Source organism: Asterias amurensis, chromosome 8, assembly GCF_032118995.1.
Source record: "Asterias amurensis chromosome 8, ASM3211899v1".
Classification (NCBI taxonomy): domain Eukaryota; kingdom Metazoa; phylum Echinodermata; class Asteroidea; order Forcipulatida; family Asteriidae; genus Asterias; species Asterias amurensis.
In genome coordinates, this window is record NC_092655.1 from 61779 (window position 1) to 127922 (window position 66144).

The 66144-nt window shown below is 38.5% G+C and overlaps 1 pseudogene; it reads left to right on the forward strand.

The window, feature by feature from the left end:
* Positions 1 to 5058: 5058 nt before the first annotated feature.
* Positions 5059 to 50482, forward strand: LOC139940818 (thyrotropin-releasing hormone receptor-like; annotated as a pseudogene).
* Positions 50483 to 66144: the final 15662 nt, after the last annotated feature.

Below are 66144 nucleotides of genomic sequence, written 5' to 3' on the forward strand. Positions count from 1 at the left end.
TGCAGTGTCAATTTTGGTCGAAAAAACCCTCATAATATTTGTTTTTTAATTTGCAATGTCTGTGTCCCAGATCACTGTGCTATCTGCGGACTTTTATTGTAAACGTCGTTACGGTTAGATGGATAAATGTGTTTTCTACTATCAACCTGTTTTTCTTGTTAATATGACAGTCATGATCTGCTACATCAGGATCGTTGACATTCAAATCTTATTTATGTGCGCACCTTTTTCCTTTTTCATCCCCGCAAACCATTCTTCACTTCCTCAGTGATATATGAACAAACTGCACAAATTAATATTATTTTACTCTTGCATCTTCGTGTCCGTGATTGTGACGCGTGTTTAGCCCGGACCGGTCGATGATCTGTTTACCACCCACAATTTTTACAATGTGTTTCGGTGGAGTTCAATTTACAATGGTGTAGGCCGATAGGCAATTGTGGACATTAAATTGATAATCGTCAACAGTATGCATGGTTCAGTTACCCCCGGCCCATGGGTGTCTAATGTTGCTAGATAATGATTTCATTTTCTAATGGGAATAGCCTCGCTGGCTATTATTCCATACCCGTCGGTCTCACTTCTTTAGGGGCTGCAATTTCAAGCTAATTTCCCATCGGGTAGCTAATCAACAATCTGAATCAAAAAAACACGTCGAACGTCACTCTACCTGATCTTGTTTTGAAGAGAGAGAACATTTTTATTCATATTTTATCCAAATTGAATTGATTAATTTAGCGTTTGAGAAAGATACAATTCCATCGATGAATGGTAAAAGACTTCCGGCCTGAAACCTTTTATTTGGCATCTGACTGAAAGCACACACACTTGTGCAACAAGGGTGTCATTTCTTTCATTGCTTTCGTACATTTTCGAAACCATTTTGAGTCCAATATTTTAAAGGGTTCTTTGTTTATGCATAAAAAATGTTCGAATAATTTGATAACTGTCATTATAGACCAGTATTCTCACTTGGTATATTATACCAAGTGAGAATACTGGTCTATAATGACAGTTATCAAACGAGTCCAGTGCCTTTAAGGTTGTGCCTCCCTCCCGACTGCTCAAGGAAAACGCTCGCGTCCGTTGATGAAGAGAGAAGATGTAAACTGGTGAACAAATTTGTTGTTACTCAGTGAAGGACGGGGGTAGTGTGTAGTCAGTAAATGTTTTCCTACAATCCATTCAGTCCATTAGAACGCATGCATTGAAGTACGTGGCTTTCTGATGAGGATACAGTTCCAAATGGCCCTAGATCCTCCTGCCGGATGGGAAAGACGGTCATACGAATCGCGAGTAAACATCACTCGCTCACAAAGTGTCGGTGAATAATATTATATAAAAAGGACGAACTCTGAGTGTAGCAAAGAAGAACCTCAATATTTCCCATCGTATATGATGTTCAAAATGACTGATAAGCTGCACTACTAATCCAAATCATGCTGAGCCTAAAGTCGCTCCAATCGGAACCTTTCAACAGCGTCTGACAAGTCTGACTTCAAAACTAACCAACATCACAACCCAGGTTTGTCTCGGAACAACATCTTTTGACTCGTCGAATTATAAGAAGAATATTAATAATCAAAATGAACAGTTTAAAATAACGGAAAAAGAGTTTAACAAGGAATATCGAATACAAAGTTACAGATAAATAAAAAAAAAAAAAAAAAAAAACTACAATTACATGCAAATAATAAAAAACTCAAGTCATTTACCAAAAAGATGTGTCTTCAAATTAGACTTAAAATGTTCCAGAGAGGAGCTGCCTCATACTACTATAGAGTGAATTGCAGAGTTCATGAGATGCAACCTTAAAGGCCCATTGCCGATGGTTTGCCTCGAACCCATTCTGTTTCTATTAGCCACATCTTAATGCTCGTCGAATTGATGGATTTCAAGAGGTTGACGCCCAAAAACCGTACTAGAATTATGTGCAATAACAATATTATTAATGAAGGTACGTATTTATTCTGTGAAAATGAAAAAAGGTAAAGATGACGAAAAAGAGAAGACTGGTCGATAATATGACCATGTTCCTATTGTATATGTTGAAAGAGATTCGCAATCAGCGCGATGATTTGCATCTAAATTTACAGGGAACAAAATAAGTCCGTACTGGAAAAAGTACATCTGTCTGAACCAATCTGCAATATTGTTCCTTTGTGAACACACGTGCGTATACGGAAACCTTATACTCGAAACGCCGCCCGGTTCGTTTTAGCCGAATTCCTTTTCCGAAATTAAATACCCCATCATTCATAAAATATCGAACTGACAGAAAATATGACACACGCTGGACAATGTAAGACCAACGGGCACGTTTAAAAAACATACGTTAAAGGGATTTACAACATAATTATTTATATGTTAAACGTAATATTATTCACGCACAATTTACAAAGTCATAAACGAAACCATATTCTGACACAATTTCAATGTATCAAAAGACGGACTAAGACTACCACTATGTTGGTTTCCCTTTCAAGCACTACGCTAAAAGTGTAACATATTCAGCTATAAGGATATGAACAATTTTCAAATTTAATTTAAAAATAGTCAAAGCAAACGTTTGCTTTCCACAAGAAAACACCCACTGCAGCAACGTGACCTCGTAATTTTAGACTGGTACTTCAGTACTATAAGTGTATTATTGGTAATTCCAGAACAGACCAAAAAGCATAATCTGTGTTTATATGAAATTGCCCTGTACGGCTTGCAGCACTTCCGTTGGTGTTGAGTTTCTTTACTGTTTTCAAACACCAATTTGGGTCCCGGTCAAGAGAAATCTTGACCTAACAAGCCTACTTGACTTTGAAATTAAAAAAACAAAGTTCATCAAAAATATTGGATAGACTCTTAGGTTTGTGAAGTCATGCATCGTAAGGCTGAGTTGCATAATTGGATTTAGACACTTATTACTAATGAGCCACCCTAGTTTTAAATTAACCAAATATCCTAAGATATTGGTTTGGTATAAACATTATAACTAAGGGAGGTGTGCAGTAACATCATGTGAATATCTCTTTATTATAAGAACCAATACTATTAAATTTATACAAGAGATATACACATAATATTAGTGCAAACCTCTCTAGTTATACTTCCACCCATAAACAGTTATATATCGACCCTATGTGTATGAACATAAGTAGTCAGCTATCAAGTTGAAACTTACAATTTGTGTTTGACAATAACTGATTGGTCTATAGCATCGAGCATGTCATCCACACGATGCGATGCGTTGCCAGGGTCACAAATAACTGTACACACCTGGCAAGGAATAAATGTGCGTGTTGTACCAACGAGGATAACAGATACTGTAATGTAATCACACACGTTATGCTTAAGCCATGAGAGTGTTGGCTTGGCAATGATGGTGTTCCCATTGGTTTCATCATTACCGAGTAACGCGATTCGGCTTGCACAGATAGTTTTCCCCAGGTGTTTTGGTGTTTTTACTACTTTTGTTTAAAGGTAGAAGAAACTATTGGTCACTAAAGAAAAAAAATATTATAAAAACTATGGTAACGAGCAATGGAGAACTGTTGATAATATAAAACATTGTGAAAAACGGCTAAAATATTAAAGGACTTCAGGTCTGAAGTCTTTTTAGGCATCTGTGAAGGCACACAATAATTATTGTGTGCCTTCAGAACGCTAACTTGTGCACAAGTTTGTGCAACAAGGGAGTGTGTTTTTGTGCAATTAATCTCTTGCAACTTCGATGACCAATTGAGCCGAACTTTTTCACAGATTCGTTATTTTATGCATGTTTGGTAGCACCAAGTTGGAATACTGGTCTTTGACAATTACAAAAGGTGTCCAGTGCCTTTAAGCTTTCCACAACTGGCACAAAAGCTGGCTCGATTTGCATCTTAGTGATTTGCAGTGGGTTTTCCCTTACTTCTAAACAGACAATATACAACCCAATGAACATAGTCTTTAAACGTATTAAGTTGCAGTTTAAATAAAGTTGATTTATAACACATTCAAAATAACTGTTTCGGTATCATTGGCGACAGGTAAACCAAAACGGTCAAACTGAACACAAAAAGTCTTAACTTGGTTCTCAGAGGTTTACCAGAGATGATCAGGAAAATGTAATTGGATTTATCGATCGAGTCATGTTCAAATCAGTTCAATGACGCATGCCTAAATAAAACAGAATTTTGAGTTAAAATGACACCGGAAGATTAACGCGTTTGGGATGCGCGGATCTACACTCGATCCCAAATACAGAGTGCCGACCCGTACCGAAATCGTCATATTTAATGTTGAATGCTTTCACGGTGTCGTGATTAAAGTTTAACGACTATGTGTCTACACATTAATATTTGCTGACAGTGTGTTCTATGCTGCTGTGCCAGGTATTATGTGGAATAAGTTACCTTATAACATTCGCCATACTCCATCACTAGCAGCCTTCAGGAAAGCATTTATCTAACTCCTCAATTTGTTTCCCTAATTTTTGCTCTACTATTCTGCTTTCTAAGCGCTGTATTTGTAAGAGTACTATATTAATGCTAGTTTGTTGTTAAATTGTATTGTATTGTTTTGTATTGTAGGCCTAGTAACAAAGCGAGTCTTTTCGTAATCGACCTAAAATTCAAAACATCGAACATTTTATCATGCAAAGAAGAGGAAAACGGTACAATTGGCATTGCATAAATATGCACATAGAATTGATAAATAAAATCAAATGTTTTAAGAGACAACAATACAATAAATAAAAACTAATATTGTGGCCATGTGACGATTGTGCGCATGGGCACAAACCGTGTTGATGACATTGACGTTGGAGGCCTGCTTGCACAATCTAGCCAGTGACAGTACTGCGCTGCCCAGGGAGAGCGATATGATGGGAGACCCAGTATAAAAATACACACACGGTAAAGTATCAGCACAAAACGTTCACTCGACAGATGAAAAGATGCTGCGCGTTGTTCCATGCTGAACGTTATATTCACTATGCCCACACTACTATCACACAATCAAGAAGTCTGTTGATGCGTCAGTATGGGGTAAAGTCCCATGGAATTGTGTATCTCAATTAATTAATCAAAGTGGTAATTTGGTAACTGAAAGGGCAACAAAGGTTGTTTTATTAATTCTGATCATTGCATAGAGTCTGATGAACTGGATGAGAAGTTTATAACATTTTTAACCATGGAGACAACTACTCTCACGTCCGTATTGTATCCCAATTACACGGCGTCGGTATTCCCTAACTCTGACTACATTATGGACGGCAGTGATGCAGACGTGAATGGAACCTCGATCCAACCCGTCCTCACCCCTGGCGTCTTGGCAGTGACCACTATCGCCTACGGGATCATCTTCTTTTTTGGCGTGACCGGTAACGCCTTGGTGGCTATCGTCATTTGGCAGAATGCGGACATGAGAAGTTCCACCAATTACTTTTTGGTGAATTTAAGCATTGCGGATTTGATGGTCATACTTGTATGTTTGCCCCCATCAATGCTGGAACTTTATTTCCCCGATTGGATGCTGGGCAAATTTATGTGTAAGTATAATTAATGTATTTGATCGCCTCATTAAAGGAACACGTTGCCTTGGATCGGTCGAGTTGGTCTTTGACAAGCGTTTTTAACCGTTTATTATAAAATGCATATGGGTAGAAAGATGTTGTAAAAGTAGAATACAATGATCCACACAAACATGCCGCGAAATTGCACGGTTTTCCTTTTACCCTGTCGACTAACACGGTCGGCCATTTATGGGAGTCAAAATTTTGACTCCCATAAATGGCCGACCGTGATAGTTCGCGACGTAAAAGGAAAACCGTGCAATTTCGAGTGATACTTGTATGGATCATTATATTCTACTTTTAAAACATCTTTCTAACCATATGCATTTCATAACAAACGGTTTCAAACGCTTTTAATAGACCAACTCGTCCGATCCAAGGCAACGTGTTCCTTTAAAATCGAAACAGTCATACTATTTGAAAGGAATAAAACACGGTAGTTTCATATTGTAATATTTTAAAGAAACTTAAAGGCACCGGACACCTTTGTTAGTTGTTAAATAAAGACCAGTCTTCTCACCTGGTGTGTCTCAACATATGCATAAAAAAGATAACAAACTTGTGAACATTGGTTGTCCAAGTTGAGAGAGAATAATGAAGAAAAAAAACATTCTTGTCACAGTAAGTTGTGTGCTTTCAGATGCTTGAGTTCGATAGAGACGTCAGCTGAGGTCTCGAACTCAATTCAAATATTTTAGTGAGAAATTACTTCTTTCTCTAAAACTACGTCACTTCAGAGGGAGCTGTTTCCCACAATGTTCTATATCATCAACCTCTCCCCATTACTCGTTGCCAAGTAAGTTGTTGTGCTTACAATTATTTTGAGTAATTACCAAGAGTGTCCAGTAATTTTAAGAAAGGTGACAATTTGTTCATATGCGCTCTTTCGTGATCATTAAAGACAGTGGACACTATTGGTAATTGTCAAATACTAGTCTTCACAGTTGGTGTATCTCAACATATGCATAAAATAACAAACCTGTGAAAATTCGAGCTCAATCGGTCGTCGAAGTTGTGAGATATTAATTCAAGAAAAAACACCCTTGTCACACGAAGTTGTGTGCTTTCTGATGCTTGATTCCGAGACCTGAACTTCTAAACTTGAGGTCTCGAAAAATTACCTCTCTTCGAAAACTAGGTCACTTCAGAGGGAGCTGTTTCTCACAATGTTTTAAACATCAACCTCTCCCTATTACTCATTACCATGTAAGGTTTTATGCTAATAATTATTTTGAGTAATTACCAATAGTGTCCACTGCCTTTAAGGCTTGCTTCTAGTTTATGTGGGTATATATTTGACAGGCGCCATTTTTAAGATACCAATGCTTAAAAAAAAACAATAAAAAAAAACCCAGGGGGTGTAGAAGAGCCTCCCTCGAAAAAATTGTGATTTTATTTTTTATGACAGGCCCTAATTCCCTTTCTGCTCTACCAGTTACATAACAAAATCACAGTGGCATTTATAGAAGGTTTGATTATAGTGTGGTCGCCCAAAACATGGTGAAAAAATAAATTATTAATTTGGTGTTTTGAAGTGCAAAACATCATCACTACAAGATACGATTAGGGACCTGATGAAATTATAACTTGTTCGGCGCAGTTTGTTTTTATCTCACACTGCATTCCCTTCCGCACTGTAGATGAAATTCCGGGTCAAAATTGATCTAGATTCCGGATTTCGGATTTCGGGTCACAGGAGACCTGACCCACGTGTGGATTAGGCTGACCTTGAACCTGTTTAATAATGGGGTTTTAAGTAGGATTCTCTGTCAGTTTGACCCAATGTTAGGTATGTCCGAATCAAACTAAACCAGAAATGAATAATATGAGATCCGGATAATCCGGGTCAATTCTGACCTGGATGATTCTGGTTCTCCCATTTGGGCACGGAATCCGTTTCAAGTGCAAATCTGAGATCTTGGACAAACACGTTTATAATAGCAGTAGCTGTTATAGAAGCAATTTACTGGGTCGATTGGAAGCCTCTGATTAAAAACCATGGTAAGTCAGTCATGCACATTCCGTACACAAGTTTGATCAAAATAGAAACCAGGTCGACAAAGCTCATCAAAGATATGTTTTGTCTCTGAAGTATGCACATGCCTACCGGACCCTGACTTTGATTTGTTATTCATTAGTAAAAACTCGCACCTACAAAGTATGAAATATTGAGATGGAACTGGAATTTATTCAACTTGTTTCTTGTTTTTCACAACAAACAGTAATACATAAATCAAGCCTGCTAATCTAAACAATGTGCGTCATCATTACGGTGTATTTAAATCTGTATGACTACGGACTTCAATGTGGGTCTAATTTATGGTGTAATACATACCAGGCGGATATTTTGTTTTGAGTTTCGGTGGTTGTTCTGAGACCACGTAGTTTAACTGATCATCGAGTGTATTAAGTTGCCGCTCAAGTATTATTTATGAAGTGTGCGTTGATATTTTAAGGAGGTATTTAACTGCTTGACGAGAGGGGTAGAATGGAATTAAATTGCTGTTCAGTCTTCATCACGCCCCAGATTTGCACTAATCATCTTGCTGTCTTCATAGCTATTGTATTCGGATTCATGGAGAGCAAAGTATAAAGAGAACATGATTTATAAAAAAATTAAAAAAATCATTCTCAGGTTCGACATTTTGATCACTTTGAATAATAGAACAATAAATGTGTGTCGAGTGAACTCTATAACTCAGCTTGCGATGTCGACTGTCGACTTAAACTGTTTGTTTTCTTTTCTCTCCTACTTTCAAATTCGTTTAAATGAAATCGGTATCATTTACTTCTCATGATTTTCAAACGCGACCCGGGGGGGGGGACACGACTGCCGGCCCCATTCCGGCAAAACAGTGATATGGCACAACAAGAAAAGAAAAAAATGGACAGAGGAAGCAAACTTGACCAGTTAACAGCAATATTTAAACATTGACACTATCAATTATGTTATGATAAGTTATTCTTAAAAAGGTAAGTTTTCAGATAATATTCAAACAGTTCAAATGTAATGGCAGATTTGATTGCTGCTGGCAGCCTTTTCCCCCAAACGAAGGACATGATTGTAGTCCAGAATCTTATTACTTGGGTTGATGTGAACCAACAGCTCGCATCAAATGAGTCACGTAGTCTCACCACTCGTAAGAACATATCACTAATTCATGTGGGAACTGGTCGTCCCCACGCTAAAACCCATTGTCACGGGGACCGTTTTCAATCATAAAGTTATATTCATTTAGGTCTTGGCAATGTAGTGGAAGAGTCTCTCGGAGATATTTTGAACACCCGTCTTTTGTGTGTGTGTGGGGGGGGGATACAATCAAGAAAGTCATAAAGAACTTTATTTGTGTACAGCCTGAAAAGAGTTTGCTTCAATCGCCCTGATGTAAATTACAAGTTTTGCGTTTCAACTGCTCGGAGGCTTTAGGATAAGGTTTTGATTTCCAAGAGATGTGAAGACTAAAATTGAATCAATATCTGAACTTGATTTGACTGCCCCGAATTCATTGGTTCCCGGCTACATAACCTCCTGGAAATGATAAATTCTCACAATGCCTGACACGAAATTAAAAGCACGGACAGGATGTGCGTCATTCAAAATAGCACGATACAATGTTCGTTTCCTTCCCCAGCATAACGCTCTTTGGTACCGGTTAACTACTAACATTACCGTGCCCGATACAGGACCTCTGAAACCATGGGCAATGTCAACATTCATGACAATCGCTCACGAGCTGATTGTGACAAATTATTTCAAGCTTCGGGGACACGACAAACAAAAGCAAATCATTAGAAACTATAAGACGCATGAATCGAGGGTAGGGGATTCTAGGCCGGAGGAAAAGCCAAATGTCTCCCCAAGATATATCGGTGGCCTTTTCTGTTTCCTCAGCGTCAAGACGAATAATAAGATCGCCAACTTTGATCTAGCGTTATCGGGATTCGCTAACCGTACCTGTCGGCACTATCGACCCCAGCTTAGCCCTTAAACCATGGGACTTGTGTACGGTGTCCCCATCAAACATTATTCACGTTCTCATAAACACAATTCCCAAGTATGTAAGTTTGTTGAAAGTGTAGCATTATGACAATGGTTTATTACAAAATACGTGCGTTCTAATCGTGTTATTTATAGCTGTGCAACATTAGTTTTCAAAACCTTAAGAAATGCTGAGTAAAACACCCGACCTGTTTGATGTATTACTGTCGTCTGAGCTGTTCTTTTCTCTGTTTGTCTAGCCTGGTTTCTACGGGACAGAAAGAAACTTAGATATTGCCATCGATCTTATAAATCTTGTGTTACTGTGAACTTTGCCCACAAGAGACACTGTTACATCTAGCGGAAACCTTTATATGTGAGCATTGCTAAATTTCATTTTAAAGAGTCCGTACACAACATATTGTGGGTTGTCTTTCTCAAAGTGTCTAAGAAACGATGTTTGTTGTTCTTGCGGGTTGCTGCTGTACATTGTTTTAAAGTAACAATTGAAGACAATGCGTTATATCCCCTAACTTCTCAAGTGGATTTGTTTAATCAGTAAAGGTCGCACAGAGCTGAAAACAATTCTGACAATTTGCCGGCACATCTAAATAAAAGTTGAACCAATAATGTGCCGTGGCCTTCAAGCCCTTTATTGGTGGTCTCCCTCATTTCGTTAGTATCTTTGTTCGGGGTGCACGTCAGAAGCTTTACAATCGACTGCCGTACATGCAGGTACTACACCACTGCTTACGAAACAACCTGGGACTCGGCAGCCAGGGGATCACCATGGCCAGTAATGACACAACAACCTGGGACTCGGCAGCCAGGGGATCACCATGGCCAGTAATGACACAATATTAATATTTGTGTATAGAGCACTTGACCATAGTCCAGGATTAATCACATTAACCTTGACCGGTAATAAGCTGCACTGGTTAATCCAAGGTAGTGATGGTTAATTGCTTATTAATAATAACACCTAGTTCATCGTTGGACCATGGTTAGACTGTGATGAAATCACTTTAAGATGAAAGCAATCTTAGCTTTCACTTCCTGTTATATAGTTAACAGATGTGCTTAATTCGGCCACGCATTCCAAACTGTGTAGGAATTTAATTCCCTTAAATGCAACCTTAATCCAAAACCTGTTAGAAAGATAGACAATTGTCTCATTTTGTTCTACTGACCTAATGAGCTTAGCAAAACTGCTTAGCAATGACAACTTGCGCTAAGCAGATTACACGCCAAAGTTTTCATTTTCATTTTCTGATTGTCTGTTCTACCAAAAATGATTGCGTAACTTTCAATTTCCTCGAAATTATATGGAATAAATTGAATTTCCCTAATTAAAACCTTTACCCCAAACCTTTGCACACTACTGGAGAAAACCTTGAAATTAACATACAAAAAGAGATAGTCATTATAAGTTATCAAACATCTGTTCGTCAGTCGAAGATTTCATATTGAAGATATCAAACTACTCGTACTGCGTGGAAATAAACAAAGCTTCAGTGGAAAGTGTACGCTTCTGATATGTCAATACAGTATTTAGTAGATAACTCAGTCTTATTTTAGCAATGCAAATAAAGACTTTTAGTGTTTTGAAATAACCTGTTGTACTGCGGTCTCATTTCGCCCAATTTGATTTCTAGTGTCCAAAATAATGTAATAACCGCATAGGTTTGTTGCCATCATGAAAACCGAAAATCATCTGTTGAGATCAAAATCTGCGTGTTTTGAACGCCACAACGTTCAAGTGGTTGGAAATAAATTGCATCTTTATACACAAACCATAAACAAGATCACAACTCTTGTAAAATATTGCACAAAATGTGGAGAGTTTACCACAGTACCAATTTGTTGATCAGCGATTTGATATCATTGAAAAACGCCGTTGAGTATTCCGTTTCCTCTTTGGTAAAAGATAAAGCGTCGGCTTCGACTATTAATAGGTCACATACGCGAAGCTGGGAAATAATACGTGTTCGTTTGTAAGATACTATTATTTCGGTTGTCGAGCCAGGCAAGAGAAATATGATCAGTTTCTCACCCAATAATTCTCGGGAAATCTAGCTGCATTCCGAAAAGAAATGTGACCCATGAAGATCAGTAAACCGGATCACCGGAACAGCTAAAACAATTATAAACACTACACAAATGTCAATCATTCTTGATAAGTTATACCCCAAACCCTTTAAATTACAAATAATGAACTGGCTTCTTTCATCCGTCAACCTTTTTGAGTTTCTAGTTATGGTTTGTCTTCTTGTTCCGTCCTAGTTCGTTAAGTAGCGATTACCTTGTTTGTTTGTCAAGTTTCGTCACTTTATTTCGTTCTGTTGTAATTTAAGTTCTCTTCCGAAGTCTATGTTACCTTTAAGATATTTCTGTTCAAGACTTTGTCTATTTGTTATGCCTCCATAACTGCTTCTTTTGTTTGCGTCTCCATTAATTATTATTCTAGCAGTTGTTTAATAGACCATCTTTTTAATTACATGTATCACATGTATATACATTTTGCGATTAATTGAATTGAATTATTCAACTCCACAAAAATCGCAGACGGAAGGTTGTCTCTAGCTCTCTGAATGTTTTGAACCAAGGACTTTTCCACCACACATAGACTATTTCCAAGCCGTAGCTCAAACCAATGATCAATATTCTGGAATCGACACCTGGTTTGTTTCCAGCCCCTAGATTTCACACCTCTGCTTCTCTCCTATTTGCTCATTTTTTTGTTCTTCGTTATTTAATACAAAATCACATCTCTCATTCTGGGCCAAGGTTTTGCCCTGTTGAACCGACGCGTCAGAACGCCTTGCATGTGATTTCATTCCGCTTAAAACTACAGCTACATTACAGCTATAACTAAAGCAATGCAATCGTTGGCTGTTTAATTAAATGTTGTATCGTCAATTTTATAACACACACAATTTATGTTGGCCAGAGGGCTCTTTCAAGTTCAAACCATCTTTCATACTTTATATTCATAAGATTTCACGATTTATTGTGTGTCATATTTGTGGCCAATGGCTAAAATGAATTTAAATTTCAGTTGTAAATTCTTTTATCTAGATTTTTATGGATGAAGTGAAGTTTTACTGTTAATGTTTTATAGTTTGGTCTCAGTTAGGGTTAAAAACGTTGTTTGCGCAGCGAAAACTCAACAGCATTGATTTTTGATTTATAAATAAGCATCGAAATGACTATTTAACCAAAACAACGGGGATCACATCAGAACATCCTTGATTATCTCTCAAAACATAATTTTCGATATTGATAAATATGTTATCATCTATATAGGCAAACGTATCGACTACAATTAAGGGCTTTGTTTACAGAGTAACTGGTTCTAGCCGTTTCGTAACAGAGTGGTTCCCCCATCATCAGTGGATCCGATCACTTTCAGAAGCAGCATCAATATCAATAGAGTGATAACGTTTGAAGGGCATCGTCCGTTGGGAATACTTAGGGTTTGTACAAGCTGTTGCCTCTGTGTTTGTCAAACATCAATAAAACATCCCTTCAATAAAAGCAAATAACCTCAAAGAGATGATTTGTTGATTGGGGTGTCTTCGGTAGTTGTTGAGGCGAATTTGAGTGAAGTGTCTTGGCCTTTTGAAGTGTCTTACCCAATTACTGTCTTTGTAATTACGATATTTGCCCTCCTCTTTAAATTGAAATATTTAAGTACATCTTTCGTTTTATTCCCTTGACGCCGCTGCTGGACACTATTGTGGGGTTTTTCTCAAAAATATTTTTTACAGAATAAAAAACATACTCGGTAACGAGCAACGAAGAGCTGTTGATAACTAGCCTGTGGATGTTTTATTTCAATACGTGTGCAGTGCGTTTCTGAGATATTGCCGAAAATTGGGAACGATTTGTCCATGTAGGAAGAGCAATCTACGAAAGGGATACAATGTGAGAAGTGTTACTGCAGCTACAGTTTGGGGGTAAATAGTGATGTCTTTTTTATAGCTTCGAATGGAAACGTTTCTCAAACTGCAATATACTATATCCAAAGCTTCTATAATTTGTTAGCAAAAAGTTGTTATTGTCATTAATTTGCAGAGTCGCCAAACGTACACAGACCATTCGGTGCCCGACTCAGACGAAGTACTGTTTTTACCGGTAATTGTTTTACTTCCATGCTGATATTTTTGCTGGTCCCAGCACACAGAAAGCTTGTAACACTAAACGTGTACGTGTAATTCGATAATGATTCATTCGGTCATGTTTTGAAATGGTCGAAATGTCGCCACAGTAGGGTTTAAGCTAATCTATTTCCAAACTTGGCACAGTTTTATCCGATCCGAGTGCAACTTTTAGGAAGCTTGGCCAGTTCAGAAACTGGCTGCCACCTAGCGTTCATAGGTCTCCAGTTGATGGCTTCTTCAGTGGGTTCGGCCGGATCACTGAAAATACGTATTATTCAGTATTGAAGGTTGCAGCCAACAAACGACGCCGTAGCCAAAGTCGCTTGATTCCGAGCAGTATTCTGTCTTGCTATCTCTACCCGATCCTATAACAGTATATGTTATTGTTTTACTCTTCGTTATTCAGTATTGAAGGTTGCAGCCAACAAACGAAGCCGTAGCCAAAGTCGCTTGATTCCGAGCAGTATTCTGTCTTTCTATCTCTACCCGATCCATAACAGAATATGTTATTGTTTTACTCTTCGGTATTCAGTATTGAAGGTGCAGCCAACAAACGAAGCCGTAGCCAAAGTCGCTTGATTCCGAGCAGTACTCCGTCTTGCTATCTCTACCCGATCCTATAACAGAATATGTTATTGTTTACTCTTCGATATCCAACTGATCAAAATCCATGTTTACACTCTGATGTTCGCTAGACCGACATTGCAAAGGTTCTAGTATTGTTTAGTTCAGAAATGAAGAACAGTTTAAACCGTTCCCACTTGTTTTGTGAAACCTAGGTTTTACTCTGGCAATTTCTACTTCACTTTGAGACACCTACCCTCTTTCCTGGGTCAGAAAACATTTCTTTGAAACACAATAAGAGTTTCCAAGTCTTGTAGACGTTTTGTAGACATGTTTTGCTACCACGGCGTGAGGCTTTTTCTTGCTTAAGTTTGCGTTTTGATCTCATTTATCCGCTTATTTTATGTTGCAACTCGTGTGTGATTTTTGTTCCGTCGTTTCATTGTTCCAAGACCAAGAATAACTCATCTAGACCACATATTCGGATGCTTTTAAGATGTAGAAAAGGGTGTATGTTTTGAATAGCTTTGTTTCTGCAAAAAGACAAATCGATCATTTGTCGAAGGTTTTCAGATAACAAGGCGGGTTAATTGCCCATGTGACCCTCCCTTCCTTTAACTTTGGCGCCAAAGTCTAACGGTATCCGATTACAGCACACCACACAACCTCGTACTCTGGGGGATGATATTTAATACATCACTTCCCCAGCATATTTGTCTTCGGGCTTTTGATAGAATGTAATGATAATAACGGCTTGTTTTCAATCAAATTGACACAACGGTGTTCTTGATTTTGGATGGGGATGTGTGGAATTAGCCTTAATGTTAAGGTTTTTGTCGTTGTTTTCTGATGTGTCGTTTACCGGGGAACATGTGGTAGATGAGGGGAAAAAATAGTGGATGATGTTTTGCGAATTCTGAGACGCGATTGGTTTAAATTATGTTGCCTTTGGTAACATTTGTTTGCGTTTGGGCTTGGGGACGGTGACAAATGGGGAAGGTATATAAAGTGGGTTTAGAAGTATCAGTGTATCTTTAACAAAATAGTTGTTGTTGTTGTTGTTGTTGTTTACTTTAAAGCAATAGTTCACTTCGCAGAATGATTTGTTTTTCATTTCGTTAATTAATTTTGTTTGCAACTGTATACTGAGAGAAACAAACTCCGAAGACCGGAGGTCATGTTTCTCTGTCTTGTGTGGTTCTCGGGTTTGTAATGCCGGTGTCATCTCAATGCTTGGGGGTATAAGGGCAGCATGACTAACGAACATGCCCTCAAAAAGACACTGGATAGGTTGTGTTGCCTTCAGGAAAAACAGTTACAACACGAAGGAAGAGAAAAAAGATGGTTTGAAAGTTAAAAGTAAACTTGGTTGTGAAACTGTACAAAGGCAAAGTATATGGTTTTTGAGCCGTTTGATTGTTTAATCCTTTATAAATGTCATTGATAAAACACAACCTGTGAACACTCCAGTTTAAAAGTTCCGACGCGGTTTGATCCACAAGGGGAAAATAATCCGTAAATAAAATACGTTTCTCAATTTCAAGTTCTGATATAATTGTTTAAATAACCATGATCAAGAAATGTTTCTACAGTGCTAACCTACATCGGTGTATGGGTAAATAACCATAACCAAGAAATGTTTCTATACATCGGTGTATGGGTAAATAACCATAACCAAGAAATGTTTCTATACATCGGTGTTTGGGTAAACAACCATAACCAAGAAATGTTTCTATACATCGGTGTATGGGTAAATAACCATAACCAAGAAATGTTTCTATACATTGGTGTATGGGTAAATAACCATAACCAAGAAATGTTTCTATACATTGGTGTATGGGTAAATAACCATAACCAAGAAATGTTTCTATACATCAGTGTATGGGTAAATAACCATAACCAAGAAATGTTTCTATACATCGGTGTTTGGGTAAACAACCATAACCAAGAAATGTTTCTATACATCAGTGTATGGGTAAATAACCATAACCAAGAAATGTGTCTATACATTGGTGTATGGGTAAATAACCATAACCAAGAAATGTGTCTATACATTGGTGTATGGGTAAATAACCATAACCAAGAAATGTTTCTATACATCGGTGTATGGGTAAATAACCATAACCAAGAAATGTTTCTATACATCGGTGTTTGGGTAAACAACCATAACCAAGAAATGTTTCTATACATCAGTGTGTGGGTAAATAACCATAACCAAGAAATGTTTCTATACATTGGTGTATGGGTAAATAACCATAACCAAGAAATGTTTCTATACATCGGTGTTTGGGTAAACAACCATAACCAAGAAATGTTTCTATACATTGGTGTATGGGTAAATAACCATAACCAAGAAATGTTTCTAAAAAGAAAAATTGTTTATATACTACCGACAGCTGTTGGTGGCATTCTAGCCAATAAATTGTAATTATCATTATTTTTAAGAGTGATCACAAATGAATAGGCTTACTTCAATTAAGCTAAACCAAAATAAATGTTGCTTAACAGGAAATAGTTTTACAAGCCAAAGAAAACCATGTTTAATACAATGTATGGTCTAGCTCCCTGCTTATGTGGTTCAGCTGAAATGTGTAAAACAATCTGATGGTGGGACCGGGTTACACACAGAACAAACTGCGGCATTGCCGCCCAGTGTAACTCCAGGGACCTGCCATATGGTACCAGTGCTTAGTTTGAACCCTTGTTAGCATTCTCTTTGCTTTTTATTTGACGCCATTTAAATTGCTGTGTAATCGCCCGCATATTGTTGCACAAAAAAGTAAAGACAAAAGGCTTATAGTTTATTTGTTTTTTTTAATTGGAGATTAGCATAACATACAAATTATGACTACAGTAAAAGTGAGTTGGTTATTATTCGTCTGGAAAAATGATAGAACGGGTTGCCATTTCGCTGTTGATCAAAATGGATTTTTCAGATGGCTACTAATTAGACCTATACCACTGCATGGTATAGGTTTACATGGCCTTAAAGATTATAATTAAATATTTGTACACAGACTTCCGCATTGAAACAACTCTCGGTTTATGGTGACATCATTTTTGTTTTACTTTGTTCAGGTTTCATAACTAACCAGATTTTTTTTTTCTAGTGACATTCATACTTCTTAGAGTATGTCGTCTGCTCAAAGCTATAAGATCATCAAGAATTTTCATATTGTAATGATTAAAAGGTGAAACATAAAATGAAAAATGCATAATACATAAATTTGAAAAAGGAATAACAAACTTTTGAAAAAAGAGTGTGTTACTCAAATACGAATGTTTCTTTTGCAAAACAATAGCTTTGCAGACCAATAAAACACAGGAGCTCAAAAATTTATGTGGAATAGCAATTTTATAAAAATCCATACAAATTGCAACAGGGCCCTAATGACCTTTAAATTCTGAGCAGACGTTTTATAGTATAATAATTATTCTCTTTTACGTTTTCACGAGTAAATCTATTCCCCACCTGTTCAAATTCCATCAACAACAAGTGAACAAACTGAAGAAAACAAATATATGCCTTGTCAGTTAACTTGTTCATGTTTAAAATAATTGATTGCTGTATTTGAAATAAACACAATTTATTTTGTGGGGGCGTAAAATGCTATTTCCTCGCAACTGGCAGTATTTTTAGAAGACACATGCCCCTACTTGGTATGAGTGTTATAATCAGCGTGCACTCGGTATATGAAATTAATTATTAATTATTCAATCGCAGATTCTTGACTGTCTCTAAAATATTATGACCATTTTAAACTTATTTAAAAATTATTGCTCACATGTAAGATGACGTCATTTAACTATAAACTGTAGTTCACAAAATGTGGATCAATACATTTATAAAGATGAACAGTGCAAGTGCGTGCATTCTGGCAAATAACGGAACACATAGCAGCAATGGCTGCAACCGAAAAACAAAATGATCAACATGTATTTGTACTTAGCATCATGTAAGTTTGCAACCGAAAACAAAATGATCAACATGTATTTGTACTTAGCATCATGTAAGTTTGCAACCGAAAACAAAATGATCAACATGTATTTGTACTTAGCATCATGTAAGTTTGCAACCGAAAACAAAATGATCAACATGTATTTGTACTTAGCATCATGTAAGTTTGCAACCGAAAAACAAAATGATCAACATGTATTTGTACTTAGCATCATGTAAGTTTGCAACCGAAAACAAAATGATCAACATGTATTTGTACTTAGCATCATGTAAGTTTGCAACCGAAAACAAAATGATCAACATGTATTTGTACTTAGCATCATGTAAGTTTTTAAACTAAGTTAATGCAAGTGTATTCATGCCCCCCCCCCCCTCAAAAATCGTAAGCACTCTCGTGTGGATTCAGTTTTGTTTCAAAAGCTTTTAAGACCGATCTCACCAAATCTATACGGACTGAATGCTCCTTTCCACACTTAAATGTCAGAGCTTATAGCAAATGTGTTTTTAGAGACTAAAGACGATTCGCAGAATACCTAGGGTTTCGATTTCCAAGCCCCAATGGGCCGTCACCAGGAAGTGAACCCCCGCCTGGATGTTTAAAGGCCACTTTGAGTGCTTTGTTACTACGTGTTAGAACCATAAGGGTATTGTAACTCTAATGTCCAGAGGTCAGATAACAGTAGTCGGTAAACAAGCGCGACGGATCACTTTCCCCCCTCACCCTGCAGTACAATTGAGTTGTTTTCATTTTTCGACGAACCTTTCTCTACATGTAGCACAATCCAAACCGGAAGGCGCGTTCCACTGTTTGGGTTTTCCTTCTACTTTCTCTTACAAAAAAATACTGCAAACCGAAAAGTAGTTAGTTTGACAATGGTTAACTTAAACGTCTCACAGAAACAACCTATAAAATATTTGTATTTGCGGTGTTCGATTATTCGATACCTTTGTGTGTTTTAACTTCCAGGTTCATATCGATCTGAATGAAAAAAGATGTCATTGCATACAGACCATTATTGATACTTGTAATTTGGGCGCAGTGTACAATCTATAAAGTATTATTTAAGTTCGCATTTGAACGTTAATTACCCCCAAAACCTTTGTTTGCTGTATTCAATAATATGCTTAGAATAAGGTCATTCTTTGTGTTCCTTCATCATTCTTTCTTTTTTTTTTTTTTTTTTTTTTCTTTTTCTTCTTCTTTCCGCTTCTGTTCAAAACTATAATAGATGCAGCAATTTTCCATAATTCAAAAGCAAAAACAAAAAACTTCGAAACAACTAGATTCAGCTAATCAGCCCACGTAGTTCAACGAGCGATACCTGTGAAAACATAACCAGCAATCTTGTAAAGTATTTGTGTTACACCTAACATCCAACTAGTAAAATGCTATCACTTGAACTTCAAATTGTCCGTAATGGACCTCTAATTAGAAAGCAAATACCGCCAACACTTATACACACGGGACAACGAGCATTGTCAAATACCCATGAATGCCTGTCTTCGAAGTGGTTCTACACGTAAATTGCGCGTACACGGGTCAACATACTGGAGAAAAAAAATATATATTTTTTTTTCACATGCTCCGTAACTCGCAAAGGAAGTAAACGTTAACAACAGTAAGGTGTGTCCTAATATAATCATTGGGGTGGAAGGAAATCAAGCCTGTTTACGTTAATACAAATGCGATTCCTACTTTGTGGGCAAATATGATAATTGTTCAATTATTTCTTTCCACAAGACACCCCTCCAGCTGTGAAACGGTAAGACCCATAAGGTAAAAACTCCTTATAAGGATATTGGACTGCGCGTCACGCGTATCGCGTGATGCAGCACAGGCGCTCCAGCCGTTGCTCTCGACCAATAGGAATGAATTATAAGCACAGCATTAATAAGCTACTGGTTTTCGGCGATATATCTACCTTAGAAATAAATGTTAGCACAGCAATAGACTGTGCAAGTCTCGCACGTAGCGAAAACGAGAACTTAATTCGAAAAAAAGTATATTTTTGTACAAAACCAAATTGTATTGAAATTGTTATTTGTTAAAAAATTCTTAAAGATTATTTTTTTTAACGTACTTTTTGTATAATTATTTTTTTAATTCGTGTACATAATAATTGTTTTTTTTTAAATTAACGTAAAAATTATACATTCATCGGGACGAGGATCGCTGTTCGACATCGACGTGGATGGTTTTTCTAATACACCCCGTTTGTGAATCACGTCCAATTGGTGCGATCATCACATAGGTTCAGCGATAATGGGAACGTCAATTGGGTAATATTCTTAATTGTTTAGAGTAAACCGGAAACTGGAGGTCAAGTTTTTTTCTTTAGTTTTCTTCGTTAATTTGTTGAATTGATTTTACTTTTCTGTTTTTAATTACTTATTTTTACATTCCCAAGAACATATTCACTTTTTAGAGTCATAACATATGTTAAACTAAAATTATTGGCAGAACAAAATCTCCCCAACGTAAAACTCCATTAGGTTGGGACCACAATGGTCCCGGAAGTTCAATTTCTCGCGAGACTTGCACAGTCTATAGCACGGTTCCAAAACCTCAGGTATACACTCATTAAATTTGTTTTGCTTGGTAAACCATTAATGTATGACGTTACAATGTATGGCCGTGTCCGAAACGATGACTTCGGCTACAGCTACGGCTAGATCGCGCGCGTCTGCCTATTCTTCAACACTGGTAGACGCGCTGTAGCCGAAGTCGTCGTTTCGGACACGGCCTTAGTCTACATCTAATTCAAGTGGTATTCTAACGTACAATAATAGTCAGGTCACATGCAGCCTGTATCACCATCAGTTTTTAGTTGACTATTGTTATGAATCCTGTCATAGGTTTGGCCCACTGACATACATCAAGATTGAGATCGAGGTTAATCTACGTCCATCTGGGCCGAACAGATGTTAACACACTGTATACGATTAGATTATACTCACGGTCACACAAAGGGCATTGTTTCAAACAAGGTAAAACATAAAAGAGTATCGAGAAAATAAAGGTATCTATCTCTCATTTGTTTACTTAAAGTGAAGGTATACATGTGGTTATCACTCCTAGGAATCAATAGCAATAAAAACTTACTTGGTTAGCAGTACAGTAGTTTGGATAGTATAAAGCGTGTTGAGAATTATTGTACTTCGGCTTAATGTGGTTATGGACAAACTAACATTATATCAGCTGTTATCCCTTAATTTGAACTAAAAAAAGCGTTTCTGTCAGAAACGTTTATCGGATTTATTGTGTTTTTAAATAACGGACTATTCTTTCTGCATCAGTGTACTAAACCGCTGTGGCTTTTCTGCTAGTTATACATCTACATTTAACAATCGAATGGTTCCAAAAAACAAAGGTAAACTTTCCCTTAAGTCTAAAATCATAAATGACTCATTCGAAAGACAATAATTTGTCTGAAAATATGCCGCGTGTACATTGTTAGAAAACACATCTTAAAGATGCTTATTTGTCTGAGAATATGCCGCGTGTACATTGTTAGAAAACACATCTTAAAGATGCTTAAGAGCAGGTGTGATATTGTTTGTAATATGTAATTGATTGGGTTGAGTTGAAAGGAAGTTCTAGAACTAATTGAAATAAATATATCCGTAAGCATACATGACTACAAAGAGATCTATTTTGTATCCCCATCTCAAAGCGTCAGTCGTACACATCCCTTTTAAACATGCAATGGCTGTATTAGCAATTAACACTGTTTGAGTAGCTGGCTTTCCGTGTATCTTTCTTCAGCAAAGATTTGTTGAGTAAAATATTTATTTTATAAAAGTGTACTTTGGCCTAAAGTCAGACAACTCCCCCCCCCCCCCAATCATAATGTCTAGCAATGATGCTTACCATACATAGTAGAGAGTGGCATATTATTCAATTCACATTATGGGGGCTTGGTGTTGGAATCACAATTAGGCCTACCTTTAGAGAGTTATCTTGGGTGCAAAGTCGAATAGTATGTTTCTCAACTCTAAAATACACGACATATTTTCACTTTGACCTGCACAATGTTAAAGATCAATTCATTCCTATTGGTCGAGAGCAACGGCTGAAACACCTGGGCCACATCACGCGATACGCGCGACGCGCACAACATTCCCTTATAAGGAGTTGTTTACAAGAGGGCCTTACCATTTCATAGCTGGAGGGGTGTTTTGTGGTACAACTCATTGAACAGTTGTAATTTTTGCATTTTTTTTTTACTTTTGGACCAAAAGTTTTTATGTTTTTTGACCGAAAAGGTATTTATGCATGGGAATAAAAATGTTTTCTACTATCATCATAATAGACCGTGTAAGTTTTATGTAAATCTGTGATCTTTAGACGTTTTTTGTTCTTCTGTAAGTTTCCTTAAAGGAACGTTACAGTTGGTAAGAAACAAAAGTCGTGAAGATCACAGATTAACATAAAACTTACACGGTCTATGATTGTGATAGTTGAAAACATCCCATGAAATATTATTGTCTTAAATGTCATATTTGTCGAGAAATAAATAATTTTATTTCCTGTTTGGAGTTTATCGCTCAGTGAGCGTTTTAATCATTTTTCTTTTTGCACCGATGTCATGCAAAAATGTGAATCAGTTTTCACTATTTTCTCGGGACCCAGATGGCCGATCGATATCAAACTTCTACAGGTCAAACTTAACTACTTCTGTCAGTTTATATATCTGGTGGATTACATAGAGTGCTTGCACTACCAACAACTGTTTTGTCCACAAAACCAATTCTGTAATGTTCCTTTAAGTATTGGCCTAGATAGGTCAAGGAACTTGTCTAGCAGTACTTTCGCAATATTGCAATTTGGAGTAATATTCAAAGTGAACTTTGAGTATCTATACCCGGCACAAGGCAATTACGTTCACTGAAACTGGTTTTGTTGTTGCGTGTAATAGAGCGTCTTCGTGAATAACCAATAAGAAACAACCGTGACCTTTGATTTGCTTCTGTATCCTGGAAGTTCTAAACGAGAGGAAAGCATGTACCCGGAAAACCAGTTGGTAAAAACTGGCGTGATCGATTTGCAAAAAATGTCTTCATATACCTGGGCTGCATCTATGTTCCAGTAATTGGATATATTGCTGGTCAGATTGGCAAATCCACTCAATATATCCAGTTATAGAGAATTATTAAAATAGCAAAGAAGAGAGAGCTTTCAATAAAGATAGTGTACCACATCAAATGCTGTGTTTTTAATGGTTTTGATTGAAGACACTGGACATTGATTGTCAAAGACCATCTTAAAATTATGCATAAAACAACAAACCTGTGAAAGGTCGAGCTCGATATTGGTGTTCGAAGTTGCGAGATAATAATGAAGGGAAAAAACGCCATTGTTGCACAAGTTGTGTGCTTTCAGATGCTTGATTTCTAGTTCAAAATCTTATTCGAGATATCGACATACAATTCAAATAATTTAGTGATAAATTGTTTTTTTTTTCTCGAAAACTACGTTACTTCAGAGCGAGCCGCTCATCACAGTGTGTTAATTAATCAACAGCTCTCCATTACTCATTACCAAGTAAGGTTTTATGCTAATAATTATTTTGAGTAGTTACCAATAATATCGACTGCCTTTAATGTTAATATACCTTATTTTATTTTCTATTTGTAGTGTCGCTACATCATACGGTATGAAACAAGGGGTCATAATTGACCCGGATCTGGGCCAGGTCGACCAAGGTTGACCCAGTTTGACCCTGAAACTGTTAAGACGATGTGACTTTAGCTCAAATTGTGCGTCAGTTCAACCTATTATCGAATAGCTGCTTAAGCATAAAATGTTGTTGAAACATCTTCTGCTGAGCAGCACTGATAAGGATACAAGTCACAAACTGTACATGTGACATGGTAGTTGACTTATATCACAATACTATTTTGCTTAGCTACTCTATGAAGGCAGACCATCGTCTTCAACTAATTGACATAAAATAGAAAGATTTCATTTTTTTCCTGAAACCTTTAAAGGAACACGTTGCCTTGGATCGGTCGAGTTGGTCTTTGAAAAGCGTTTGTAACCGTTTTTTATAAAATGCATATGGATAGAAAGATGTTGTAAAAGTAGAATACAATGATCCACACAAACATGCCTCGAAATTGCGTGGTTTTCCTTTTACCTCGTCGACTAACACGTCGGCCATTTATGGGGGTCAACATTTTGACTCCCATAAATGGCCGACCATGTTAGTTCGCACAGTAGAAGGAAAACCACGCAATTTCGAGGCAAAGTTGTGTGGATCATTGTATTCTACTTTTATAACATCTTTCCAACCATATGCATTTTATAAAAAACGGTTACAAACGCTTTTGTTTTGACCAACTCGTCCGATCCAAGGTAACGTGTTCCTTTAACCTGCTATTGTTGTTACGTGATGACTTTATTGAAAACTAACAGATGAAATAAACGTATTCTTTCAAGTCGATGAGCTTAAAACGAGATAATTCTGAAACATTTATTTCTTTTTAAAATTTGTTGGATGAACCTTCTCAATCGAAGATAACTAAGCGGTCTGTCGCTGACTCTTTGTACCTACACAACCTCTAGAGATCCACACCCCAACAGAACCCAATTTCATGGCTCTGCTTACTGCTGAATTATGTGCTTACAATCACAATTCCCGGGTTACGTGCAAGCGCCCAATTTTCTGCGATAGCCTCCTAAGCGTAGAGTGCCTAAGTAACATGCGCAGAAGCCAAACTTCCTTGCTAACCCGTAAAATACGCTTACGTAAGCACAGTATTCCCTACTTCCGTAAGCGCCGATTATTTGCTTACGGTAAGCAGAGCCATTGAATTTGGCCCAGGTCTGGGTTGTAGTCACCACTCCACAGGAGACGTACCCTCAAATGGTGATCATCCAAATAAACAGATAGATAGATAGATATAGATTTTTTATTTAAAAAAACTGTAATCGCAGCTCAAATACCACAATTTTACATTAATTTAAAAATTGAAGTTAAATAGGAGGCAAAACTAGGTGGAAAAGTTTAGCCACTCCCCTAAATTTGAAAATATTGTAAATTGAAATTAAACTAATATAACTCAAATATGGTGTGACACAAAACAAAAATCAACAGTCAGAAATTGAAAATGTTCCAATCAAGAAAAACAAGCGAAAGACCAATATAAATCTGAACAACAATTAGATACCATTGATTGTATTTGTATTTACAACATTAACATTGAGCAACATGGCTAGATGTGGTAAAAAATATAGAAAGATATTATTATTGGTTTAAAGTTGGGTTTTGTTCCATAAATTGGCCATATATGTATAATCTACTTTGATACCGTTTGGTTTTGCAAATTGGTAGTGAGGTTTCATCTGAGTTTCTCAAGTTCCTGTGGTGAATATTTTTCCGAAGTGGTGAAACCCAGTTGCAGAATTGCTCAGAGGAAAGCAAGGATTTGAAGAAGCTCAGGCACAGCTGCTTCCTTCGTTCCTCCAAGGGTTTCAAGGTTGAGGATTGCAAGCACCTCTTCATAGGTAGTGTAATCTTTGCCCATGATAATTTTACAGGCCCTCTTTTGGATATTTTCTACAGCTGTATTTTGAGCTGCAGAAATTCCTGAATGCCAAACAGGCGCAGCATATTCAGCTAGAGGTCTCACAAAGCCAGTAAAAAATAGTTTCTAGGTCTGTACGTGGTAGGTTGAAACGTCTCAGTGTTTTGAGCATGAAGAGTCTCCCATTAGCCTTCTTTCGTATCTCTGCAACTTGGGTTCCCCACTTAAGGTCAGCATTGATTTTGAGCCCTAAGATTTTGGTTACATTGACAGTGTTTAATGTAACCTCCAACAATGCTCACCCAAACAGGTCCAGTTGTAGTCACCACTCCCTGTATCCTCCAACAATGCTCAGTCCAAACAGGTCCAGTTGTAGTCACCACTCCCTGTACCCTCCAACAATGCTCACCCAAACAGGTCCAGCTGTAGTCACCACTCCCTGTATCCTCCAACAATGCTCATCCAAACAGGTCCAGTTGTAGTCACCACTCCCTGTATCCTCCAACAATGCTCACCCAAACAGGTCAAGTTGTAGGCACCACTCCCTGTATCCTCCAACAATGCTCACCCAAACAGGTCCAGTTGTAGTCACCACTCCCTGTACCCTCCAACAATGTTCACCCAAACAGGTCCAGTTGTAGTCACCACTCCCTGTATCCTCCAACAATGCTCATCCAAACAGGTCCAGCTGTAGTCACCACTCCCTGTATCCTCCAACAATGCTCATCCAAACAGGTCCAGTTGTAGTCACCACTCCCTGTATCCTCCAACAATGCTCACCCAAACAGGTCAAGTTGTAGTCACCACTCCCTGTATCCTCCAACAATGCTCACCCAAACAGGTCCAGTTGTAGGCACCACTCCCTGTATCCTCCAACAATGCTCACCCAAACAGGTCCAGTTGTAGTCACCATTCCCTGTACCCTCCAACAATGCTCACCCAAACAGGTCCAGCTGTAGTCACCACTCCCTGTATCCTCCAATAATGCTCATCCAAACAGGTCCAGTTGTAGTCACCACTCCCTGTATCCTCCATCAATGCTCATCCAAACAGGTCCAGTTGTAGTCACCACTCCCTGTATCCTCCAACAATGCTCACCCAAACAGGTCCAGTTGTAGGCACCACTCCCTGTATCCTCCAACAATGCTCACCCAAACAGGTCCAGTTGTAGGCACCACTCCCTGTATCCTCCAACAATGCTCACCCAAACAGGTCCAGTTGTAGTCACCACTCCCTGTATCCTCCAACAATGCTCACCCAAACAGGTCCAGTTGTAGGCACCACTCCCTGTATCCTCCAACAATGCTCACCCAAACAGGTCCAGTTGTAGGCACCACTCCCTGTTTCCTCCAACAATGCTCACCCAAACAGGTTCAGTTCTAGGCACCACTCCCTACCCTCCAACAATGCTCACCCAAACAAGTCCAGTTGTAGGCACCACTCCCTGTACCCTCCAACAATGCTCATCCAAACAGGTCCAGTTGTAGGCACCACTCCCTGTATCCTCCAACAATGCTCACCCAAACAGGTCCAGTTGTAGTCACCACTCCCTGTATCTTCCAACAATGCTCAGTCCAAACAGGTCCAGTTGTAGTCACCACTCCCTGTATCCTCCAACAATGCTCATCCAAACAGGTCCAGTTGTAGTCACCACTCCCTGTATCCTCCAACAATGCTCATCCAAACAGGTCCAGTTGTAGTCACCACTCCCTGTATCCTCCAACAATGCTCATCCAAACAGGTCCAGTTGTAGTCACCACTCCTTGTATCTTCCAACAATGCTCATCCAAACAGGTCCAGTTGTAGTCACCACTCCCTGTATCTTCCAACAATGCTCAGTCCAAACAGGTCCAGTTGTAGTCACCACTCCCTGTATCTTCCAACAATGCTCAGTCCAAACAGGTCCAGTTGTAGTCACCACTCCCTGTATCCTCCAACAATGCTCATCCAAACAGGTCCAGTTGTAGTCACCACTCCCTGTATCCTCCAACAATGCTCATCCAAACAGGTCCAGTTGTAGTCACCACTCCCTGTATCCTCCAACAATGCTCATCCAAACAGGTCCAGTTGTAGTCACCACTCCCTGTATCCTCCAACAATGCTCACCCAAACAGGTCCAGTTGTAGTCACCACTCCCTACCCTCCAACAATGTTCATCCAAATAGGTCCAGTTGTCCAGTTTCTTCTTTCTTCTTTCTTCTTTCTCCTTACCATGTTTTCATCGCATCGTTCGCAAATAAATAATTTCGAGATTATTTTGTTTTTGCATTTTGCATTTTGTAACGGGTCTCGCCTCTTTTTTTATAAAGAACTTTTATGTCAAAGATCAAAGGTTACAGCTTTTTTATTTACTTTATGTCAGAATTGAAGTAATGCTAATAATTTGTTATAAGATGGTAAATATTAATTTAGCTCTGGTAAATACATTTTCTATTTACTACTCCTAACTCAAACAACAATCAATCATTAATTTGGACTGGACTATTTTGACTTCATAGTTACTTCTTAAGCATAGGATTTATGGAAGGTTACTTTATTGCCTCAAAGACAAATAAATCTTTTTAGAAGAATCGACAACTATTATGGATAAAGATTGTATTTAGCAATGTGCTATTTGAAATATAAAATAATTACATTAAAATAATAGCTAAATATGACAATTGATGACTTGAAATATCAACCCAACAGAAATTTCCAGTTAGACCAGTCTCCTAATTAAAAAGCATCATCGGCTTCGACCAATATGCCAATCAAGAAATGCCGATAAATCTGAGGAAGTCAGCTTGAAACCTCTACTAGCAAGGACAACATCAACAAGATCGCTGAGTGGGGCGGGGTCGTTACAAAAGGGGGAGGGACTCTGCAAGAGAACGGGTTAGATCTCCTCTTACCATTTGCAGACTTCACACTCCTGTCTTTGACACCTTAAGGTTAACTTGCGTTTTCCGACCTCCACTATAGCGCTCTTTAATAGCGTAACTTTGTTTTTTGTTACTTTTTAGAAAGTTCAACAATTTCAGCAGTTTTTAACTAATGAATGATAACATTTAGTTCAATTTCAAAAAAATTTTGAAAGTACATCCTATAGAGATCTTTAAACAGTATTGTCCAAGGCCCACACTTCGTGTACCACAACTTCTATATCAAATAACAAACCTGTGAAAACTTAGGCTCAATCGGTCATCGGAGTCGGGAGAAAATAACGGGAAAACCCACCCTTGTTTCCGCGCGTTTCGCCGTGTCATGACATGTGTTTAAAATAAATCCGTAATTCTCGTTAACGAGAATTGTTATTGTTTTGCTGTTTTCTCAAAAAGTAAAGCATTTAATGGAATAATATTTCAAGAGAAGTCTTTCACCACTACCTTCTGTAAACCCTGTAAGTTATTTGTAAATCTGTGAACTTTTTGTTTTTTTCCTGAACCGAAAGGGTCCAATGGCTTTAATGTTGTAACTTTGTGTTTGTTACTAAATAGAAATTCCAATAATTTAAGCAGTATACGTAATGATTGATGTTAACACTTAATACAATTAAAAATCATGTGAAAATATATGAATTGTTAAGTATTGTTTGAAGCTTTGCATGGTGTGGAGAAATAAGAAGAAATTATAAATAACTTGCGGGTACAACCTTGTGTAAATCTCTTAGGGTGAGTGTTGGCTTTGCTCTGAAAAGAGCCGGTTGGGTCTCGACGTTTCGAACAGTATACTCTGCTCGTCTTCAGGAGAAATTCTTTGAATTGTTTTTTTTTGCCCCTTGTACGACATAGCAGAACCGTAAATACATTGTGTCCTGAAAACCTTATTAGATTGTATCATTCTAGTTGCTCAGGAGAATTTAAGATTCCCGCATTACTAAAGAGATGATTCGAACCAGAAAACTTCAAAGTGGAGGTCGGATTTTGCCAAGTTTTCCTTACCTGAATCCGGCGATGACTCCAGCGAGGACTCCGGCGAGGACTACAGATCCAACGATAAAACACACCCAAACCGCACATCCATAGATAAAATTGCCATATACTGGTCACAGACTCTCGAGAGTCTTCAGCACAAAGATGTTCCTTTCATCTCATTCTCTGTCTCTGACCTGAGGAAAAAACAACGAAACGCATTAATAAAAAGAGTCCATGAAGAAAACTGTAAGGAGTAAAGAGAAACAGCGTTTAATTAAGACAGGAGAAATAAATAATTTGAGTCACGATCGTCTCATTTGCGTAACAAATAGTTTTGCATATCATTTGGCAAAGTCTTACTTTGAAGATTGTTGGTACTGTATTTAAGATTTGGCAAAGTCTTACTTTGAAGATTGTTGGTACTGTATTTAAGATTTGTGCAAAGTCTTACTTTGAAGATTGTTGGTACTGTATTTAAGATTTGGCAAAGTCTTACTTTGAAGATTGTTGGTACTGTATTTAAGATTTGGCAAAGTCTTACTTTGAAGATTGTTGGTACTGTATTTAAGATTTGGCAAAGTCTTACTTTGAAGATTGTTGGTACTGTATTTAAGATTTGGCAAAGTCTTACTTTGAAGATTGTTGGTACTGTATTTAAGATTCGGCAAAGTCTTACTTTGAAGATTGTTGGTACTGTATTTAAGATTTGTTTTACAAGTAAGCAAGAGCACGGATGTGTGCGTTTTGCCAATTCATTTCAATAAAGCGTTTATTCCATACTCTTGTTGGAAACAATTAAGAGAATTAAACAATTCAATCTAAAAGCAAATAATAAATTAATAGCTAGGAATTAACTATGTACAAGAAGAAAACAATTGGATGGTCGCATGATTTTTAACAAAATTATGAAAAATTCCTTTCAATAGCAAAGTTTGGAATCTGTTTGGAATCTTTCTGATTTTTGTCTATATAACCCACTACAACTTAGTGAAGTGAACATTTTGTGGTATTAAGTTCATAAAAATTGCCTAAGAACTTTTGATAACACGGTGCGGGGGTCCATATTGGCCATACCTTTCAGGTTTGTGGACTTGACGCAGTGGCAGCAGCCAACCTCGCTAGGCCAGGTGCTGCAGTTCAAGTGCCCCGGGCTGGGTGGGTCTGCTCTGGGCCCACGGGATGGGTCGTCTGCTCTCTGGTCCCCCGGGGCTGGGTGGGTCTGCTCTGGGCCCATGGGATGGGTCGTCTGCTCTCTGGTCCCCCGGGGCTGGGTGGGTCTGCTCTGGGCCCATGGGATGGGTCGTCTGCTCTCTGGTCCCCGGGCTGGGTGGGTCTGCTCTGGGCCCACGGGATGGGTCGTCTGCTCTCTGGTCCCCCGGGGCTGGGTGGGTCTGCTCTGGGCCCACGGGATGGGTCGTCTGCTCTGGTCCCGTTTGGGCTGCATGAGTCCGTCTGCTCTTGCAGTGGAACGATTTTCAACAGAAAGCTAGGCCTCTTTCATTAGAAAAGCACTGTTTTTTATACTGTTTTTGCAAAGAGATTGGGTGTTGTTTAAGCAGAGTGTAGAGCCGTGTCCATCGTTTAATGTGTCTTGCACTGAACCTTATATCATATAACTCGTGTCTGTGTAAAACCCCCACTTTCCCCATTGTTGAAATCGCGCGTTGCAGCACGAATAAGAACCGCAAACACATCAGTTTGCATTACAAAGACATTTCCATATAACTGTCGTTTGGCAAAGTCCGTCTTTGAAGATGTCTTCAATGGACCAAAACAGAAGGGTTTCTTTGTATGTTTTTTGGTGTTTTTATTCAAAATAATTTGCCCTTGATCCGCCCTTGGAGATGATTGGGATGAAACGCCGTCTGAGCATTAAATATGCAAAAATAATTAGGATACAAAGCTGTAATTGAGTTGTTTTTTAGAAAAATAACCAGCATCATGGCAAAATGGTGCACCAAATGGCTTACAATAGGCCCTTAATAAATCGCCAAAATTCCAACTTCTGAGGGAGGTAAATACCTCCTCAGATTCAGCACATAACAATATACTTGTGGACTACCTTGCACTACATTAATTGTATTACGTGTAAATAATATCACATTATCTGAAACAACATATTTATCTGAAAAGGCCTTTATTGCACCAGAGAGGATACGACCTAAACATAAATCCGGGGCCCTAAAGCGGGCCCCGGACCCTACGCCGTAAATGCTATGACAAACAGTGTCCCCCACCTTTCAAGACAGATTGACGTCCATAAAAAGTTTCAGTCATTGTTTGCTGGACTCTGGAGTTCTTACTTATTTATTTGTTATTTACCCTAGGGAAACCTCTCAGTGAAACACTGTTTTTCAGAGGTGCCAGCAACTACATACACATTAAAAATTTAAAATTAAATTAATATAAAAACATGTTCATAAAAACATTCATTACTATTTATAACACTAACTTCGAGTGATTTGTACGAATTGGACCATTAAGATAATTTATTCCGGCCGTGTGTAATGCCATATACAGAAACGGGCGATCTGAACTAATGTGTGCAATTTTTCGTGCTTACTGTAGCAGAAAAAAATGCTAAGGTGCAAGCGTATTTCACAGGTTAGCAGAAAAGTAAGACGGCCAACTTGCGCGTTTACCATGGATTTGTGTTGTTACGTCTTTGTTTTTAATGCAGTAAGCACCGGATGGTTATAGCTTGCCTTTTTGTGTGCTAAGCAGAGCTATGAAGCTCAATGTTGATACTGTAATTGTTTTTACTGATAATTATTTCATGTTGTTTTCCTGGACGATGGTTATTTGAAGTGAATGTAGACCCTGTCTGCTAGCGTTTGAAGTTCATTCTGCAATGTGTATCACTATACACGGACGCTGGTGCATATTTGGGCCTAAAGAACACCATGCCTGACGCACACGTTTGATTAATAACAAGCTACATAACTACCACATGAACACTTTCAAAACTCAACTGCCAACAAACTCTGAACAGTTCGAATATTGAAGAGTTATAAAGGATTTTAATAACGAAGTATTCGTTTAGGCGCAGAGTAATTTCTGCCTATAACAGCTGCCTTGCAGCTCTTCCTTTGAGACGTTACTTCCACTCGACAAAGTGTTATTACTCTAACCATTAGAACAAGTCGCGTAAGCAACGTTGCATCTCTAATAGCTTGTAAACAATTCATACGACTGCTCACTTGGAAAATGTGACAACTCGATTAGGCACTGCGGGTAGTTATTGCTCTTTGGTGCGTCGTTGAAGGGCGGGAAGCACAAATATTGTCGATTCTCTGACCAAACGTCTGCTCGTTAAATTAATCTTTATTTCCTAGAAAATCCATGCGTTTGTTTAACCGGGGACGATAGTTAAAATAGCTGAGCAAGGTTATCCTCAGATCTCGTGTGCTCACATAATACTGTATTTTTATTGTTGTTGTTTTATTATCAGCGCTTACGAAAAATCACTCTTGTTAAACAAGTTGTGTGCTTTCAGATGCTTAAATTCCAGACCTCAGCTGAGATCTCAAATTCGATTGATCAGAAATAGTTTTTCTCGAAAAGTACGTTATTTCAGAGGGAGCCGTTTCTCACCATGTTTTATACTATCAACAACAGCTTACCATTGCTCGTACCAATAAGTTATTATGCTAAACATTATTTTGAGTAATTACCAGTAGTTTCCAGTGTCTTTAAGTACAATTTTCTACTATTAAACTTTAATTTACTTACTGTAGCAACGCTATGAAAAATGCCCCCGGTTGTCCGGTATAACTATCGTCGTTACTACTGGATATTTTTTTTTTTTAACCCTTTGAAGACATCTGTCAGGTAAGTCGTGCCTCTCCTTCAAGAAGCTAACTCAACCTTGGGCATAACAGACTTGACTATCGGTACATGGAGGGATCCAATCCATCTTTACTCTCAGCCTCACCCAAGAGGAAAATGTGTTAGCGGTGAACATCAAACGATAAGGTTGCTCTTGGGATATTTGGACCAGGGCAAAATATGAAGGGACAAAATCGATTCCAATTTTAGCGAAGGTTTTGATTTAAGGACGCCATTAACACACATTTTTCTTGGTAAATGAATTGCAGAACTAGTTAGGCACTTAGCAGTTAAACATCGTGACAGCCTTACACTACAAAAACAAAAATAACCTTCAGAATCCCTCATTACGGCCTAAGCGCTAAACATCGAGAGAGAGAGAACAGAGAAAAGCTCGTGGTCCGTGAACGTCAAAATGATGTGACATTTTGGAAGTAGATGGTGCAGTTCCATTAAAGCAAACAGAGACAAGAGTGTCTGATCAATGGATCAACATTAGATACAACTCATGGCGTTAAAAGTAACCAAAAACTCTGAAATTCACTTTCTTCATCCTAGTTGACTGACTCTGTATTGAGGGTGACTGCTCAACGACAGTTGACAGTTTTTATTTTGTCGCTTTCAATTCATCAGATCGACTGCCGTTTATATACCCATAACCTATGGGACCATCCAAGCGCGTCTTTCGCGAGTAATCTATCAATCGTTTCTTGTCGGTGGCAAAATCAATCAATACGGGTTGATGGCTCAACACTGCGAATTTGAACGGCTGCTTTAGTTGTAATATTGCAATATTGAATAATATGTGTCTTTGAATGGCCTCGTATCATTCTGACCTTGTAGCACATATTGGTTTTCAATATCCAGTATCAAAGGTTTGCTCAATTGTTGTAATGCACGACCAAACTTAGATTAATCGTACACACCTTCGTCAAATGTGTGAAACTTTTATTGAGTAAAGTGGTCACGTTTTGAGTAGAACAATCCAAATATTGGCAGCTGATTGTGTGCACGTTTATTAAACAGATACAGATTGTGTAAACTTCAGCAGATGTTTCAAACCGGCCTGTATCACTGTTTTTAAATCATATAGGCATCTTTCTCGTTTCTCTCAATCATCTTTCGGAAAAGCTGACATAATTTCATCAATTAACTTCGTTTGGGCAACCTTACGAAGAATAACAACGAAATAAAAGGTGCATTTCTTTTATCCGTTCAGTTTTCGTTTGAGTACGATGGTATTTTAAAGCTATAAAACCGGTTCAATGTTTTGAAACTGGGTGGAAAGGCACGTTTTAAATATTCCAGCATTGTTAATTTGGGAGGTTTTCAGTTCATGTAGTGCAATATTTTTTTATTTTATAATTGATCCATCTGGTAGGTCGATTAATAATGCTGCCCCAAATATTGTCCGATCGGCGAATAGGCCTTTAATCAGATAATGGTCAGTGAACAACTATCAGATGCAAACTGACAGTAGAACGATTTACACGAGCACTTGACATCAAATTAAATACTGTTTTCTGCAATGACTGTTCCAGCATTATTTAGAAGATAATTTTACCAGTCAGTTACAAAACTGTCATCAATGTAAAGATCTCACGTAAAGGTATGGTATGAAGATCAACGTGCCTGCTTAAGGTGAAGTTACTCATGATGTCCAATAATTTAATAACATTATCACATTACCACATACCACGATGTCTTTATTAACACTGCTGTATATATACAACATCCGTGCGGAGATTACAGTGAGGTAGTAATTGAGCAGAAGTAAATGAATACGCCATGTGTTGCTAACTTGTTGTGGATGAACTAAAAATGTCAGTATGTGTAGTATGAGAGGAGTGTTTAATAGAACTATCATGTGGAGGCGGTTTAGTGTGAGAGTGTATAGCAGCGGCATGTTTGGTATTTAGGATTCATGCTGCTCCCATTCAGTCAGCGACACGGTAAGCTAATAAATAACCTTGACAAATGACACTAGATTGACGAAGAGAAGTTGGACAAGAGAAGGTGGCAAATGGCTGATGGTTGCTCCAGCCTACTATATCTGCATAACAGAAATCATTTTGTAATATCGTGCGCGTTGTTGGTATTACTTTTTCTTTAAAACCCCACTGATATTCAATTTCTCGCTCTCTCTATCTCCTGCGTTTGTTTTTACTGACCTGTAACTCTAAACAAAAACCTCCTGAGTCAAAATTTAATCCCGTTGAGTCTGACTTATTTCTGGTTCAAACTGACCCGAAACTATGGCTAAATATCGTCCAAGCTAAGTCAAAGATCACTCTTTTAAAAAATAATTCTGCGTCAACCCGACCCAGAATTTCAGACTCTGAATTTCATTTTCCCCAGGGAGGTTTAAGAGTGTGATGGTCCTTTGAGATTGATACCTTACGATGACGTCTTTTTATTTCTTGTTTCTCCTCAGTTGTTGTAAGTGCAATTTTTTTTTTTTTTTTTATATATATGGCCAAAGGGTATACAATTTTTTAACCGCACAAGAATAAGATGTAGTTAGGATGTCGCACTGACGAAGGTTTATGCACTTTAGTAGACAAAAGACCCAAAGAACATGACCCACACGATTAAGTGTAACAGTGTACGTTTTTACATATCTTCGGCTTCTACTAGCGTCAACAACGTTCAATGCCCTACCTGACGTACGATTCCCGACGGCGCAAGGCTCGAAAAAAAAAACAGAAAAAAAACCAGTCACAACACGCGTGTCCTGTGTGATGTGCTGCAACCGTCTGGTGTTTCGCGCGTTAACTTGAATACCGCCTAAGGCCACGTGCGCTCTTGGCTTACGTTAATAGACCTTATTAATGCCGTGTTATCATGCTGGAGTTAACGATATGATTACCAGACTCTAACCCCGTACGTAAGGGTCAAGTACTTCCTACTGCAAGCCAACGCCTCTCCAGTTTTATCAGTTCAGTTTTTACACACTTATGATCAAAACGTCAGGAATCGGGTGCCGTCTTGTCGCAAAGTTCTCTTGTTTTCACACGTCAAAATTTGTCTACAGATGATGTTTTTTTTACCGGATGATATAGCTGTTGACTTTTTTTTGTTGAGTGCAGCTGCCGAACAAGAGAAGCAAAAAAAACAGTCAAATGTCTGGATTTGTCCGTAGCTTGAGGAACAGTTACAACTCAGAACATAAATATATCGACATGAGCTCTAAAAATGGATTGATGTACAGCTAGTGTTGAAATCAAATCGCTGCAAGCAATAAATGCTGCATAAAAGAATGTCAAGTGATCAAGTGAGGCACTGACCGCTAGCCAATTGAAACTCAAGTCAAAATTGGCTAGGTGTGCAAAATGGGAAATAACAAAAATGCAAAATGTGCGAACCACTTATATCAAACTCAGCAGCAGCTTTACAACAGTGTCAGGCGGTGGGTTATGAAGGTTTCACAGTACCTGTGAGATATGAAGTTCGTAAATTATTGATAGGCCATATAAAATACGAAATGGTCATATTGTAGATACAACTAAAATAAACAGCAATAACTACACACAATATTGTACACCCTTGGTGAAGAGAAGCAATTATGGTTCAGTGTCTTGCTCAAGGTCACAGTTGTCATGACCGGGATTCGAACCCACACAGGTAACTAAGTGTAACATAAGCAGTGAGGTGGAAATACATGAATGGAGTTAGAAAACATGCAGAAAAAACAAGGGGCAGGCCAAAAATGAACTTGGTACAGACTTGAGACGAGGCCAAGAAATTTGTTGATAGAAATAGCAAGATGGAATCATATAAATATATATTACATTTACAGAGGCGTTTAGGTTCACATGAAGCCAGGTTGTACAACGAGCAAAACGAAAGTCAAACCAGATCCTTTGGGAGCGCAAAAAACCTTGGCATTCAGGTCATCATCATGATGATGTATGGCGGCTCATTCTGTGACATTGAAAACCAGTCAGGTGCACCAAGGTTTTCAACATGGTCTCATCTTGAAATAGTTAGTAATTGATGCATGCAGTGAACAAATTCACTTAAGTTCCCGTCATATTATTTGTCATGTCTATAAAAAATTACGCTTAGCCACATGTTCATAAAAACGCAAACAGCCTATTTATCATGTTTTGCGAAAGAGATCATTGAGCCGAGGTAAATTACATTTCACGACGGAGTTTGGGTTCGAGGTTGTCAAGGACATCATCTTCATACGGAAGCGTAATGCTGCAACATAAATAAATAATATCCTCTCTCCACAGTCCCCTCCTCTTTTATCTATCTCTGTCTCTCTGACTCTGCATACAAAATAACTTAAGTCCAAATTGATCGTGTACGTACACGATGAGAGAGATTTGTTTTATTCATAAGGTGGCAATATACCCTACAGCTGCAGGAAACATTTCATGTTAGTCCACCCAAACTGTAATAGACCTTATCGAAAAAAAAGTAGAAATTTACTAATCGATGACTAGATCTAATATTCATCTGAACTCATACATTCGAGTGATCCAAGTATGTATATGACACTCGTAATGCACACAATGTAATCTAATACTACTTAAACTTTACATACAAGTAAATACACAAACAGACGTTAACCAAGTGTCTTATTGAAGCATGTTTGGTATTGGGGATCAAACTCCAGCAAGCATCTCAACCATCAATATAAACAAAAGAAACATTTCAAGCAAACATAGCAAATAAGAGATATGACGCAAACCACTCTGTCAATTGTAACATAAATGACTTGCCGCGGTGACAAATGGGATCCCCTTTCAAGCCAAAACAGTCTTATTTAAAGCTCTGTTTCTTGACATCAACGAGCCTTGTCGCTTGCTTTGCGACTACCCATGTGTGTCAATGATGAAAAGGCATGCTACTGCGTTGATTAACGAACATTAGATGGATGATCAAAACATTGAGTGGAGGAGGATGGAGGAGTTCGGGAAGGATGTATTGCGATTAGTATTCTCTTAAGGACACCATCCTCCTTCTCATTTGATACAGAGGAAAGTACCTTTTTCTCTAATACAATGTAGGGGTATGCGTGATCCAATGTAAGCTGTCGGTGCCGCCCTTCCCTGTCTATAAAGTAAAATGTTTGGTTGGACACAATCTCTTTATTCAACACGCTCGGTGTGAACAACGTTCATTCTCAAGTTATAGACTGTTCGTTCTTGAGTTATAGAATGTTCGTTCTTGAGTTATAGAATGTTCAATGCTTAGAACGTACATGCTCGAGGAAAAGTTGTAAGTGTGTGGGGGCGACAACAAGAGGTTTGTGTCAGTGAAAAAACATTTTTGAGTTCTTTGGTGTGCGGAAAGAGAATATTAATGGTATGTAGTTCGGTATGGAAACACACGGGTTTAATAGCAAAGACACTTTGAAAACCTCCGGGTCAAAAATGATCCAAGTTCCGGCTTCCGGTCCAATTGAGCTTGACTAATTCAGGATCAGTGCGCCCAGATTTTTAATTGACCCAACGGATCAAATTGGCGCACATAATCCGAGTTAAAATCCCATTCATGATCAGCCTGATCCTGATATGGGTCAGATCCCCGGGGACCCGGAAATCGGGTCAATTCTGACCCCTAGAGAATTGAGAGTGCAGTGAGGCTTTGTGTTCCTTCATATAATATGTTTCCCTCCAATGACTTCCAAGCCGCATCCTTGACATTTCATCCTTTTGAGTATTAAGACTGTTCTCTTTTGCTGATACTGAACAGGTTTCATTGGCTGATCACTCTGATCCTTTAATCCATGCAGATCAACCTCTATAAGACATTAATCTCTATGCAGGTTCTGTCGATTCATAATCCCACGTCGTATATCACTATAGTGAGTTAATACCTGCGTTCTAGATCCATTTGAATGCATACAGAACCAATGCGTAGTTTAGTAGTATAAGCCTGCGTCAAGATAAGGTCATTTATAGCGTGGTGGACCAGCTGGTCCCGCCAAGCAAATCACCAATTATAGAGTTCTATCTTGATGACATATGCTATACCATTATTCGCTGTTTCACGTAGATGAGGAAGAATGACATGTCACGAGTCTTTGTACATACTGTTATGTCTGGTGTATTAAAACAATGTAATGCTGTCCAGGGGATTATGTGCTATATAAAGTTTAAAATTTAAAAATTACAATACAATTTACATCAAATTACTACTTTAAAAATAGTTGCTGCTTTACAGCAAAACATTACACACATGTTGGACCATGAAAGCACTGAGGGGTATCCAATCATTGATTGAATAAGATTGTTCAGATTACGGAACTGCTAAGAATATCGAAAACCCGGAGTGAAAGTGTCTAAGCATGCAAAAAGAAGAATCTCTAGAGAGTGAACAGTGTACCACATTACTTCCAAGTCTTTCTCAATATGCCTCGTACAATCCAAAGCTACTATAGGCTTCTTACCAAAGGTTTTATTGCCATTCATTTTAAGAGTAATTACCAAACGTTAACCCTGCCCTTTAAGATTTGTACTTCGAGCAAGTAAATAATTAAAATGGAACAACGAAAGCAATCATTGTTTCAATCATGAAATTTGTGTTATTTGAAACAAAACCAAGCCCTGATCACGCACACCAATTGAACTCTCACCGCATTGAATGTCAGAATTGAAATAATGCGTTTGGGGCTGATCAAGTGTAGGGTTAGGTTGCATGGTGGAACACTCCAGAGAATAGAGAGATTTATCAATCACAGATATAGTGATGGAACGTGGTATCGTTCCTGCTGGCTGCAACCAATACGCACTCAACATAACGTGTGTCTCTTAATATTAAACGAATAACTGCCTCTAGGCCAACTAAGGTATTCGTAACATCCAAAGAGTTACAACCCACCAATAATTCCTTGCCATGTCCTCTGGGATTGAAAGATGACCAGTCATCAATTACAAACATGTCAATCAAATCAACTCCATTCCTTGAGTATTATTTCTAAGAAAACCACAACAACAAGATGGCGAAGTAACACGTGAACGCAGGCGGATGTTCTTCACTCATCAAATTGAGTGATTATTGGAAAGACTTATCGTATCAATCGCCGCTCTAGTTACCTAGAAATTATTAATCTATGTCCCAGCTACGGATTTGTAGGCGATGCCTCGAGATCAAAAGTGCATCCAAGACGCAGACAAAGGGTTTCTTATTAAAGGCTGGAAGAAGGTAACTCTGTCTCTTTGAGGAAGATGTTCAAGTGTGGATGTTGGTCGATACAGATGGATTTCTTTTGCACCGTCATACGGAATGCCCCATCTTTGTAGCTTAACGACGTCTGTTTTTTTTATCACACATAGGAGTAGGGTCTCTTGGCTTCAAAATTAATATCAGTGGCGATTGTGAGCATCTTGAAGGTGCCTGTGGTTGTTGTATGGCCACTTCCTGAGGAGAGGGTTGTGTCACCTGCTGGGCAATGGGCAATGTTTTCCAGCGACTTGCCGATCTGCAATGTTTTTTTCTCTCTTTTTTTCTGTACATCAAGTTTGCCACTGTCGCTTTGCTTTTCAATAGAGCATTTTGCGTCTTCTAAAATGAATATAAAAGAGAATATTTGCAAGAAAAATGAGGAAAAGTTCTGAGAATGACAATTATATACTGCATAAAAAAATGCTGCCGGTCTTCAATTTTAGACTTTTTAAACAAGCGTTGGTATCAACCGCTTGTTGAACGTTTAAAATGTAACTTTTGTCTCGCAGTTGGTTTAGGTTAGGTTATTTCTAAACGTATCAACACCAATCCTTTGGTTTAGTGTCAGCCCTTTCATAAACGATTAAGATTAAGAGTTTTGTCTAGTTATGAGAGAGTTTATAATTATGGTTTGCGTTTCCAAAGTTGTCGATGCTAACCTTTATCTTTGAGCCTGCACTATACATTCCAATATTCAGAAAGTACGTATAGTTGTTTAAACACATGTGGGGGAATCACACATGTTACTCCATACATTCACAACATAACTCGACACTCTGATTTATTTTCTTGGTCCACTTACGGGAGATGTCGAATCAGTTATTTATCCAGGATCCCATTAGAAAATTGAAACGCAGAAAAAAACAAAGCTTACATAAATTTGCACCAAAGTGCCTTCAGGCCTAAAGTCTTGTAATATTTAAATTCAAAACTAAGTTGCTCCAGAGGGAGCCGTTTCACCCAATGTATTACAGCTCTCAATTGATTGTAACCACGTTGTAATAATTCTGAATCATTACCAATAATGTCCAGTGCCTTTAAATTGAAGCATGCTTTTCAAACAAAAAATCCTCTTTCCTTCGCAAACCTGATTTATAAATTATTTCTAGATTCATCTCAATCGGTTGTACATGTCTGCTTCCATTTGCATTAATTTGATTTGTTCATTTGTAACAAATACCCCCTACATTGACAATCATTTAATATTCCAAATACTTAGAGGTCAGTTTACTTTGTCTCCTGGCTTGAAAAGATTAAAGTCAATGGCAAAGTGTATCTATCATCTCGCACGCATATCACCTATAAATCAACGAAGATGTTGGCGTTCCAAGGTTTTATTGAACTATTTTCCCCGGGTTTGTCGGCGTAGCCCAGCAAAAAGCAAGAGCGGTTGCCAGGGCGGGTTTAGGGGGAAGTGAGCCATCGCAAATTGAGCTTGTAAACACACAGGATGGTAAGTAAGATGGAAAACAACTAAACTAATACGCTCGTCTTAGAGGCAAACGAGTTGCCCATCCCGGTCCAAACGATTCAGAATTAGGCCACGACACCCAGCTTGGTTTATGCTCTTCCGGAAAATGTTATATCCGAGTATCTAAGATCTTAAATTTACAATCATTTAGATCTTAACTCATGACTTTCACAAGAATGGACTTTTATATATAGAATTCTGATGCGATGTGAACCTGGTGACAGTTAATTTTGGTCGATACCCCAAACCAGTTAATTAGTAGAGCCCTTATAAAAAAGTCGACGTCTAACCTTTTTAGTTGGGACAGTAAATTTACATTTCTGTTCACATTTTAATATTTTAATAATGTGTTTTACATAATTGCAATGTGAAGAGATTTGAACCGTTCTCTTTAATCACTCAGTTCAAATATTGATCCGCAGTTGGAGATTGTACGACACGTATTTGGCCAACAGTTCTGATACACTTCATGTATTTTATTTTTTTTCTGGATTTTTGTCTTCAAATAATTTAGTTCAGAATTCAGTCTTGTAGCGTAGTTTTCTGTTTTTCCTTTTTTTTTATCACCTGCGTGAAGTTTACGACTATAATACCCGTCGTCTAGCAACTGAGGAAATAATATAAGGGACGCATTCCTAGATCCACCGACCTCTGACACCTCCATTGAAAACATCCAAAAACGGTGTCTTCCTCTATTACTGGAAATTTACAATCGCAAGTCGGTGATTTCCTTTTATTTCATTTCTTCTTACGATATTAATAATGATTCTATGGTATAGAAGACTAAATTGCCAAGGTGAGAGATAGGACGCCGACCAACCTTGCGATCATCTCGCGCTGGGAAACTAGGACAGTTCGTTTCCACACCTAGACACAACCCCCGGACAACCAAATGGCGTCAAAACCTGCATCCAGATTCACACAGGAGTAATTGTTTATCGGAGACTCGAACGTCAAATGTCACATTTGCCGACTATCTCTTTTCTCGGGTCCTAATTGATTTTGTTTAGATGAGTTCAGGGTAAAGAAGAATTTCTGTGAAGTTGCAGAACTTAAAGCAGTGAGCGGCTGTTACCATTCGTGACTAGTGTGTGTGGGTCATAACATGTAGTATGACGAAAAGGTCATGGTCAATAAAGGGAGCGAAGCAGAACTACGAAGAAAATTATCGAGTAATTCACAATTCAAAGGAGTAATAAACAAAATAACACCCTGAAACAAGTCAAACACATCCTGATGTCATTTTAATTTCAATGGGTTAATAACCTGCCTCATGATGAATGGCCTCTGTACATTCAAGAAATCAACAGTTACATGAAACTTGGAAACAAACCTCTTCCCTGGGAAAGATTGACTAATTGCCAACATGCAAAGTATCAAATCCTACCCCTATCACACCAAACTTGCTTCAACTATACGTTTTGAAATTGTAGTCTTGGTGCAAGACGTTGTTATTCAATTTATTTCAATGTGTATAGAATAATAAACGCACATAAAAAGTAAAGAAACACCCATGCCGGGTAATCCTAAAGAAACAAAAAGTAATGAAGAGTCTAGAAAGATGTTTGGCTGCTCCATAAATGTCCTCTTCCAACAGAATTGTTAAACCATCCCTTGATCTCCCTTGAAACCAGATTGTGGCGCGCAGTCTGGATTGGTAAAGGCCACCTCGCTTCATATTTCAAGTTCGAGGCTGTCCACCGGCGGCATATCTCTAAAACACTACCTGATTCACCTCCATGAATACCATGATAAATAGCAGTATCGATTAGTTCGGTACTACGTCGCCTTCGCCGGGTATCGACTCCAATCCATTTGCACATTATACTCTTTGCTCCCAAAGGAAGTTCGTCACAACATACTAAGTGAACTGGGCACCAAGATGCACGATAATCAATACACTTGTCATACTCTGCTCTCTTTTTTCTATTATCCGGGGAGCGATTTTCAGGTTAGCTTTTATCGTGTTGACAGAAGCAAATCTTGCTTTTTCAATTGCCGTACTGTTTTATTGGCAAGCTGGTTATAGAATAAAGCTCATCCACTTAACGTATGGACCCCTCAACAGGTGTTCTTGGGGGCATGGGGTTCCTATCGACAAACACACATTGGCCTATATCCACAATACAATGTTGCTTTACTGACATTTCGGTATGATTTTTGGGGGAAATAAAGCCATTACTTCTTGCCTTGCAGGAATGTTACTTGTCTTTAACTCTGACCTACCATGGAGGCATACTTCATCCATGGACTTACTATCCAGCCTTTGCTGGTGGTAAAACACGTAATCTCAATCAATATACATTGAGTAGCAATATTATGGCACTCCTATTTAATAACAATACTGTATGTACCCTTAAAGCATGACATCCGCGCCTCGCAATATTTAGACAGCATTCTTACGAACAAATTCATTCCATTGAGTCCAGGAAATCCAAACAGATGAATAAACATAGTTTCACTATCTCCTCATCATAGAGACATATCACCTAAATGAATCAGATACAATAAACACAATATCCCGAAAATCTTTTCAAATTCTATGTTTTTTTGTCTAGCATTTGTTAGTTTGAAGATTGGGCCAAGCCAGGCGGCACCCGGGGCTTGAAATGGAAAATAATATTAAACAGGTCATCCGGGAAAACTCGTGGATGAATCTGATTGGTGGCTATAGAGTGCAACATACCACCTTGTAAACTCTTCTTCAAATTCGTATTAAAATTAATGAGTCTCATCATTCAAACATGGTTGAGTGTTTTGAAAAATGAGACGCCTGTTGGTTTGATTAGGCGCTATATAAGGAGACGGAGAATGAGTTGTGAATCGTGCAATAAGGACAGAATAGCCAGTTATTTGTCGAGATAACGGACGTACTTTATTTTTGGATGCATCCATTTCAAAGAGTTGCTTTAAGCAAATTTGCAATTTTTCTATTTGAAAATTTTCTGCTTAAAAGCAGAAATATTGCTTAACAATTTTCTTAACAATTTTCTCAACAATGAGCAGGACGCCAGTCACAAATTGTGAATGCGACATGATTGTTTGGCTGTTAACCTAACCCTGGTAAGCGTAATTTTGTTGTGCTTAGCTAGTTTTTGTGTTTAAGCAGCTCTATGAAATTGGGCCCTGGGTTTGAGTCGTGTGCTCTTGAACGCTCGGCCACGACATTCAACTTTATAATAAAAACGGTATTTGGTAAGAATCGTTTAAAGTTAGTCACATCAGCTGAGATAACTACGAGTACCTTCATCTTCCAGCCTTAGGAATAGAACCCAATTAAGGCTATCAATAATACTGCCATGTTCTCTAGGTAAACCCGGAAAAGGGACATCAACACTTTAAGATCTGCGTATTACTTTAAACACGAGATGATTGGTTAATGAGTGGTACTTTGTCTTGTTGCTCGCGGCACTTAGTTTGTCTGGTATTAGAAACTGATATTGGAATCAGCCAGATTTTTAACCAAAACACTTATACACCGATTCGTTGTTTTTCCGAACAAAATACAAATACTTGGTTTCCCATGCATGTGTCTTTAAATCTGACATTGATTTTAGTGTGTGCAGTAAATACTTATATCGAGCTATAAAGACGAAGCTATGATGAGTAAGATATATCTCCACACGTAAGTTTGTAACGCTGCCCAATGTGTGAGTGTGTTTGTCAGATGCTCTGAGCGGTTTCCATATGGTTATTGCATAGCAACTTGATTCCTCTAGCCAATGGGTTCTACGGGTTGCAGCTGTCTTGGGTGCCACAATGTATAGACTATTTTCGGTTACAGTAATCTTTCGAGGTTGGTTTTAAGACGATGAAGGAAATAGCTCGAGGCACTTTTAGTATGCAAAAAATTAAAACAATGATGGAAACATAGGAAAACTCTTTCAGATGTACGGTCAACAGCGTGTGTGTGTAGAGACGAGTCACATAATAAACGCACCAACGTGACAACTTGAGAAAATCTTCAAAGGCTGTTGCGAAATGCCAATAGATAAACCTCTTGTTAAAAGGAGTAATGTTTTTTTTATACAAGAACATTTTGCATCAGCGTCAGGGTTTTCATTCAGCAAAAAGGGTTGATATTTATTTCATCATCTCGTTGATGTGTGAGGAATTGTGGTCTGATGACGTAACGGTTTCATGTTGCTTACGATGACGTCACGTTTCAAAGTTGGGAACTAACCAAAGATGAAAATGCTTACGTCACTGATGAGAATTTGGTAACCTTTGACATTCGCAGAGTATAGCGCGCCCTCTAAGTGTACTTTAAACAATGAGGACAAACGAGTGGTCGTGGATTTACCTGACCTCACTGTGGAGCGAAAACACTCAATATCGCGTCTCCAGTAAAAATATACACTGATATTGATATGTCAATCGTTACACAAATGAGTTAATTTATCCATTAACATGCGGAAACCTCTTTCAGCAGCTGCGCATGTCGATAGCTTGGGTCAATTTGACACGATCTACGGTAAACCACTTCAGTACCGTCTCGCTACACCGTCTAATTGATCGGACTCCTTGTGGGGGTAAAGCCAGTGGGTCAACCAAAGCCTTGGTGACCCCGGCAAGCGCAACTCCGTTCGGCATTAGCTGGATCTCCCATACTCGGCTTACGTTTCTGCATTTATTAGGTCTACAAGTTCCATTGGTTATTGATTACGGTAATAGTAGAGTCCCTTTCGTATAAACTGCTGACTATAGCCCCCTTTGAAACGGTATCTTCAGATCGAGGAGAAGGAAGGAAAGCAGACGGGTAGCTAAGGGTACTCCCAACCCTCAGGCATCGCCTTCGGAGCTGGCCATGCTTGAGCTAACATCAATTGGGGTTTTTTCTCGTTAGATTGAAAAGTGTGAGAAAAATCCGATACTTTCCTGCCTTTTGTTCAATGAAGACGAGACTCAGATTGCATTTGGTCATGCATGTATTCTGTGTTGCGGTGGGCTGACTAATAACGTTCGAATGAGACACGGGCTTTCCAGGATCAATCTTGCCAAGATAATCTCCTCACTTTTTAATCTCAAATAATTACAAAAGGTCAAATTTGTAAAGGTCATATACCGGTCGAGCAGTCTTGAAGGTTCGAACACAAGTGGTGAAAATGGCACCCATATCCTAACAACACTTTAATGTCACCTTTGTGAAATGGATCGGTTTTTAATTATGTGGAACATTGTTATAACCGGTCCAAAACATGGCTCTGGTTCTCCATGGCTGCTCATTCGAAACCCAGATAATTTGTAAACCCGGAATCCTCGCAAACTGACCTCCGGAACAATGATGAAACGACCCAATCTCGGAGTCTAACGAAGTCTAGACTTGATTCAAGTCCAACTCTCGAGTGCGAGAGGTCCCTGAGCTTATCCGCCATCAAAATGTTCCTATTGTGGTTCCGAGAATAGGACAGGTTGGTGGAGTTTTCTGATGTTAGGCGATGGGACTAAAAGTAAAAGGGATCTGACGAGATTGACTTGAGTCTAGTCTTAACGAAGTCCTGCCCGCAGGGTAAACATTCACTGAAACACTAGATGTGATTCGAACCCAAGACCGTTTGTGTTATTAGAACACGTGGCATAACGCATTGTTTAAACATGACGCTTGAAACACGAGATGTAGTCTCAATTACCTTAACAAAGGTACTGCATAAATTGTAATCAATACAGTAAAGGTTTCAAACGCAATTTTTAGCATTTATTAATAAATATTACAGGTAGGCCTAACACCACCAGTCAAGGTCTACTGTACACTTTAATACTGGATGGATCCAGTTCTAACTAACGGCATGCCATCAAGCTTTGCCGGCCACTGAAAGCAATGTGTTGCATCTTCATCACAAATAAAATGACTCCATACTGAAATGAATACGTGGAGGGATAAAACCTTTGGAAGGTATCTTGTTGTACAGATTGGCCGCTGTCATTCCCCAGGGAAATCTCTCAACAGAAACACGGCTATACCTTGAGTACCATGGTCCTTGAGTAGACTGTTCCAGTGCGCGAGAAAATCCCTTCACAGATTAGTTTTTGGGCGGGAATTCAGTGGATAATAAATTGGGCCACGTGTAGACTCTTTGACGTGAGTAAATATACCGACTACAGATATGTAGGCTGGCTGTAAATATTTAAAACGAGAAAGTCTGACGGTATTTTGATTTGATAGAGTTTCTCGAGTGTTACAATGAGTCTGGGATCAGGTGAGCATGGTCTATGGGAAGGAGGATGGTCTATGGGAAGGAGGTTACACTGTTGTCTCTCTGCTGCTTTGTAACATTATGAAATCAGTATATATGAAGTTGGAACTTCACTTTGAGACCAACACTAACTCTTACTTATAAAATAAGTAAGAATGATTTGTAAATGAACCCTGACGTCAGATCAAGATTTGTCCGAATACCGATACGTAAATAAAAATTTCAGTGAGTTCAAATGTGTGATAAAAAAATCCACCTGCACTTCAGACGGAGTTGATCGGACACGGAAATGTTACACAAATTTCATGCAAAGTGAGGAGCTTATACGAATAGTTCAATTGTTGGTTTTTTTGTTTTGTTTTTAAATGAGTGGGTTTTTTTATAAGGCGCTCATATCCGACGCTCGAGACGCTTCAATATTTCTCCTTCCGATAAGTGCACTTAGTTTGTCTACGTGTATCAAGATCTAGTTAAGATTGGCAAGGTTTATTTAGATATTCTTAGAAGTGAGTTGGATTGCTTTTGGGGCAACCGTTTGAAAAAATCACACTTCTCACTAAAAAAGGAAACTGCCCTATGATAGCTTACACATCCAGCACAATTCCACGTTCTACTTTCAGGCAATTCTTAAATCTTCCCTTTGGCAGTTTGTTGTATTCCTCCTTGAGAGTGTCTGTCATGAAGAAGATTGCAATTAAGATTGACATAATAAACTAAACTGCGTTTCTACCATTTCTCATTTCAGGTTATTTGGTCACAATCCTGGATAGTGCTACAGCCCATGCCTCTATATTGACGCTACTCGCCATAGCAGTGGAGCGTTATTACGTCATCTGTATGCCGTTCAAAGCTAACTATACGTGCACGTCCAAACGGACACTCATTATTTGCTGCCTGGTCTGGCTCATTGCTTTTATAAGTAGTGTTCCACTAGCCCTTACTGTTGTGTATAGCAACACAGAAGCGGGCTGTGTCTGTGGCAGCTTCGCCAATACCACCTTGGAAGAAGCCTACGTTGGGGGGCATAGCCGTCGGATTTTTCCTCCTCCCATGCGCGTTCATGGCTATCATATACTGCGTCATCGCCAACACGCTCCGTAAACACGATAACTACATGGCTTCAATCCGGAACAAAGAGTCTTTAGGACCGGCTTCGGGAACACCGGTATACCGGGAAGGTCGACTTGTCGAACTAGCCACCATGCCGAGAAAGAACAGCGGCGATTCCATGGTGGAAAATAACTACGTCCGTTGAAGAATCACGTGACCAGTAACTCAACCAATGAGGAGCACGAGCCAACGGTTGCGTTCATTGAAAACGAGGCCAATCACGAGGCTGCTATGAGGCCCTCCAATCAGTCCTCTTCAAACAGCACATGTCAGAATCTAGCCAATGCAGCCACCAGACAGGGCACACCGCCGTGTTGTTCTCATGATGGCCAGCGTGGGGTCGCTGTGTTCTTTCTGTGCTGGTTCCCAATGCGTACCGTTATCCTATGGCAGATCTTTGCGCCCAAGGAGTCGATCCGAGCCTGGCTGGGGGCGAACATGCATACGTTCCAGGTCATGATCGCCATATTCCGGATCCTGGTGTACATCAACTCAGCCATCAATCCCATCTTGTACAACCTGATCTCAAGCAAGTTCCGGGTTGCGTTCCGGTCAGTCATACGGTGTGAGAACGCAAGACGCGCCAGGAGCAAAAGGTCCATTTCTACTCGTTCCTTCACTTCTACGTCTAGTTTGAGAATTCATAGTCGTACACAGATTATCATGGGTAACAATTCCGCCATACTATTGTCAGAAACTTGTTTATGCCCAGAAAACAGTTGGTCTCAAAAAATGTTCAGTGAAAAACATGCATATGGATTTATCATAAAACAAAACCACCGAATTCCTCAATCAAATTCTCTAAGCAAAATAAAGAACAGAGATCTCTACAAAGCATTCACAAAATAACTGATCTCAAAAAGATATCTAGATATTCAGCCAGGGAGTGGTTCTATTGTTGAATTAAGTTACCGTGAAATCGTCTTATGGCCAGAGGCAAGTACTAACTATCTCTGGTAATGAGCTCTATATCAGAAAGTCTATGTGTTATGTCATACCATCTTGAATCATTTGATTCTCTGTAATCGCCACTGAATGGTCGTTTACAGACAATATTTTCCAAGAGGCTAGCAATGAAACTCGTTTGAGTGAAACTTTATACCTGATGGATGTATTATTAAGCGACTAAGTCCCACCTTGAGCGGCAGAAACTCATTAATGATAAAGCCACATCATTAGTCGCGTACTTCGATTCAGCATGTTCATTGACTAAGTCATCTGGGTTTGTTTTAAAGACACTTGGCAATAACACTAGTAAGAACTTACTTTCAATAATTCCATTATGACAGAATTGGGTCTGTTTAAAGGGATTGGATACGTTTGATATTTAGAACCCACTGTTTGTTCTAATGCTCTTTGGTTGTAGATATACACACCATAAAACTAACCTGTGAAATGTTCATTTCAAAAGGTAGTCACATTTTTATTGCCGAAAATCTGGAGCGGATGTCCACGCAGAAAGAGTAATTTACATTTGGATTACACAATCTGAGAAACGTTAATGTCAGTAACGTTTCTCATATTCAAATATGTTGGTTGGGATTGAAAGTGATATCTTTTAACTTAACTGCAGTGCTTCGAAAAGAAAGACTATCAAAGTGCATTATACTATCCAAAGATGCTGTACTTCTTACACAGTTTGTTTTACCTTTTTTTTTTATTTTACTAAACGTAAATAGCCAAGTTATATCTTCATGGGTTAAGAGAGGGTCACACACATCAATACCTCAAAATACATTAAACCAAAAGCTATTAGATACAGTTGGTTTGGTTGAACAAACGTTTTTTTGAACACGCCCAAAGCCGAATCCTCTGTAAGGGTTTTAACTGCAATTATTGTTTGTATAATATTAAGAGATGAAAGTCAATACAATCCCCCGTGCGGTTCGGCTGGCGAGTCGCACGACTTCAAATATTGATATGAGGAAGTCTTAAGTATTGCGTTTAATAGTATCCTGGGCAGAACGTGGGCTCTTCAGTTGATCTTTAATCAGTTGTCATTAACGAGGATCGTAGAGTCATCAATCAAATTATCGCGTAAAACTGGGGAAAGTACAAAGAACTCGGGAATGAGGGTTATTTCCCCTTCTGAACAACAAAGAGTATGACCCCTTTAAAAATGCTTAGTCTTGACTTCTGTCTCATGATTTACCAAGATGATTATTTCATGGTCAGATTGGCCGGAGTCAAATCCGAATCAGGATTACCCGGATTAGATATCGGGGCTAGTTTTCCTATACATATTATTGGTTGTTCCGTGACTAGGATTCCTAAACCCGGATCTGTGTCACGTGCATAAAATAAAGATCAACGCATGTAGACCATTCCAATTTGTAGTCGAGTCAATACAATGGGTAGGACGCAACATGTCAGCCGTCGGCCCTGAACTTTTTTCAAAACCCCGGTCATATAAGGCTCATGCCTAGGCTTGGAACACTTCACAGATAGGCTTCGATCAAGTCACTGTTCATGGAAAGACTGGCATACTCTAGATAGCACTTAGCAATAGCCTGATTATCTGACGTCTAACTTGACAAACACATGATACAGTCCGTAACATCGTTACTTGTTCCTCGCTCAAAATACTACACTTCCTAAGAACTTTCCGTTTTATTAAAAATCTTTTATCAACAAGAAGTAAATTCGCAATCAATATCAATTATTTTGCTAAATTTCACCACGAAGTCAGCAGTGAGTTATAGGAATTAGTAAAGAAAAAATATTTAAAACTGTCTATACTAAATAATAGTTCATGTATCACTCTGCCATTGCTAGAGATGATACGTACACAAGTTTAGCTTAATCCTAAATCATCTAAATAAATAAAAAGTTAGAATTTAGATTTTTATTATTTTTTACTCAGATTTAGTGCAAAAAACTTTTGCAAGTATCATAATGTAAAAACATCTGGCTTTATGTAGAATGGGAATGGGTTTAAACTGACAGTGCAAACGTCATGCACACTAAAGTTTGAAAAACAAAATATTACTTTCTTTACAAGCTTTGATTATCATTTTCAATGACAACTTCACAGTCAAATACGTCTTTTATGAAGTTGCCGTTCGCACCCATACCCTTTTATCACAAGCACAAACACAGTAGACCACCTCTTGTCTGTGTCCATCGCATCATTGTTGTGCTTTATTCATTTGTTCCCCCATTCATTTGCATTGTTTTCCTTTATCTGTGACATTTTTTTCATTGTCGGTGTTGCTTGATAAGTAGAGTCGTACACAAGATTATGGTACGATGAGTTTGGCATACATCTCACTATCCCCAATGCGTATAGAGAATCGTGGCCGATATGTGTTAGATTGAGAGCCACCCCCCCCCCTCCCCTTCATCTCCGCCCCTCTTAAACAGAACAGAAGGAAACCCCCATCCCCCTTTTTTTTTGAATAAAAACTTACTTTGAACGAGTAATAGAGGTAAAACATTGTGAGACATGGCTCCCTCGAAAGTAACGTAGTCTTTGAAAAAGAAATAATTTCTCACTCAAATATTAAATGACTCCGGGACCAATATTCTCTTGCAACTTCGATGACAAATTGAGTCCCAATTTTCACAAGTTTGTTAATTTATGTATATGGTGAGATACACTAAGTGAGAAGACTGGTCTTTGACAATTACCAAAGGTATCCAGTGCCTTTAAAAAGTGTAGAATACTATGCCCACATATCGAGCACCGTATAGGGGGTAACGAGCTCTGGAAATAGGCTTTACTGGAGAGGTGCGTGCATTCGCATTGCATGAGGCTGCAATGAGCCACGGTGTAGCAAACCAACGTCGTTGCTGTGTGTAGAGAAGATCAATGCGTGGGTTACGATGTGTGAATATATGTATATTATAAGAGATATAGAGCGAAGGAGTATGTATACGATAATTCACCAAATTTACTTTCGGCAAACCATCACAAAAATATCGCCTTCACAAAATGCACTTAAAAACACCCACCAATTTCATAGGAAGAATTACTGAACCAGACTTGTTCAGTTTTGTTTGCATTTTGTTTATGATGTGTGTGTGGGCGAAGGCCCTAATCATAGTTGGATTGTATGTATGATCCTATAGGGGTGATAAGGTTTCATTATATTCAACATTATGTGTGTGGGTGTTGTATGAATGCTTTTAGTACGGTATGATGTGTGATGAGTTATGGACACATCCATGACATCCAATGCTACCAAACGTTATTTCCACGAATCATTTTATTTCCCCAAAAACCAACCCACCTAGCTTTAGATCACAACCTCCCTTTCTCAACCCTCTCACTTTTGTTTTATTTATTTAGTTTTGTCACTCCATTTGCCTGCAATTTTGTTTTACCATCGGAACACCATTGGTTTTTTCCTTTCTCCCATGCATGCAGACTAGGTGTACGTTCTACCATGGTCGTTCATCCAATACCGAAATGGAACCATCGTGACGTCAACAGACCTGCGCAATGCTGTTCATAGACGTAATAGTTTGCGGCTATAATCCAGTCACGTGGTGCATGACGTAGGGACTCACTCAGGTTGCCCATTTTTACGGATTCCCAGTCAAATAAATTCAACATTATGTAAATTGTATATACTGTTGTATACTCGCCACGAGTAATGTTCGTTTTAAAGTGACAATTCTAGCCTAATTAATATCATAGTTTGTTGATATTTCATTATCAAATTGTATACGCATTACATTTTATTCAAGTGACGTCAAATGTTGTGTGATTTCATGCGTGACTCTCTGGTTTAAAGCTCTACGTCGGTTTTGTTGATAGCCCCAATAGTAGTACCAAGTGACCGTATTTCGTTCGCCATTTGTTTCGTCATTCCCAACAGCTACACAGCTCACTTGTCTTGGTATACTTGTACTTTCAAGATGACCATGACATTTGGTGATCGAAACAAACTACTAATCAAACTTATTAAGGATCAGAGAAAAGATATACAGTTTGTCACAACAGTTATGGTTAGCACCAAAGGCAACCGCATAGATGAAGGTTGAACATTATTCACTTAACTTGCACAACCGAGTCACCTGCACGAACAACTCGTGAACAAGAAATGAGTTATTGTGACATTTTACGAAAAGCAACAATATGTTTGTAAGCAGTTTGGTATGAAATTTGAAAAATATCTGTGAGAAATCATACGTTTGTTTCTTCATGGACATCTAATCTTATAGCCTTGAACATAACGGCAATTATTTCCACTATTCACTTCGAGTCTAACTCAAAATTGCGAGGTGCATTTTTTGCAATTTCGCTTTTACTTCATGTCATATTAAAGTCAAAACTAATGAAGGTTTGCATTATCGTATATTAGGGGTTATGTGTACTTGTATCATTCAAAATGGTTGTAAATATGAAAAAAATTATTAATATAATTGATATTTCCTTTCAACAAAATTGTACATTTGCTTAACTTTGTATTATATTACAAAAGTAAAATTGCATCTTATTCGAGCTTGGTAAACTCATGTGTTTGTGTCTGGTTACGCTATAAAGGCAATGAAATGTATATTCATATATTTTTTAAGTTATGTGTAATATTAAGAGGAGTATTTAGAGACCACCCACAGAGTTGTTATATAGCACTATGTAAAATATAAAAGCTCGACACTTCTAGATAAAGTTAAGATAATCTGTAAAAATGTAAATAATGTTAAATCTCAGTATAGACAAATGTATCAGCAACAATGTAAACTAATAATTGTGCCAACTTCAATGATTGATTGGAAATTGTTTATTACAACTGTTTCCAAACAAAACTTTGTTTAGTGTAGCCTATAATCTCTTTTCATGGTTTAGGTACTTTTTGTGCGACACAAAACTCAAACGACCACAGATTTATTTTAAACTTACACGGTTTAAAGATAATGATGGTAGTAAGCTTCCCTTGTCATATTACTTTCTGGGGTTCTGTAGTTTTTCAGAAATAGTAAAGCAACAATAATTTGTGTGTCAGTGAGACGAAATTATTTAAGAACGTTCTACAGATTGACGCGACTCTCTTAATAACAGTGCTCTGTGGTTTTCACTTTTGTTCTCAACAACTTGACAACTAATGAAGTTGAAACATACAGTGAGTTGGGATTCATGTCATGGCCAAATCTGGACCCCAGGTAGTAATGATATACCCGTCCGTTGCAGGACGAGAAAAATGGGGCTAAAAGTAGATTCGACTCAATTATTGAATAAATTGATTCGTTGATGTGAACTGATGAGGGGATGAGAAACGAGCTGTCTCGACCTGCAATGGACTTCTCGAAGTTCCCAGGTTATTTTATTAAGAAAAATCTGCTCTTTCTGAATCCAATTTATGTGCAGGCAAGACATGGACACTTCTTGTGAAGTAAATGAATTGACTCTTTGCTCGTGTCCAAATATTTATAGTTCGGAACATAAATAAACATGCAGTGACTCAAGTTGCTAATAAAGCATGTCTACGATTTGCTATTCTTCTCTATACGCCGGCAGCACAAAATATAGAATAATTTTATCTGGAAAAGATTTTTTGTACAAACTAAGTAAATCAGTGTATTCAAGTCTGTGTATATACTGTTAAAAACGTAACTCTGTTGGATAAGCTTGTGCGTATACAGAACTTATGGAAGTAGGCCTAAAGTAGGATAACTGAACTTACAAAAAAAACAAAAAACGGTGTGTAACTTGTGCTGCCACTATTATAAAAAGGTAGTATAACTTGCTCTCCCCATTTTGTGTGGTAGTTGTATGTGAGATACCTTCCAACAGTGTACATTTTCTATATAATATTATTAAAGAGTCATTACGAATATATTGGCGTTGATTTGTATATTTAATCAATAATGGTTGATTCCAGTTTGACACGGTGGCTATTTTATTTTGGAGGTCAACAATAAATTGAATTCACCACTTGATATTGACTAGCTTTGATTGGCACTCGTGTATAAAACCTTGACCGTTGAGGGTTGAAGCTATGCCCTGTGTTCAGGAGAGCCTTTTATTTAATTAATTTCCATCAAAGATGACAGCAATGCGGTGAGAAAAGGTGGGCAGGGACCTAATTTGCATATTGATCATGTGATGACGGCTTCTGAGTGTCTGGATTCTGATTAAGACAGGTTCATCCTGTGAATGCGAATGTGAAGCAAATGTTGACGTCTTATTGCTGTTTTCGCATGTTTCACACAACTCTTGTGACGTCAAAATTCGTATTGCCATTATAGGAAGCGGGTAGCAAGCTTAAGAGTGAAAAACCACTCGTTTTGTCCACCATACCACTCTTGCAAAGAGCCATATGGTGGAAGATTCTTTTAACAGTGAAAGACGGGTACTTTCAACATCGATTTAGAGTGAAGTTCGCTCCAATTTCAATCAGAAATAGTTATACAGATTGAATTTCCTCTCAAAAGAGAGAAAATGCCACCACTCGGACAACAGATTGAAGTTTTCAACGTTTTAGATTAAGAGAGCACACGATGTTCGCAGTTTTCAAATACCGATATGTAGCATGACCAAATCCCTTTAAATGTAATTGGCTACCTTAGCTGAATTGCTAACTCAGATCACCTTTAAATTGGACTCAATAAACTAAATCACATTAATAGATCATGGTTCGCAACGAAGCGTGTCCCTCTGTCCAGATAAAAAATCAAAGTCGTTAAATCGTAATTTGATGACACATGTTCAGTTATCACATTAGTCATCTTTACATAATGACAAAATATAAGTCGCAACATTTTTTGTTAATGTTTACAGAACTGTACATAAAAAGTCACACCATGAGAGGCGAATTACGGGGAGACCAAATACAAACCACCGATCAAGTAGAGAATGATTGATGCTATTTATACAATTTCGTTTGCTCTCCGGCTGTTGCGCACAATAGGTACGAGCTACCTACGGAGGGAGTCGAACCCAGGACCCTCTCAGCGATCAATACTAAAGTCTAAACTCACCCTTCAAGCCTGCTCAGAGTTGGGCATTGTAAAGTATTCCTACATTATGGTAATGATTAAAGTAAGCGGAGCTTTGAGCATACGTACTGCATAACTTATAATAAATTACTCGTGAAAGTGATAGCCCCTTGCTGTCACGTGCACATGTTCGCTCATTTCGATGTCCAGAACATTACAGGCGTGCTTACCGCAATATCTTGCGGATGGGCACAATTTCACCGATTTATTTTTATTTTTATGGAGCAATCATGCTTAGCAAAACCAGCTAAAATGGGAAGTAATAACGCCATTTGTGACTAAGTTGCCTTTAAAATAATTTAGCAAGTGTTGTCAGATTGTCTGCTCATAGCTTATGTATCAAACAAGGCACTTCGTTTTCCGGCTGTTATTTTCTCCCTGCTTCTAGATGCATACAGCTTCCCTATTACTGCAGTCTATAGCTCTGATCAATATAGTTTTAAGGTAATTGGAACTGCTTAATCAAATGACTTACGGAAGTGCATGACAAGCATCATTTGCATACCAAGAACAGGAGTTCTTATTATTCAAAGCCAATGCAAATTCGAAACCAATTTGACGTCATAAACTCGCAGCAAAAGGACGCCGCGAGTTGGCCTAAGCTCCAGTTTTCCGCAAAGTGTCTCTCGCGCAAATCCACACGATGACGTCACGATTCGCATTGCAGTCGCGGGGAATAATTGAACAGGCTATATCCCATTGAAGTACACTATCCTCTGCATTACATGTTGGAGTATACCAGCAAGTTTTGAGTTGATTAAAATTCTGCGTGCCATTTCATATCAGCTGTTATTTAGTCACAAGCATTTAAATTGAATAGTATCCGTGCTTAGAATACAGCAGCAAAATACCACAAAACGTGGGTAGAAAGGGCATTTGTAAACCTCCCTCGTTCGTTTGCTTGGCTTGTATGGGTTGTCGAACCTTGTAACACTCATTGTATACCACATATTAATATAAAACACTGTGTTGACTTCAACCTAGACAATGTAAGCAAACAGAAGTTTAATCATCACCAAGGAAGGGTGAGACGTGAGAAACATGGGGATTCATTCCAATTTGTAAACAACTTCTGATAAACACACTCATTCATACCCCGAAACAAAGCTACACCTAATCTGGCTAGTCATTCCGAATCGCAGAAAAAACTTTTACGATTACAGATTATGTGACAGAAACACGTCGGTTGCCATGGCGACTGTTTTTGTAGCATTCCCATGTAATATTTTAGATACTTGAAGAAGGGATCATTAATGGTTAAGGACGTCCGTCTGAAGGTGTACCAGTCAAGCGATGTAATCAACGTTAGTGAGCTGCCGTGTCTTACGGACTAGTAGGGAAAAGAACATTGAAGTGATGTCAGCATCAATATAGGCTAAACCCCCCTCAGAGAAACGGGCATTGAATGAACGAGACGAGACAATCCGCAACAAGCCAGAAGTACATTCTCATCAAAGGTCATTTCATGTTGTTGTTAATTGTCAAAAGCACTAACACTATTGGTTATTTATTAATAACAATAATTGTGAGCATAAAAACTGACTTGGCAATGGTGAGCTGTTGACAGTATAAAACATTGTGAGAAACGGCCCCCCTCTTAAGGGTGTTTTACTTTCATTATTCCCTGGTGAACTTCGATGAACAATAATATTGGAATACACCAAGTGAGAAAACTGGTCTTGACAATTACCAAAGGTGTCCAGTGCCTTTAACTGATACTAAACTAAATTATTAAGTCGTGCATTTATTTAAAGGGATTGTTTATTTTATTATCCAGATGTAAATCTAGAAATGGATCGTCCAATCAGTGTTTTTGAAAACAAGTTTACAGACCAACAAAAATTCACAGATGACTCTGTGAAAATCAGGCCGGTTTCATATTCTCTAGGTGGAGAAATCACGCTGTATTTATTTATTGTCTTATGGGGATGCAAATAAATAAAATAAGCTTAACATAGGTTAGTGGCTTCTTTGGGAGCTGGCTTGCAAATTAGTGCCAGATAGTAACTTCAACTCAATGTTAGTCCAGATCGCCTTGACCTTGCAAGATGTAGAGGTATTGCGTGGCTTAAGTGGCATCATCAATTGATTCGCTCCTGTAAGCTCTCAAGATGACAAACTAATCATAACCCAGGCCAAGTCAAAATCTTAATTAGTTTGTACAACATTCTGTTTTTGTTCCAATCCCACACTTAGGGGGAGGGGAAGGAAGGGGAGGGGTTTGGGAAGAAACATTGCAGACGGTAACCAAGTTTTCGTTTTGAGCTGGCACTAAAGCTCTTTGCAAATCCTGTATGATTGTTTTAATCGGAGCATATCCCGAACCAAGGTCGAATTTTATTGGCATATCGAGAACGGATGCCACAACCGCTTATTTTTAAATAATAACTTACTTAACAGACGGGCAGTTCTGAGTCAATCTAGTAAGGCGTCAGCTTTCAAAGAGTTCTTCCACACTTAGTGCAGCGTACCACATGTTTACATCTATTAAAGGTACTGGACACTATTGGTAATTACTTAAAATATGTGTTACATAAACGCTTACTTGGTAACGAGTAATGGGGAGCTGTTGATAGTATAACACCTTGTGAGAAATGGCTCCCTCTGAAGTAAATGTAGATCCTAGTTTTTGAGAAAGGGGTAATCTTTCACTCAAATAGTAATAGACTTAAGACCTGCAGCCTTTTTAACGGCATTTTAAAGCACACAATATGTGCAACAATGGTGGGTTTTTTCTTCCTACTATTCACTTGCATTTTAATGACCATTGAGTCAAATTTTTCATAGATTTTTTATTGTATGTAATGTTGGGATACACCAAGTGAGAATACTGATTGTTAACAGCTACCGATACTAGAAGAGTCTGCAATACCCTAATATTTAGTTTGGCTGTCCGACATTATGAACAACCATTAAACACCATAAGAAGTACATCAGTAATAAATAGGCCAATGTCCAACACATGGTAGTAAGATGCATTAATACTTTACGAATGTCGGCAAAACTTCGAAATAAGATGAACCGAAAGTCATCCATCGTTATGTGTAAGGAAGTAATTATAAGTACATGAGATATAACTTTAAGGAAATCAAAACTCCAATGCATTAATGGAGAGAGTCATTTGCCACATTAGACATACGTTTCCCATTCCTCTAGAAAAGTACAACACGGTGACAATACATGATACTTAATACCGTAGAGTGTCATCTTCTGAAGTTAAGTCGAGTACTGGCAAGAAAGCATTACAAGAAATCACAAAACTGGTAAGAATCCCATGTCATATTGGGAATTACTGTTCTTATTAATAATACCCTCATCACACCGAACTCGTGTCTACTACGTTCTAAAAATATGTAGTCATGTTGCAAGGCGATAGTAGTGTGCGCTGCGAGGAAGGAGCGAGCAGGGGATCGCGATTGTTGAGTGATAGTGCGAATAACGTCTTGCAACAAGACTAAAATTAAGAAAGTAGTTGAAACGAGTTTGATGTTATGAGGGTATTATATAAGAACATTGATTCCCAATATTATATTGGATGCTACCAGTTTTGTTTTGGGGATGTTGAGTAATCGCTTCCAAAAAGTACATCTTTAAGATATATTTCCACTGATCGAGAGAAGTTGGCTAATGTTTCCTCTTTCGAGATCACCACTCTATTATCTCCTATAATGTACGTGGATACCTATTCTACAACCAGCGTTTAAATCATCTCCTTACACGCAATCCATTACACGTTTCCGCTTAACATTTGTATTTTGCTTGCGCTACATACGATGTATAAATCACATTGACGGTTAAATTGGCTTAGGAGCGATTAAGAGGCCCTGAAATTGCCTGTTGTGAGCTTATTAAGCATTACACGATGCCTTGTAATGAATCTAATGAACGCATACAAGAACTGCACAGAGCTGTCAGAAAACCAGGCCCATTGCACTTTTTTTCGTCGACTATTTTTTAATAAGTAGACAAAGATTGATGTCTATATATTAGTGTTTGCTCATCGACACTTTTTCAGTCATTTGCTTTATGCAATGTAGCGTAAAAAGTGTGATTATTATAGGATAGCAATTAGTTTTCCCATTTTGACGTGAACTCTAGAGAGGGGAAACTAAATCTTCCTCAAACATGAAAGCCTTTTTGAAGATGTGTTTTATTTAAGAAATCGATTTAAATGCAGTCTTGTTGCTTGAGTTCATAATTACAAAGCTTGGTTCGTTATATCTACGATCATTTTTATTGTGATTTCTTCACTTGAGTCATTCTTACAGAAAGATCCAAGATCAATTTTGGGAAAAAAAATCGTACTGAAGAAGAGGTCCGTATTCAGGATACCGATTTCATCTTGCACAAACTCTCTTGTTGTATTGCCGGTTGGAGAGAAGCAATTATGTTCGGATCCTGTGCTCATCAGTGCATATACAGTGGTCACGAAACGATTACCAACGTCACATGCTGGATAAAGGAGCTGGGACCAATTTCATAGAGCTGCTTAAGTGCTTAAAACAATTCTGCTAAGCAAAAATACGCTTAGCTACTTTTTGTACTTAAGCAGCCCTTTATAATTGGGCCCTAGTTTTTCACGGACAAGGCATTGCACTAGACCCAAAACGATCTCCTAAGAAATCCAATTCTGGTGCATCTTCTCTTGACATATTAAGAGGGTTGTATTGTACTATGGCTTGGGTAGTACCGACAAACACACCAAAATAAGAGTTCCAACAATTTAACTTAGCTCTGACCATGAACAGCAAAATATTCACATTGCCGGGCAGAAGGCTCAACACTCATCATTTGAACACATCCATTCCGCTTGCCTCTCCAGTGTACAACTGTTCTTAAAATGGCAGGAAGAAATTTCAGTTGCATTGCAATGAGTTTGCCCGGGGTATTGGCGTGGACTATATTTTGTTCCAACTGCCTCTAGCTACCGGGCAATTTCGGTAGTCTAGTTAGTAAGACACTGCTCTAAAATTGCAAGGGTCATGGGTTCGAATCCCACCCGAACAGTATACATGTACCAAATGTTCACATAACTCGAGAAAGTGCAGTGAGAATACAGTGATTATACATACACAACTAAATACTTAAAACAATATAATATGAGGCCGTCTCCGAAACGACAACTTCGGCTACATACAGCTACGGCTCAGTGCGTGTGCCAGTGTTGAAGAAGGAGCAGACGCGCATTATCTAAGCCATAGCTTTAGCCAAAGTCGCTGTGTCAGACACGGCTTAGCTGCCTCATCAGAAGAATTGACCTAATGTTACTGTAGTTGCATTAGACCATTCTATTGACTTGTAATCACTGATGACAGACCATTGATAGTAAAGTGCAATCAGTCATTTGTTCTCTTAAACGTATTGACAAAGCATCCTAGGCCAGGAGACATGCTCAATGTCAATATTTTACTTCCTGTAGCAAAACAAACACGTTGACATGGTAACTTAGTTACAAAGAAACCAGTTCTAAGAACGAGGCAAATCAAGGGAATAATTGCCTTATTTTAAATGTTTAATTATTGGTACACACAATTAGTTGTGCATGCTGTGAGACAACATCTCGACGTAATGTTTCTCGTCGATGGCCGACCGTGTTTCTTCGCGACGTTGAAGGAAAACCGTGCAATTTCGAGGCATGTTTGTGTGGATCATCATATTCGACTTTCAAATTATCTACCTAACCATATGCTTTTCATAACAAACAGTTTCAACGATTTTCAAAGACCAACTCTACCGATCAAAGGTAAAGTCTCCTTTAAAGACATAATGTCTAGTGATCTTCAAATCAGTTACGTCTTATTTTGGTCAAGCACCACCCATTCGGTTCACTTCTCAGTTTGTCCCTCCTACAACTCAGGCCCATTCCCCATTCATCATTTAGAAAACAACTACAGACAAGGCTTTATGTACGTCCGGTAATCTACTCTAAATATTAACCTTCTCCTTTCTCTACTAACCAACCATTTAACCTAAAAACGAAGAAGATTTATACACATCGGGTCTACTAATATACCAGGGTCTGTTTGATTGCAGCACAAGCCGGTCTGGGGCAGGGCGAGAGAGCGCAGTTAGCCCGTGACCTATTTATTAACGTATTATACAGATATGATACGCTTAGCAATGCACTATTCGGCCGAAAGCGGTTCCTTTTAGATTTTAAATAACTAATTACATTATTATACGACCTACTTCAATGTGCATCTTATACAAGCGGAATATTTATGAGCGAACCATATACCCTCACCCAAAGCAACAAAATATAATAATATCTTGAGTTTTGTTTTTTTACAATCACTGTGTTTCAATCTGTACTAATGCACGCAATGTTTAAACGGACATTTGATTTAATGCTAACGGCTGGCATTGTACATCACGTATTATAAAAAGTATATATGCAAGCCGTCTTGAAAACTGGGGCGCCCTATATATGCACATAAAACACTAATATATAATGATTTAATATCACTATTGTCCATGACCATAAATCACTACTTAGGCCTAGTTTCCTTACCCGCAATCCGCTAAAATTAACTTCCACATCAATAAATTTCAGTTAACGTTTACACGATCTAAGTTGGGTCAGCATTATATGCTTAAGTATCCCCGTCATAAGCCCTCGATGACGTCTCATGGAACTCTAAAATGGGTTGTTTTCGAGTAAATAACATCATTTTAGTGCAATTTACAAAACGAAACATCTGGGTTAAAGGTAATTGATTGGGAACCAGTGCTCGCTTTCACAAGCACGCAAATTCATCTTCAGACGAGTTGTCAATAAAATTTCAAACGTGATTTTTTTTGTGACGCCACAGTTTGCTTAGCAATGATTGTTACACATATAAAGATTATTCTGGGAGGTTTAGTGAAGTTGAGAAGTGGATCAAAAGACCTGGGCCCAATTTGATGGAGCTTCTTTAGTGAAAAACAATATTATCTGCCATGCAGAAATAAGGAGGATGACAGTCACAAATTGTTCATGTGACATGGGAGTTTGGCTGGAAACCTTATTCAGGTAATCGTATACCTTTCATGTGCTTAGCTACCTTTAGTGCTCGAGCAGCTCTAAGAAATAGTGCCATGTGTAGTGCCTGGTTGTTCTTGTTTAAAAAATTTATAGTTTAGACAGAGATGTGTACGGACATCTAGGTCAGTGGATATTTGACTCCGGGCCAAAGAGACCTAAAGTGTCGGCGGAGGTTGAGGCGTTTTTGGCGACCTGACCATAAAACATGTTGAAGCATCCGCGATCATTGGGAAGTCTTCGGTTGTGCTACGATGAGATAGCTTCAGACCACTCTAACTGTAACCATGTAGGAAGGGGACCGAGTGGTTGGTTCGGCTAGGCTTGGTTTCAAGATGGCGAATATTACAAAGTATCGACAAGTTTAACATTACAATTAGTACATAATTCAGATTACATGAAAAAGGCATGACCAAGAAGACAAATTTCAGTCCAGGACTGGATGCATTTTCAGCACGCCACTCGACAGGCCTGCAACATATGGCGAATCCTAAAATCACCGTTAAATTACATGTGCACGATTTTTGAAACTGTTGGAGCTGGGGGAAAAGGAGGTTGAACAAAATACGCAAATTGGCCCAAATTAAGTTGTTTGGGAGTTCACAGAACGTCATTATACCTCTTGAATGCATAAGTGGACATCAAAGGTTGATTCACATTTAATGGTAACCATGGTTCATTTTAGGTTTACTTTTGAAAATGTTTTTGCTGTGTAGTGAACTTGATATTTTAATCTAGCCGGTATGATGGCATTTCTCGCAAGTTATAAGACTCGTTCATTTCCTTTCAAATTAAACCTCAATAAGAAAGTTACCCTTAGGTGCCCTGCACAGGCCACAACTTGATTTCATGAATGTCTAAATATTCCGAGTGCATCATAACCTCTCAGGAATTCAAACTGTTTTGTTTGTTTCTCTATTTATCTCCCCTCAATTTCAAATTCAAAAGACAGCCCCTCTAGTATACCAAATCAATTTATTTCTATTCCATGATTTATCAACGCACAATTTATAAGAACAAGACCTCTTGACGAGCGTCCGTCCCCTCCAATCCGTTTAGGCTCCCCTAAATCCAAAGATACAGATCTAAATGGTCAAATTGAACACACACGATCTCGTCTCATCTCGTTAGATTCATCGCCGAACTTTCTTCATTTTTCTCCCCTTAGTCTCAACGGGCAAGAGCCGCTATAAAGACTTCGTAAGTCGGCATACTCTTATGGGGTTGATTCGTTTTAAGCACTGCATGGCAATCGCCAGAGGCTTGTTTTTTACCTTTTTGTTATAATATACATAGAGACAACGGAGGGAGACTGACATAACGGAACTCGATCGGTAGAGGTACCAGCGATGGATGCTGAGTGAACAATGACAAGCCCTCCGGCAATTCAATGGCATTTCATCGGATTGGGAAGATGGTATTCTTTTTTGCGGTCCCGGCCATCAGCAACTCGAGGTATCCCAGCAACCGGACCGAAATGATTGCAAGTTTAACATTAAGATGACCTTATTCTGCTGACGGACTGACTACCATAGTATAGGAAGTACGTGGTTGACTTTTAGATGAGGAGGTTGTATTTCAGTTGTTGTTTGGGGTTTGTGTCTTTCTTTTTATTTCTTTGTGAATAACTTCAAAAATTATTTTTACTTTGGAGACACCTTGTTCATAATATCAATTATGTTTCCATTACAAAACATAGGAAGTACATGGTTGCCTTGGCCGTATTTCAGTTGTTGTTGTTGTTGTTGTTGTTGTTGTT